Source organism: Sceloporus occidentalis, unplaced genomic scaffold (assembly GCF_023333645.1).
Source record: "Sceloporus occidentalis isolate IW3139 unplaced genomic scaffold, rSceOcc1.0.p SCAF_6, whole genome shotgun sequence".
Classification (NCBI taxonomy): Eukaryota; Metazoa; Chordata; class Lepidosauria; order Squamata; family Phrynosomatidae; genus Sceloporus; species Sceloporus occidentalis.
This window is the reverse complement of record NW_028316986.1, coordinates 136756448-136828536: the sequence shown is the minus strand read 5'-3', so window position 1 is coordinate 136828536 and position 72089 is coordinate 136756448. Positions and strand designations below refer to the sequence as shown.

General features: G+C 41.2%; 1 protein-coding gene across 3 annotated transcripts; it reads right to left on the bottom strand.

The window, feature by feature from the left end:
* Positions 1-37960: 37960 nt before the first annotated feature.
* Positions 37961-68627, bottom strand: FAM110C (family with sequence similarity 110 member C). Of its 3 annotated transcripts, none has more exons than XR_016281795.1 (2): positions 45037-45270; positions 37961-42974 (listed from the first exon to the last, which is right to left on the bottom strand). XR_016281795.1 is itself a non-coding variant. In XM_089531057.1 (2 exons), exon 1 carries the CDS (start codon positions 68414-68416, stop codon positions 67331-67333), a length of 1086 nt encoding a protein of 361 aa, XP_089387183.1. In that variant the 5' UTR covers positions 68417-68627; the 3' UTR covers positions 37961-42974; positions 67299-67330. The 3 variants fall into 3 exon arrangements, 2 of the variants coding, with proteins under 2 accessions (XP_089387183.1, XP_089387184.1); XM_089531057.1 differs by lacking the exon at positions 45037-45270 and adding an exon at positions 67299-68627; XM_089531058.1 differs by lacking the exons at positions 37961-42974; positions 45037-45270 and adding exons at positions 51452-51517; positions 67299-68627.
* Positions 68628-72089: the final 3462 nt, after the last annotated feature.

Below are 72089 nucleotides of genomic sequence, written 5' to 3'. Positions count from 1 at the left end.
GGATACCTTACCCCCACTGATGGCTAGCTGGTCTTATCATCATTGCGGCTCCCACTTCTACTCCAAATAAGGTCAGAAATCAGCATAGCTAGATAGACAAGCACCTGCTTTTTTTTCTTGCTCAGGCTTTCACCTGCATTCCTTTACTTTTGCTGGACCAGCAATATGAGTAACTATGGATATTTTTTATCCCTCCATTTGTTTTTTACAGTTGGGACAGAGTCCATTTCTTCAACACTGTGACTTGGATTTTTTGTAGAGCTTTAGGTTTGAGATCTAAGGTTTGAACCAAACTAGATGAGTTCTTTAAATACTGTATTTAATTCACACCTTAAGGCCCAAGACAGATGGGTGGAGAAATGCCACCCCTGTGTGCTGCCCAGCATTACCGCAGCAACCAAATGGCGCAGTACCGCTGTGCAGTAAAAAAAAGGAGCAGCCTAGAGCAGCTCCTTTTTTGTGCCGTCATAAAGACTGCAACACAACCCTATGACGGTGCTTCCTCCAGAAGATGTGTGGGCACTCAGATGCCCACACATCATAGACACGCCCCCCATGTGGGCGATGCCATGCAATTATGGTGCTGTCCACATGTAGTAGGGCTCAGGATTGTGTGGTTGGTGTGCACTCCCGAGCCCTACTATTGCCACTAGGACATGGCTTCCTGGTGGTGTGTACTGGGCCTAAGTCACATAGATAACGTTCAGATTTAAAGCCTAGCACTTGATGTTGTACCTTTAGTAGCGACTCATACAAAATTCACCTGATAGGTTGTGAATTTTTTTATATACTGACCTTTTATGATGTTGATTTTCAGACAGTTAGTTTTTGTTTGTTTGTTTGCCATTCAAGCCTCTGCATTTAATTATTCCTTTAAACCTTCATGTGCCTAGAAATAGTTATTGATGTTTAAGCTTAGCTTTTTACAGTCATGCCACGTGTAGGAATGTGTCAGGTGGAGGTTAGATTGCTTCATGTGGTTTAGTTTTGCTTTTGAAACAGAAGCCCTGTGCAGGAGAGAGCTGAGATGGGCACACCATTTAATCAGCTAGGTTTTCGTGCAGTTGCTACTTTTGTAGAGCCAACTTTGCTAACACTGTGCTCCCTCCCTTCAATACTCCTTTTCTGTTTCCGCCAACAACGCCTAGATTTGACCGGTCCAGAAGCTCGTAGTCTTGGTTTCACTTTTGATTCCTCTTTGTCTTTCATCCCCCACATCTAGGCCACAGCCAAAGCCTGTAGATTCTTTCTTTACAACATTGCCCAAATCCGTCCATTTATCTCAACCTCCACTGCCAAGACTCTGGTCCATGCCCTGGTGGTCTCCTGATTAGATTACTGTAACCTCCTTCTGGCAGGGCTTCCTCTCTCTCATCTTCCTCTCTCTCATCTTCATCCTTTATTTCCATTGAGCACTCAGCGGCATGCATCATTATATCCTCTTGCCGCTTTGACTATGTTTCTCCTTTATTATCATACCTTCACTGGCTCCCTTTTCCCTTCCATATTCAGTATAAGGTTTTGTTGTTGACCTTTTAAGCCCTGCATGGGCTGCCCCCTCTTTATTTATCTGAACATCTTTCTCCATACATTCTCACTCGTACCCTCCTCTCTAGTAGTCAAGCTCTGCTGTCCCAGCCTAGGATTTCCACTGCTCCGTCCTGGATTCGTCCCTTCTCACTTGCTGCCCCTCACTCCTGGAACCTTCTTCCCCACGAACATGGGCCATCACTTCGTTGACCACTTTTAAATCTGAGTTGAAGACTATCCTGTTCAGGGAAGCATTCCCAGGCACTGTGTGATTATCTATGTGATTTTGGATTGGATAGTTGATGTTGTTGTTTTTAATTATTGCCTGCTTAATTTAAACAATTCTATTTTATATTATCACCTATTGTTTTATATGTATTTTGTAGATTATATGGCATTGGCAGCTTTCATTTTTATTGATTTGATCATTTGTATGTACAGTGCTGTGTACATTTACAGCACTATAGAAATAAACAACAACAACAACAATAATAATAATGGGTTTTCAAGGCTATGTGGCCATGTTCTGGAAGAATTTATTCCTGATGTTTTGCCTGCATCTGTGGTTGGCCTTTTCAGAAGGTGGTGGCATGGATGTGTGTGGGGTATATATATACTTGTGTGACCCTTAGCATGACCATTACCAGAACTTGGAAAAGTTAATACAGTTCCTGGAATCCCCTACTCAGCACCTTCCCAAGCTCTGGAAAACTCTAAACCCAAGTCTCAAATAGCTTAAATAGTTAATACAGTGCGCCTGCATCATACACAGCTTTCAGGATATGCTTTTCAGCGTGGGGAGAAGGGGCGGTGCATGCCATAGGGACTAATGGGGGGCATGCCTGTGGGGCGTGTGTGCCACTGCACCGCAGCATGCACAAGTCCCATTCATTTAAATGGAGCTCGCGCATAGGTGGTATTTATTTTATGCAGGGGAGTCTGGAACAGATCCCCCGCATAAAGCAAGGGTGCACTGTACCACTCACTACCTTGGAGCATAGCAGATAGCAACTTGTATAACATAGGCTTGTAGGCCTCTATCCTACTCAAACATCCCCACCAAGGATGGGTCGTGGTGATATTACAAGGGTGTTCTTAAAGGGAGGTAGCTCCTGATGATGATATTAAACATGATACACTAACAACCACAGTTGTACAAAGCATGCCTTTGGGGGAGAAAACCAAAGTCTAGCTGCTGAAAACACACATGCACACACACACTTACTTCATGGCAGGATGACTGGAGAAGAGGTGGCAGGTTCTGAGTTCAGGGAATTCTTGCTGAAATCCGCTTGGAGTGACATACATGGAGGTTATACTGTTTAGATACTGCAATGCAATCAATTTCCCCATTTATCTGCTGTGGAACAGCTGCCAAAATAGCCTCTGGAACAACTGGAAAGCAATCAACTTCAATGACCTCCACAGCCATTCATCACCTCAATCCAGGTAAGTACATCAGGAGAACTTGGTATTTCAACAAAATCTTGGCCACAAAGTGCTGTCTAGAGACTACATGAGCCATTGGACTGATCCAGTGGCTGAATTAGGATACATCCCCACATTAGCAGCTACAATGGTTTCTTGAGATACTACATACACTACATATACCAAAATACTTGTTTTCAGCACAACCATGCACACACAGAAAAGGATTCCTTATGTCCACTTTACAACAATATTGTACTGGTCTTGCAGCCATATTAAAGCACTAGACAGTGACTTCCTCCCTTATAAATATGTTTGCTTTCTTATCCAAGAATATATGCAAACCTTGTCTCCCACTGTTGTCCTTTTAAATAGTCTTTATCACCATTATTAAACTGATACTTATTACTATTCCAACATATTTTTCATTTCCATTACTTCTCTTCCCTTTGTATATGCCTATCTTCACTGTGCTTCACTCCATGTACCTGATATGCACCGTGTCCACAAAGGTTTATGCTAGGTTCTTGTTTTTCCCAGTTAGTCTTAAGGAGAATTCTTTTAAAGTGGATTCCATTGTGGCTTTTTAATGCTAAAACTGACCAACACTGGATGTCTCTTTGAATACTAATCCAACAGAGCATTTCTTCCTGTGCTCATATTTAAAGGGAGACAAAGGCATACAATAGTCCTTGTTAAATGTGGCTAAGATCTAAGGCTATCACCATCACCACCAGCAACACTGTCAGTCTGAGTGGGAAAGATTTGCCACCTCCACTCCTTTCCCTCCTCGCTGTATTTACCAAGCACTTAAAAGAAAAGAGCTCCTGGGGCTAAATAATGATTCACAAGGAAGCCAGCTTAGCCACAGTGAATTAAAGCCTCATAACAAGTCCGCTGAACTGTGATGACAGTTGCAGCTGGAAAGTGTTATAACATGTGCAAAGGGCCCTGTAAAATAGGGCAGGAGGAAAAAGGAATGAAAACATGCCTAAGACTTACCAAAATCAAGTCAGGTTAAAGTTTCAATAGCAAAAAATGAAAGATGATGTCAGACAAAGGGAACAAGGCTTTGAACCGTTGCCAGGGCCGCCTGAATGATGGGCTGTTCCTTGGGATAGACTGGAGACAGACCTACTCAGAAATTATGACTATGAGGACTTTATTTGTGAAAACCTAAGAGTATCATGAACTGGGTAGAACAGAACTGATGGTGTGCCTTCAAATTGGTTCTAATGTATGGCGACCCTAAAGCAAAACTATCATGAGGCTTTCTGGAGTTGTGAGTGTGTGACTTGCCCAAAGTCACCCAATGGGTTTTCATGGCTGAACAGGGAATCGAACTCTGTTCTCCAGTCATAGTCCAGTGCTTAAACCACTAACTACACCATGCTAGCTCTTGAGTATTGAGAACACTGGGGACCAATTTGGAGTGGTTGCATTTCTTGCTCTGTGGAATACAGATTTAAAAAACTATACAAACAGTGTGGTAACACTTAAGGTGTAAACCAGTGTTTCAGTAATCTTTAAAAAGTATAAAATATGTAAATGATGGTGATAACAGGATATAGCTTTCAACAGGGACCCCAGGGCAAAAGGAAAGAATAAAAGCCAGCTCACTGAAATAACAAAAAGTAAGCAAAAAGAATTAGGATGTTTATATATGTCTCTGTGTTTGTGTGTATGCACATGCGTGTGTGTAATGGTTTATAACAAATATAATGAAACACTAAAATAATCAATTATTCCCATTTATACAACACAGTCCAAACTATAAATTGTATGGGAGAAGGTAGGTAGGACTTTCAGAATGGCAGGCTGTGAGAAGTGAACGAAAAGAGAATTGTTATTTTGTATAAAGCTATACTCTTGTATAAATCTATACTCTGGTGTCGGTAAGTATTGGTTTGAAGCTGATACCTTGTTAATACATTATTTTCAATATTATTATGATTAAGTATAATGTTTTCTTTTAACCAACACTTCAGCTTTTTATTTGAAGGAAATATTGGACAACATAAGATTCACGTTGGCCACTGAAGGAGACAGCTGGCTGAAATGGGTCTGGCTTCTGTTTAAATGAAGAACTGGATGAGACCTTGGGTCATCTTATATCCTTCAACAAATAATTTATGTCTGATGGACCTTCTCCAGTGCTACAGGTACCCCTCCAGACTCTTCCTCCAACCCCCAGATTCCTCCTGGCTGCACTTTCTCTGATTTAAAAAAAAGGAGGTGAACCATTTCTTCTGGCAGTGGTAATTCAGGAGTGGGGACCTTTTCCCTGAGCATTTTTAAAAATCTCATTTTTCAAACTTAGAGGTGGCTATCAAACCAGTTCTATTTTTGTTTTATTTTTCCCTAGAGGGGCTTTTTGGCATTTACTGTCCCCACTAGAAGTTCTCACCAAAAGAAAATGGGACAAAGTTGTCAACACCTGTTTTAATATTTTAAATATCCATTTTTATTCTCTGGAGATTTCTGGGAATGTGACTGGTGATTTTTAGGCTAGAATTTTGTGGATATTGGGGAATGGGTTTGGGGAGGCAGGAGGCAGCACTGAGGGCTTCTGCTAGCTGCATGTGGCTTGTGGGCCATGTATTCCCCATCCATTTTAATTTATGGATTTAATTTATGGACAAATTTTGGTTTGTCAGTTTATATTATCTCTTGTATATGCTCAATATAGATATAAATATATTTTATTATGTTTTAAAAGAGAACGAGGTCAAATAGGGAGCCAAGTGGGTAACCTGTGTCAAACAGTTAGGATTTAGTTTTTTTTCATGCTGATGGTTCAGAAACCATGACTGATAAATGTCTTCCATGAAGAATCTGAGTGTCATGGGTTATAAACTCAAGGGAAATGTTTCCCATTCATTTAAGGATGCAGTTATAACCAGAGATGGAATTTGGAAGAGGGAAGGCTCTGCGAAGATAAGAATTTATAGCATCTCTAAGAGTAGAGGTGGAAAGGTAGTGGCTCTTGAGCAATGTCACACTCACTACAGAGAACCAGCTGTATAACAACACAATTCAATGTGGCAACAGATTATAGATATTGCAAGAGGAAGCCAAATGGACAATTGTTCAACTGAATTTTATGCATTTCAAACTTAGAAGGGCATCATTTCAGACAGCTATGTAGCCTGGGTTCCAGTTGCCATACTGTCCAGCTGTCCTAATCTGGCAAGGACAGTCCCAATTAACTCTTGCCATCCCACTTTTTCAGCTGATTTTAAAGTGTCTCAATTTCTATTTCCTCTTCCTACTTTCTCCCTTGATCTTCAGCCTACTTCAATTGCTGCAATTGAGTTCAAAATATAGTAGTCTATACTCAGCTAACTGAACAGGTAGGAGAGAAAATGAGGGGGTGGAATCTTGTCCTTCCCAGTAAACTCGGGCAAAAGCAAAGTGCTGCTGCCTCTTCTGGGTTGTCTATTGTTGTTCATTAATAACTGTTTCCATCCTGACTACATGTTGCTTGGCCAAATATGTCCCAGGTTTGATCTGTGAATGTTGAGAGGCATAAGTTGTAACAATAGTTTATGCAGTACTTTAGCATGAACAAAACGCAGCACTTTTAGCGTGAACAAAACTTCAATAATTCTTAACATTGCTCCTGGGGTAGAGCTTCCTTTTGGTGTCTAGTTCTTCAAAGCTAAGAACATCCTTCACCAGGATCCAGAACCTGTTTGAAAAAAGTGCTTCTTAGAATTTCCAGATCCACAAATAGGACAACTTTTGATGTATCAGACGTAATGAAAACCAACTCCTTTTTAATTAATACTTACTCTAAGTTCATCTCCCAGCCCAAAAAGTTGAGATAGAAGATTTTCCTGTTTGCAGAGTTCATACCTGATTGGATACATACCTAATTTCAGGTGTCTAGAGTTTAGTCTTGGAGGTATGGTGGAGACAGACAGGCTCACCTCATTCTTTGATTAGTGTACAGAAATCTTTTTCTTCATTTTGGACTTCAGATTTGGACATGGGTTGCTGATCGTCCAAAGAGAGAGTTCTCTTCCTCCTCCTAGCTATTTGACTAGGAATGGATCTGAAGGATATTGCTTCTTGAGGCTGAGAAAGAAATGGTGTATTCATCCACCCAAGACAAGGTGCATAGTGCATTAAAGGCAATGCAGTAAAATAAAATCATAAAACCACTGTGTGGTATAATTATAACAGTAACAAACTGGATAACATTTTTCTGTTACTTTATGAAATTCCATCTCTCCTGTGTGAGCTGGCCGCCTCGTTCTGCCTAGCAGCCCACCCTGTACAGGCTCAGTGCCCTGTGTGATCTTATTTGTGCTGAAAGTGAAGTAAGAGGAAAACAAGCTGTCTTCCACAATGACTGAGTCATTACCTCCAGGCAAGAAAACTAGCTTGTAGCTCCAGAGTCCACTTACTTAGACTCAAAGGAAGGAGTGGAGAATGATGGCAGCATCCCATTGATCTGATACGAAGTGTGTACAACTGGTTTTCCTCACAAGGCAGCTGAAGCATGATTATTTTTTACACTTTTGTGAACGTTAGGCCATTGTAATTATTTCTCTACTGTGGATGGGATGTTGACTCAATGGTCAAGTCCATGCAGGCCATAATGCTGCAGAGGTAGCCCAGACTATTCTGCCCTCAAAGCTGCCCCCAACATCCTCTAGTTACCTTGAGCACTCTGTTGCAACACCGGACATCCGTTTACACACACATCCCACTGTGATACTTGGTGAGGCTGCCACACTTTTTCAGTACAATCCTACGCAGTTACTCAAGGGCTGCAGCCTTAAACAGTGCATTACTGTATATCATCCTAGTTTCTGAAGAGCCCTTGTTTGTAGCAGACAAGGAGATATAGCAGAGATGCTTGGGCAATTATGGAAACTGTGCTTCCCCCCCCCCCCCAAAGTGTCCTTTCTAAGCTCAGAGATTTAGTAGTGAGAAACATTCTGCCTGCTGAAGTCTTTCTTATGTATATTCTCCAACTGTCCTGATTTAGCAGGGACAGTCCTGATCAATCCTCTGTTATCCCATTTTCTCAGTTACTTTGAAAATGTATCTGTTCCTCTCTCCTTTTTCCAATGCTTTCTTACTTTAGCTGCTGAAAACTGAGTTCAAAGTGCAAAAATAGTTTAGACTCCATTAATTCAGCTAGAAAAACAGAGAGGGATGGAGCCTTGCCCTTTGTAATAGGCTCAGGCAAAAGCAAACTGTTACAGCCTTTCCTAGCTTATGTATTCCCCTTTGCTACCAGCTTCTGCCATCATGACCATATTCTGATGTTGCTTGGCCCTATGTGTCCTAGTTTTCATCTGTGAAATGTTGGAGTGTATCTTATTCTAAAATTATTCTAAAAACTCAGAAGCCGTTTCTCATACCAAACCTGGCAGCAGCAGTAGAGACTGAGTTCTCAATGCACCCAATAAGCTTCTGACAAATTGTTAGCATGCTCCCTTCATGAGATAAAATGTCCTTGTATAACATGTGCCCCCTTGACCTGATATCCTTTTTAAAAAATCCTGTCATTATATCAGTAAGCAGTGACTCACTGACTATGAAGAGTAAATGGTGTTTAATTTGAAGCCAAGTGACCTTTGCAAGTGAATACTACTAGAAAAGGGGGAGAGAAAAGAAATGAAGCTTTAAAAAGTCCAGCCACCCTGTCATGTTAGAGGCATATCAGGAACTCAACAGGAAGACAAGCCTATTGACTGGATAGCCTTATCTCCTTTAGAAAAGCCCTTTAGTCGCATAGGAAGTATTAGAGCAAGCAACCACGAGTACTTCTTTGCCCTCCCACCCAACAGGATAATATACCCAATTAATTGGCTTATTTGTTTGGCTTGTGGACTCACACTCCCCATTCACGCTGGCACAAGAGCCAAGTGGGTTCTGATAATGAGTACATATAATTTCTTCCAACTGATTGAGCCAGAAGCACCATGATATCTAGAAATTCCTAAACAATTCTTTGAGCGGTTTCCTTAGAACGGCCTGATATGGCACCTCCAACCTGCTCTGCCTTTTTGTTACCACTTGTTAAAAAAAAATTCCTGTTTTTGCCACCGCCTGAATTTTATTGTTTATTCACACATTTACTGTGTACAGTAGAAACAAGTAAAGGATTACAACTTCAGTATCTCTTATCCAGAATTCCAAAATCCAAAATACTTCAAAATCCAAAATTGTCCACATGGGTGGCTGAAATAATTACACCTTTACTTTCACAAACTTTGTTTCATGCAAAATAAAAATATTATGTATAAAATTACCTTCAGGCTACATGTATAAGGTATATGAAACATAAATGAATTTCATGTTTAGACTTGGGTCCCATCGCCAAGATATCTCATTAGGTATATATAAATATTTCAATTTTTTTTTTAAAAAAAACAAACAAAATCTAAAGCACTTCTGGTCCCAAGCATTTCAGATAAGGGAGACTCAACCTGTAATTTAAAATGTTCTTGCTTGACATAACCTGATTAAACCTCTGGCCTGGCCAAAGTCAGTGTCTCTAGGAAATGGATCAGTGTATTGTTAACAGAGGCAAGATTAGAGTTTGAAAATGTTACTTAATGGGAACTGGGAAATATTTTTGCCATAATTCACCAGTTGACATGCCAGTGGCACAGCCATGGAAGTTGTATTCCAAACAGTAAGTTTTCCAAACTCTAGTTAAATCCTCTGCAAGCTAGCAATGACAGAGACAAATTGATTTTAGTGGGTTGTTCTGGCACAAACATTTTTGACTGCTTTTTAAAAATGTAACAGCTAGAGCATCTGGTTGTTCTTCCAATAGCTAAAGCTAAGTACACCGTATAGTTGCTCTTGAGTCAACTGATTGAAATTAGTCAACCGTTGCTTTGTGATTATGTTAAATTAAAGGACAGCAAAACACAGCTTGCCTTTTATTATACCTTGGAGCTAATTGCTTCAGCCTCTGAAAGAGTGCAAAGAAGAAAATCTATATTTGGAGCATTCTAATTCTTTACTGCATAGGCCTCATCTCAGGTGGTACACCTGTATCTGGACAGTATAGTTTCAAAGTTCTCAGTACAAACCAAACAAAGCCTTGTACATTAGAAAAAAAGCAGTCACACAGAACTGTAGAGCCTTCTGGAGGATTTGTAGGTATCTGTGTGTCTGTGTGCACATGAAGGGGCTTTTACACTAATATAAATGTAAATTCATGCTTCTTAGTCATGCTCAGAATGGAGGACATTTTGGAATTCCTCCTGGACAGAAGGATGACATGTAGGACATGCCCTGGAAAAGGAGGGTGTTTGGTCACCCTGCACTCATGTGACTCCTGATCCAGTGGTATGGTCTAGCCACAGGTTACCAGAACCACTGTGAACTGGCATTGCACCAGCTCCTATTGGATTTAACAACCTTTGCATGCCTGTGCTCATTTGCTGCACATTTATGTCTGCAGGCTTCTTGTTTGCTTACTTTGCCTCACATGCTCTCTTCCTGCATTGCTCTAACCTTCAACCATTTTCTCGCCTCTCTTTCCTATTAGACCATAATTTGAGAGTTCCTGCATGGCAGGAGGTTGGACTGGATGGCTCTTGTGGTCTCTTCCAACTATGAATCTATGATTATGACCAAGTAATTTGTAAGCAAAACTACAAATGTATCTGTGGCTTGCATTTACAAAGAAGAGTAAGCTTATTTGACTTCTCTGATAGACCTTTTGGATGTTGGCATGGGACTGACTGTTGCTCAGCTTCTGATCTGCCAGTTTGATTATTCTGCTAGAGAGATCCATATCTCTCACATTTCCCAATACCCACACCCTAAATTTAGGAGTGTGGTGGGGTCTCCTTCTTTGGAGGTCTTTAAACAGAAGCTGGACAGCCATCTGTCAATGGTGTTTTGATTGTGTCTTCCTGAATGGCAGGGGGTTGGACTGGCCGACCCATGGGATCTCTTCCAGCTGTACTGGATTCTAAAATTCCCTGCTCATCGATGGAAACCCACTGGATCTTTCATGAGTCACATACTCCCAGATCCAGAAAACCTCATGATAGATTCACCTTAGAGTCACCATAAATTGGAAACAACTTGAAGGCAGACAACAGCAACCACCACCACAACAAATTTCCATGCAAGTATGCACAGTGAGCAGAAAGGAACCAACACATGCCCAAACAAACAGTAGTCAATCTACCTTTAATTTTTTAAAAAAGTTTTATATATTATTTTTTAAGGCAGAGAAGTCATTGAAAGCACGAAAAGCCTTCATGTTGCCTGTATGTATGTATAAATTAAACTGCACCATTTCAGTGAAAGATCTTTTGTGACTATGGTTTAAATAGGGGCTTAATTCCTTACTTTTGGAGTTCAGCTTCCAGAATCCCCCACCAGCAGTTGTCATTCAAAAAATGAACTTTTCCAAAGCTCTGGTTAAAATGCTTCTATTTTTCACTCGCAGGTTAGCAGCTGTATCTACTGCCCTGTTCACACTTACCTGGGAGTAAACTGCTGGGGGTGACAAGCCCCACTGAACAAAGTAGGGCTTTCAGTTCTGACTAGCCAGGCAATGATTATAATTGCACTCTGCATGAATCAGGTCTGACTCTGCTTTACTGCCTTTGGGCAGACAAGGGAGTGGAACCTATTTGGGTTTTCCCAGAGTATCAAGCTTGGTCTTTAATCAGCCTCAATTTACTCTGGCTTACCTTTCAGTGTTAATACAAGTAGCAGAAACACAAGGGGTGAGTTGTGATATAGAATACAGTCAGAACAGTAAATAGTAGGTCCACATCCCATATCTGCTTTGCTCCCATCCTTACCCTCTGTGTGATAATCTCCATTGACACCACATGACTGCCAGTAATGTGACTGGGGACTTGTGCTAATGAGAGCTCATTGACAGCCCCTCATTCCTCCCATCAATGAAAAAGGACACTCTAATCGTAGTTAAGGACACAGCAGCTATGGATCAGACGTGTCATTGTGTGATAAGTATTGCCAAAGCTGCTTTTTTCCAGATCTAATCATGCTTTAAAAATTGCATGTGATAATCTCCTGCAAGTGGGAACAATAAAGTGGCTGCTTAAACATTGTAAGAGACTGGTCCAGGATGGTGACACAAAATTGTCATCTGTTCCTGTTTTACACTGAGAATTGACTAGACTGATGAATTGGCAGGACAACTTCCTCCACTGTCTCTGAAGCAAGTAGGTTAGTTTAGGGGTAGGCACTGTCACACATAAGAGTTCCATCCTCATAACATCTTCTCCACCACTTTCTTTCACCATCTCTCCAGTGGTAGTTACCAGAGCTAGCCTTCTCACCCTGCTTAGTGGCAGGGTCAGCCTTGTTAGGTATATAATTTCTGATCTTGTGTGCTATTTGCACATTGGAACAAATGGCAGGATAGGGCAGAGTTGATGGGGGGAAATATGTGGTGGTGAGGGATACAGCTCGCAGAATCTTGCAGCCAACATGACCAGTTGTGATCAAAGAAATAACTTTTCAAACCTGCGCTACAAGGTTATACATAAAAAGACTGCCCCCCCCCCCGTGAACTTTGCATCAGTCTGTTGACTGTACAGTGGAGAGAATGCACACATTAGGTTCATATGCTTAAAGATCTAGGTGTGTAAGTTGCTATGCATATGTTCATACCAATGTGTGACCCACCCAAGGGAAAGACAGAGATGTTGAAGGTGAAAGGGTGGGACAGCTGTGAGCCTGATTTCCACAGCATGGTGAATCTAAACAGTTGCTGAATTGGACTTGTGTTTGCTCATTTGATCTGATAAAGAGCATACTGCAAATCATATGAATCTTTACTATTATTCTGCAGAAATGAGTCAAGCTACATTTCTCAAAAGTTGAATTTGCATTCCAGTCCTATGTATATTTATTAAGACATCAGCCCCACTGTATTCAGTGCAGCTCATATATGAGATGGCAGTCTCCATTTTTATTTGGATACAATAACTCTATCAGACAAGATAGTTAGAAGCAGCAGTTAAAAGCAAAGTATTTCCAGACTCTCACCGCACATGCTTTGTTTCCAAACCAACGGCTTCCTATTCCAGCTATCTTATTGTAGCAGAAACAAGTCTTATGGCCTAGTAACCCCTCTCAGTTAAGGACATTCTACAACTATTCTGTATCATTAAACAGCAAATTCAGGATCTTTTTTTTTCTATGTATGGTTGTGAAAACTGGACAATGAAGAAACCTGATCGGAAGAGAAACAGCTCACTAGAAATGTGGTTCTGGAGGAGAGTTTTACTGGCATCCTGGACTGCCAAAAAGGCAAATAAATGGGTGCTAGAACATATCAAGGATGTACTTTCCCTAGAAGTAAAATGCATAACCTCTTTTAGATTCAGTTATATTATGGCAGGAAAGTATGACCTCTGTCCTCCTTCATCTTTCTTTCTTTCTTTCTTTTTGTGCATTTCTCTGTCTGTCACTTGCTTTAATTCCACATGCACCACTGACTAGGAGATCCATCCTCCAAACAATGTACAAAAGGGCTTTCATGAACATGGTAACCTGAGCTGCCTGAAAACGTATATTCTTCTTAACCTCAATCACTATCACTGGCTACCTCAGTATGGGGGTAGGGGATCCAAGATAAATGTGCAAAACAAACAGAACAGCATATTTTTACAGCATTTGCAGTGAGAAGTAGCAATGTTATCAATGAAATAAAGAACAGGTCAAATAGTCAAATGGATGCTTCTATTTTATAATTCTAGGGTTAGAATAGAACTTGGTTCAACTCCTTGCTCATTGCAGGAGTATGTAATGAATGGTGCAACTATAGTATCCTTGACAGAAGGCAATCAGAAGACATAATAGGGTTGTAAGCTAAGTATAGTGCTAGCATGGTATAGTGGTTTGAGTGTTGAACTAGGACCCTGGGAGACCAGGGTTCAAATCCCCGCTCAGCCATGCAAACATACTGGGTGACCTTGGGCATATCATACTCTCTCAGCCTCACAAGAAGTCAATGACAAATCCCTTCTGAACAAATTACCAGGAAAACCCAGTGACAGATTCACCTTAGGGTTAGCATAGGTTAGCAATGGCTTGAAGGCACACACAAAAATAACACTGAAAACAAAAACAAGCAGCTCATCATCAAAAAGACTGCAACATAGCTGGCAGGCAAACCTCTAGGGAAGGAATTCCCCCATTATGAAGTCACCACTGAAAAAGTCCAGTCCTCAGTACATCTACTGGTATACTGAGCATGGTGTTTTAAAAAATGTTCTCAAAACTGACATGTTTTACTTTAAATCAAAAGCAGTGACCACAATCCTCATTGGGTATAGAGCTTAGAAATACTACCTTTTGAGACAATGACTTCCAGACTCTTCCACCCAGCATGGAAATTTAAGGAGCTGTAGTCCGAAAGAGTAACTTTTCTGACATCTCTATTGCATGAAACACTATTGTAAAATCAATTAGTTAACAATACCTTTATTGTTTATGGAACCCCAGGCCTTTTAATTTAGTAGCTTCAAAGAGAACATTCTGAGCCATGAGTCCATGGTCCAAACAGGGGTCGGGATCTTTAGGCACACTCTGCAGGCACACTGAGCAAGGTGTGTCTGATCACAACATACTCCAGAAATTACAGTACTGTACTTGATATTCCAGAAAGAAAGTAATGAAAAGTAAATTGGTTGCAAACAGGTTCACGGAGTCTGTTTCATGTTGTACATGTTGCTATTCATGTAGTAGGAGCTGCATCAGATTTCACTTTCCCTTTGAAAAAGGGACTGGCACTGTCATGCCAACTAAATTTTGTGTGTACAATCTGATACAGCATGGTGGCTCAGTATACAACCATTGCAGGTATATTCAGGCCTTTTTACCAGCATCATCTGCATGTCAAGACGGATCCTGTCACATCTGCTGTGCAAGTATCAGTATGCAACAGCATGTGCCTCCAGATAATGTTATGTGGAGCGTTTTGGATCACAGCCCTTATTTCTGACATGCATTTCCAGTGGTTTTGCCTGCCTGTCATCCTTGCCTTCAGCACTTAGGATGGAACACTGGAAATGGCCTGAATATCCTATTAATAGGCCACATTATCACTTCTGTTCTGCAGTTAAGCAAGTACAATATGCTGAATGAATCTATCAAACCAACCATTCTCTTGGCTTTCTGCCTAATTAGAAACATGGCTATGATGAACAACTTCCTCTTAAATGTGCTTTGATGTTGTGTTTCCATAAACACATAGAAACAAGACATACAAGGAAGAAGCTAGAGATTGACTAATGGTTCATTGAGGCTAGAAGCTCATACACACTTCACTGGGAAGAAGTCACACTAAATTCACTAAGGCCCATTACAAATGGGCAGGAAAGTACGCGCGGAGCGTGTACTAGGGTTAGAAAGGGGCGGTGCTTCTGCACTCCCCTAACCTTAGTGCGCGCTCTGCGCGCACAAAATGGCAGCGGCCGTTCCACACGGCTGCCGCCATGAGGACGTCACGACTGCGCCGCCTCTATACGGGGCGGTGCAGATCTGACATTCTCGCTCCATGCCAGGGCGCTTAGTGCGCCCTTAGCGCGGAGCAGGAAGGAGCTCCGTTTCGGAGCTCCTTCCTGGTTTGGTCCGCTGGGCGCAGCCTTCACACGACTGCGCCCAGCGGACCAAAGGAGAAAGGGGCCAAGCAGCCCCTTTCTCCTCCTCCCCGCTGCCGCAGGGTGTCCTTGGGACTTGAAGCCCCAAGGACACCCCTTTCCAGGCTGCGGGGAAGGGGCCTTTTGCCGCTTCCCCGCAGCCTAAAAAGCGGCAGATCGGGGCCTCAGCGGCTGCCGCTCTGGACACTGAGGACCTGATACAGTGGGGAAAGGGGCGGGTGCAGCCCGCCCCAAACGGGCGGTCTGTAACCCACCTAAGACATTTCAGAGAGGTGGGATGCATCTAGGCTTGTGCTGTCAGACACCAAAAGTTTGGGTGATTTGCAGGGCCATTCACTTTCAAAATATTAATTTATTACTAATTGGTGTGTAGGGTGTAGGAGGTGGTGAGCGAAGATAATGCAACAGTGCCAGGCATAGAGAAAGGCAAAATGAAAGAGTCCTCTCTGCTGTTGTTGTTTAGTTCAGACTCCAATCGGGTGGTTCATACAATAGCTCAGGTCAGTTCAGATCAGTAATGGCCTGGTTCCACTCAGATTCAGATCCAGCAATCATTTGGATTATCCAAACCCTTATACTTGATTATAATTGGAAATAAACAAATGGCTATAGTTTCCCTCTGATCTTTCAGACTAATTTCAGGTACATTACCCCTTGGGATGACATATCCAGAGGTAGCTGTGTTAGGCATACAGCAAAGTACAATAACATCCCAAATCGACAAAACAGTGATACCAAAATTCACAAAATACATCATGCAAGCTTTGGAAGGATAGTAAGCTTGCCCAAATGTCAGTCAAATAGGCTGAATGGGTGGGAGAACTGTGTAGCACCTCACAGAAGTGGATGGCATTTTCAGGCACAACTGCACCTTCTAAGAGGATTGTGCTTACCAAGATTGAGAACAATCAATACAATAATTTTTTTGCAAGAGGAGCCTTGTACAAAAAACATTTGCATGTTTTTAATGCATCAGTTCATCAAGATGTTTTTGTTTCATTTTGTTTTTCTTGTTTCAGAAAAGAAGAAATTATTATGAAGATGACATGCAGCATGAAACATATATATTGCTTTTGCACAAATCTTTGACAGCCTAACTGCCCTGTTTAATTCAGTGCCAGCTTCTCTCACAAAACTGTATCTGCTTTGTGCATCTGGAATTTGACTTATTTGTAATTGTTACTCCAGATAGTTATTTTTCTCAAAGCCATCTTATCTAGAATGCAGAAGAAAATTAGCCAAGGACATTAGGGACCAATTCATAACTCCCTTTTTCTTCTTTTCCTTTTCCTTTTTTGCAAGTGTACTGTATATATTGGTTTCGGAAATGTCAGCAAAAGAGCAGTGGTTTCATTAACATCCTTGCCCTAGGCTAATTTATATTTCTTATTTATGTTATACATGTCATCACCTTGGCTCAAGAAATTAAATAAGCAGTTCTGCTTTGGTACTGCAAAAAAAGAAAAGAAAAAACTTCAGCGATTGTTTAAAGCTATTTATAGGCCACTTTCTCATTTTGCTCCCACCCTTCTGACCATTTGCATTTCACACAAATAAAGATGAGACATTTAGGGTGGTAGGACAGCTTAGAGGGCCAAGAAAAATTTCTGCTGGGATGCAGGGTGAATGTTGTAGCAGCTGATTGCTTGATTTGGATATGGGAGTGAATCACATGGCTGCTGAATCAATTTGGCTTGTATGAATTACCTAGTTTTTCATTTTGTTTATTGGTTGGGAATGGGACTGACCCTACATCTAGCCAAGGCTAGCCCAAAGCATTTCATAGCCTGATGAAACAGAGCAGCAAGTGTTTTCCTCCACTCAGCCAAGTCAAAGTGCCTAGTATTCAAAGCCAACCAGAATGTTTGGGCACATAAGAGATGAGATCCCAGAAGCAGTTATTCCCATTCCTGACACAAAAAGATACAGCGAGAAGCATCCTGTTAATAAGATATACAAGCATAAGTCCAGTGTGTGCCTTTATTTCTTTTTCTGGTTGTTGTGGAGGTTGGTATGCTCTTCCTCTACAATAAGAGGGTACACTAAGAGGGTGACCAGACATCCTCCTTTTCCAGGACATGTCCTACTTTTCAGCCTTCTGTCCAGGAGGAATTCCAAAATGTCCTCCATTTTGAGCATGACCAAGAAGCAAAAGGACATCCCTCATCTAATGAACCAACTGGCCTGTTTAAAGCTGCAAACTGAGAAGCTGGACAAACCTGAGTAGAACCAGCCAATCTCAACCCATGAAATGTTGTGGAGCAGGGCTTCTGAAGGAAAGGGCTACAACCCAAATGTTTGGCTGTAAAAGAGTTGGTTAGGACAGTCAGGAACAGTGAGGGCTGGTTAAGGGGAAGGGAATGAAGAAGATCTGAGTTGGATTTTAGGAAGATGAGGCTACAGAAGGAATTCAAGGAGGAGTATTATAGTACTTGGAAACTAAGGTTTTACAATGTGGAACCGGTATAAGGTTAGATGGTTATCTTATTTGTTATATAATAAATTTTTACTGGTTTTATTTTCTACAACTGTGTCTCATTGTATTCATTTAATAATTTATAAGAACTATTCATGTTTTGCCACACTGCATGTACAATCAACGCAACCACATGTCCAGGATAGTGGTCACCTTGAAGCCCAGGTACCAGATCCAGTTGGGATCTAGATGATGAAAGGGCAAGCTGACTGATAGGAGTCCAAGGACTGGAGCAGTAGGGCCAAGCTGTATCGAGATTAAATTACAAAAGCCTACTTTATACCTGTTACACTTCATGTATACTTAAGATGTTTGGTTTGAACTAAACAGTAGTAGAGTGGTGCTCATACAATGCTCCTGCTAGCAAAAAGGAAAAAAAGTTTCCCTTCTTTCTGGAACAACACACATCTGCTGAAAATCTGTTCTCAGAGGGACTCTCTGAAAGGGAAGAGATAGCAGGGATGCACAGGAGAAGTGGGTGTCCCAGTGGCATCACTAGGGTTGGTGTCACCTGGTGTGGTAACTCATGGTATCAACCCCCCCCCCCCTCCATTGATCTCCTCCCATTTCACAACAAACAAAATCCAGTGAGGAAGCATGCCAGGCTTTCTCAATATTTGAGAGCCAATTTACGTGCACTTCCTCAATGTTTGGGAGCCGATTTACCAGTGCTTACCCCATGGCAAGTGCTGGTATGAATATCTCTATTGAAGGCAAGGTGGTGGTGGCTGGTCTGACAGGGAATGCTGAGGTGCATCTGTGCTGGCCTCAACCAGCGTCCATCATACCTGCTCTTGCTCAGGAGGAAGATCCACGATGCCTTCCCATTTTGCCATTTTGCCTTGGCATAGCTGGCCATGTGTCTCCAAAGGTGGCACCAGGTGAGTAATAGTGGGGCAGGGGAGACCAGGGAAAGAGGAATGAAGACATTTTCCAGAGGTGGCTTCTCTGGGGCCACCTCTGCTTTTCTGCATGGAGAAGCTAAGCATTGACAGCAGGGGGGTTGTATGGTGTTGTGAACATGCCTGTGGGCTTCCCAATTGCCACAACAGCTGCCTCCCCCTTGAGACGTATAGGCATGGGAAGACACCATGAGGATCACTGGGGTGACACCAATCCTAATGATGCTGCTGGGGAGATGTGCAAATCATATTTTCAAAATGTGTGAAATGATTTTTGTTAAACAACTTCCATGTTAGTTAGAATCTAAAATAGTTACAGGCATTTTTAGGAGGGTCGTTTGAATGCTGTCTTAGGTCCTTTGTGGGAGCTGCACAGAAGCAGAGCTTGGAAATCTTACTTTTTAGGATTACAAGTCTCAGGGGATACTGGGAGTTATAGTCTGAAACTTTTCCCAAGCTTTGCAGAATAGTAATTATTTAATTTACAGATGTGAAGAATCCCTCCAGATGCATAGCTTTTTCTTTTAATGCTTTTTTTTTTTTTTTTTTTTTTGCAACAGGATCATTAAACCAGTTCTTTAATTAAATCAGGCCTTCGCATCACAATTTTTCTTTTTAATTTGAACCTGTCTTATTTGGCTGGAGCTGCTAGCATGGCTCAATAAGCAGTGTTCAAACTATGGATCCGCTTGCTTAAAATAACCTCAAAAAGTCACTGTGCATAAGAAAGAGAGAGAGAAAGAGAGATTTTCCAGGAAACTGCATTCTTCAGAGGTTGATTAATATTCTGTTGCTCAATTTTTCCCCCAAGATGTGTTTTAGTCAAAAGTATATGAATATTTTAAAACCTCCAGTGTACGTTGCAAATCACTACACCATTTCTGAACTCCTTAAGATCTGTTCATTAATTGTAGCTGTGCTTCCTCTAGCATTAGGGAATCATGAGAGGTTTTGACAGAGGTGCACTGATTCAGATTTTAGTGGGAATGGAAGGAACAGGATGGGGGAGAAATTTCTAGTTCAACAGGATTTTAAAGGGCCATCCTTGAAAACACTTGCAATTTGAATTGTAAAAACCAGTTTCTTTGGAAAGCTTTTCTTACACTGCTATAACACCTGCTGTGATGTGTCACCTTTGGCACATCCCAAGGGTCTTCTGGCTGGGTGTGAATTTTCAACTTCTCTGTCAGACTGCAAGTAGGAGAATCTGGGAAGTGCATGGAAGGTAATACTGGGGAGGGGAGAAAGTGGGAGAAATGGGTGAAAATCACACTTCTTCCATCCCATACATGTACCCAGTTGAGGCAGCTTGAGCTCATATTAGAGTCAATTCACTTCCAAGAACTCCATGCCTTCCAACATTTCATAGATGCAAACCAGGCTAGGTGTGGCCAAGTGACATCAGAGTGTGGTCAAAATGGCAACAGTTAATAATGAGGAAGAAAGCAAAAGCTAAGCGAGGTTGTAGCAGTTTGCTTTTGTCTGAGTCTACAGGGAAGGACAAGTTTCCCTTCCCTTCCTCTCCTTTTCCACTAATGAATTAGTTTAGAGAAAACTAATTTTGCATTTGAACTCGTTTCAAGGCCAAGCTGCCAGGTGCACACTCCTTGGACTAGCAAAATGGTTGGCTGGTGGCATCACTCGCTGCCCCTCATTCCTGGCACCTTCTTCTCCAGCGAGCAAGAGCCGTCACTTCTTTAACCAGCTTCAAAATGGAGCTGAAGACCATCCTGTTCAGAGAAGCGTTCCCAGGCATTGCATAATTGTCACTTGCTATTTGATGTTCTTTTGCTGCCTGTTTTATTGAATCATTTCCTGTATTGCCATGTATTTTATATGTATTATCCTACTAGAGAGGCAGGTTAGCTCCAACAGGCCTCCCTGGTAGAAGATTAACCATCCATTAAGAAGCCAAGCCCTCTCTCCAGTCCATCTCCCCTGATCCAGGCCTCAGAGGTAGAGAAGAACTGCTGGCCCTCATCCCCTTCCCCACCACCACTCCCTTCTCCTTTTGTGTCGTGTCTTTTTAGATTGTAAGCCTGAGGGCAGGGAACCGTCCAATTGAAAAGACTGTATGTACAGCGCTGTGTAAATTTACAGCGCTTTATAAATAAAGGTTAATAATAATAATAACAATCCCTGGAGAGGGGGAGCATGAAGAATGTATGCCTGCCAGTTGGGCACCACCACCACACCTCCTGAAGACTGAGGTTGCCATGGGCACATCCACACAACAGTCTCAAGTTTCAAGAGGGGGATCATGAAGAACGCACACCTGGTAGCCAGGCGCTGCTGCCACTGCTGCTGTCACCATTCCCTTTCAAAGCGAGTGTGCATACAACAGTCTCAAGACTCCGGGGATTGTGGCAAGACCCAGCTGCTAGGCACACACTCTTAGTCCATAGAGATTGGAACACAGACCAAACCAAGGTTGGGGGGGGGGGGTCTCCCAATCAGAGTCCAGGCAACCAGACAAACAGTGATTGCTACACAGCTGATAGCCAGCAGTTAATGAGCAAACACTGTCATAGAGCAGCTTACAGTTCAGCGCTTACTTTACACAAAACATAAGCTTTAAGTTCCAGAGTTTAGCAATGTCTAAGTCAGGTCAACAGCACTCAGAGTCAACAAACAAAGTCCAGGTCAGGCTCAGAGTTCAGGAACATGATATGGAGCCAGGTAGGGCTGGGAATTTTATAGATCAGCACCTCAACACAGCTGCTTCCTATAAATCCTCTGAGATCTCAAGCCCTCTCTTTGTTGTCTCCACTTGATGAAGGTAGGTAGGTAAGTGGTCTATATCTGAATGGACAGGACTTTCTGCTAGAGCTGGTACTGCACTCGCATCTGTCTCCGAGACATGTGGCTCTGGAACCTCCTCTTGCTCTGGTTCAGCAGCAAGTCCATGCGCATGTTCTGGAAGCAGGGCATGATCCATGGAGGGGGTCTTAACTCAGTCTATACTTCTATCTCTATGGGCTAAAGCACCCAAACAAAACACCACTTCCATCTTGGAAAGTGGGGAGAAAAGCAGCCACAGCAGGGCAATTGTAAACTTGAGAATAATCAAATCCGCAGAAGTTAAACCAACTAAAGTCAAGGGTCAACTGTAAAGCTACTTTTACATGTTTCAGATTGAGTTTATGTTTTCTCTTACTTCTTTCTCTGGTTGACTATGTGGGGGTGGGGGGGTGAGTGACACCGGTTCAGTGCCTACCTTGACAGTTTGATTACTTTGCTTGAGAATTCCAGTACTATCCCTCACATTTCTTAACAGCATGCACCTACAGAATGCTTCCTTTGGAGCATTACTGATCAACAAGGCAGAAAAAGGTTTGGGACTCCAGCGAGGTTATTTTTGAGAGGAAATCACCTTCTCTGATGATAGACCTCCCTTTCTGCAGGCAGACATCTGCTGTATTGTGTGCAGATGCCCTCTCCTAGGTCCACAGGATTACAGCCTTAATTTCAAAAGAGGAGCCTTTCCAAATAAGAGGGGATTACATGTAAGAAGTTGAGAGGGAGATTCTGCATGAGAATTTTTTTCCAAGATGCTTAGATGTCAGCTGAAATGATGATAATAGGAGTTTAGAAAAAGTTTGCAGATTGAGAAAGTTTTGAACAAGAGGTTTGTAGTTACTGAGCAAAGTCAAGGAAGCTAGAAACTAATTAAATGGATGACATGAATGAATGAATTGCTAAAGATATTATTTAAAACACACTAAGCATTTCTTTAAATATATTGCAATCAAGAAATTATCTGGGAAGACAAACGGATTGCTAGATTAAAATGTGTGATGAGATTACTGAGAGAAGATAGACACCAGAGAAGCTGAACAAATCCTTGACATCTTTTTTTACTGGGAAGATTTGGATGGATACTGACTCCTGAACCATTCCACCACTACTACCCCCATCCCACATACACACAAGGAAGATATCTTAAAAATCAAAACAAATTGAAGTGACAAAATATGAATTTCTTTGGCTGACAAATTAGAATGTCACCAGGTCCATATCACTATACATAAATGATCTTTTAAAACTAGATATAAAATGTCTCATGTTATTAAAATCAGCTTTCTGCTTTTTAATTCTATGAGAGCTAGAGAGCAGCCAGTGTAATGCCAAGTGAAGGAAGATCACTGTGCTGGATAGATCAGTGAAAACAGAGTGAAAGGGGAAATTACAAATGAAAGGAATGGAAGAAAGTAATTAAAATGAACCAGAATGCCTTTATATGAGGGCAGGCAACTGTGGAAGGTTAGGGGGCCATATTAGTCTCCCCAGGAGACCTTGGAGGGTTATGTCACACAATGCACCTGCTCCTGAAAATCAAATGTTATGCCCCCAAATGCCTTCTAGGGGACAAAGGAGTCTTCTTGGGTCATTCTGTGCCCAGGAGAGACCTTTATAAAAACCAAAAAAAAAAAAAAAAACCAAACCCAACAACACTCCCTGTTTGATTTCTCTTTTAAAAAAGGCCTCTCTTAGCCGACATTGGGCCAGGGTGGGCCCATAGTGTGATGGAAATGCTCCCTACACTTCCTAAAGGGCCTACCTATAAGGAAGAACAATTTGATTTGCATCCTGTGTGTCTCTCAACGCTCCATCCCCTGCTACCCTTTTTATTCAGTGAGCTGGATGGATCTACGAAACCAATTCTCTGATTTGGAGGAGAATCCCCACCTCTGAGTCCTCCAAATCTCTTTATATCAGAAACCACCATAGAGACAGCACATAGGGAAATCTGTCCAGCTACTAGTTGTATATGGCAAAATGTGGACATATCCTCCAACCATCCTGATTTGGCAGAAATCATTCCAGTTTATCCTGTGTCATCCTACTTTTTCCAGCTGCTTTTAAAATGTCCCAATTTATCTCTCCTACTCCCATTTTCCATCTTTGCAGCCTATTTCAAGAGTTGCAAACACAGTACAAAATGCAAATGTAATTTGCACTCTATTAATTCAACAGTCCGGCCAGAGAGAGGAGAAGGAGAGGAGCTGCTTGGCAGCCATTTTGAGACCGTGTGCTTGAGACCGTGTGCTCGTTGCTGAAGGGGAGGAGCTTCTGTGAGTCACATCTGTGAGTCACAAGGGGGCGGAGCTAGCAGACTAGCTTATATACCAACTTCCAGAGCCTTCCAGAACAGTCCGGCCAGAGAGAGGAGAAAGAGAGGAGCTGCTTGGCAGCCATTTTGAGACCGTGTGCTTGAGACCGTGTGCTCGTTGCTGAAGGGGAGGAGCTTCTGTGAGTCACATCTGTGAGTCACAAGGGGGCGGAGCTAGCAGACTAGCTTATATACCAACTTCCAGAGCCTTCCAGAACAGTCCGGCCAGAGAGAGGAGAAGGAGAGGAGCTGCTTGGCAGCCATTTTGAGACCGTGTGCTTGAGACCGTGTGCTCGTTGCTGAAGGGGAGGAGCTTCTGTGAGTCACATCTGTGAGTCACAAGGGGGCGGAGCTAGCAGACTAGCTTATATACCAACTTCCAGAGCCTTCCAGAACAGTCCGGCCAGAGAGAGGAGAAGGAGAGGAGCTGCTTGGCAGCCATTTTGAGACCGTGTGCTTGAGACCGTGTGCTCGTTGCTGAAGGGGAGGAGCTTCTGTGAGTCACATCTGTGAGTCACAAGGGGGCGGAGCTAGCAGACTAGCTTATATACCAACTTCCAGAGCCTTCCAGAACAGTCCGGCCAGAGAGAGGAGAAGGAGAGGAGCTGCTTGGCAGCCATTTTGAGACCGTGTGCTTGAGACCGTGTGCTCGTTGCTGAAGGGGAGGAGCTTCTGTGAGTCACATCTGTGAGTCACAAGGGGGCGGAGCTAGCAGACTAGCTTTATATACCAACTTCCAGAATTTTAGTTTTCTTTAACTGAACAACTCTGCTCAAGTGGCATCAGGTTAGAATCGGATATTGAAACAGAACCTTCCCTTTAAGTTTAAGTACATTCCTTTAAAGAAGTATTCCCAGTAGATTGACTGTTATACTCATTACTAAAGACTTTGCAGTATGGACAACGAGGGATCTGCTGCAGTCACCTGCAACTCTTGTGGGATGTTTCTCTTCTTGCCTACAGAAGTGGAGAACTTCACATGCACCAAGTGCAAGTTGGTAGCACTCTTGGAGGAGAAAGTGCAGCAGCTGGAGTCCAGAGTAGCTACACTTCAGCATACTAGGGAACAAGAGGATTTCCTGGACACAATAGAACTAACCATCTTGGATGAGTACCACGCAGAGGAAGATGCTAGGGTGGAAGAGGCCACTTGCCAAACAGAGGAGGCAGACAGCTGGAGGAATGTCACAAAGAGAAGTAAGCCAAGAAGGAATTGTTCGGGGAGCTTGCAGCTAGAGAATCGATTCCAAGCTCTTTCCCTTATCAAGGAGGATGAAGAAGAGCAGCATGGACAAACTTCAGGGACAGAGCAGGGGAGCCTGAGAGTCCCACCCGAGGGAACAGTCGCTGCTAAGCCTCGGAGGAGGCGTGTGGTCGTAGTGGGGGACTCCTTGCTGAGGGGTACAGAAGCAGTGATTTGTAGGCCTGACAAGATGTCTCGAGAGGTGTGTTGTCTTCCAGGTGCAAAGATCCGTGATGTGACAGAGAGGCTGACAAGACTGGTCAAGCCTACTGACCAATACCCCTTCCTTTTGGTCCACGTGGGAACTAATGATACTGCAAGACACAGCATTCAGAACATCAAAAGGGATTACGAGGCGCTTGGTAGGAAGCTGAAAGGAATGGATGTACAGGTTGTCATCTCGTCTCTTCTGCCAGTTGAAGGGCATGGTCCAGGAAGGGAGAGGAAAATAGCAGATGTGAACAACTGGCTTCGCAGATGGTGCCGCCGAGAAGGATTTGGATTCTTCGATCATGGGCTGCGGTTCCATGAGGAGGGACTTCTTGCAACGGACGGGTTGCATCTCACGCCAGTTGGAAGAAATGTTTTTGCCAACAGTCTCAAGAACTTGATCAGGAGAGCTTTAAACTGAGTTCCGAGGGGAAGGGAGACAATATTAAGGAAGGAGAAAGGGATGGCGAAAATAGTCAAACTGACACAGAGGAAACAAGGCAAACAGTGCAAGGACCCAACAGTGGGAGGCAAAAAAACTTGCACAGGCAGCAAGTAAAAGGGAACCATGGTCTGCGATGTCTCTACACTAATGCACAGAGCATGGGAAATAAGCAGGATGAACTCGAACTCCTAGTACAACAAAGCAAATATGATATAATAGGCATCACTGAAACCTGGTGGGATGAGTCTCATGATTGGAATGTGGAAATAGAGGGGTATAACCTTTTTAAGAGAAATAGGCCAAACAAGAAAGGAGGAGGAATAGCACTATATGTCAGAGATATTTTCACCAGTGAAGAGATCCTGGACATCAATCATGGAAGCCAGGTGGAGAGCATCTGGATAAGAATCAAAGGGGAGGGAAACAACAAGGATGTTACGGTGGGAGTCTACTACAGACCCCCAAGTCAGACTGAGGAATTGGATGATGCCTTTCTAGAACAGATGACCACACACTCAGAAAGGAGAGATGTAGTAGTGATGGGCGACTTCAACTACCCTGATATTTGCTGGAAGTCAAACTCAGCAAAATCCTCAAGGTCTAGCAAATTCCTCACTTGCCTGGAAGACAATTTCATGGTCCAAAAGGTGGAAGAGGCAACAAGGGGGTCAGCTATTTTAGATCTGATCCTAACCAACAAGGATGACTTGGTTAATGGGGTGCAAGTGGTGGGATCATTAGGTGGAAGTGACCATGTTCTCCTGGAGTTTGTAATACAGTGGAAAGGAGAAGCCAGGCATAGTCAGACACGCATCCTAGACTTTAGGAGAGCGGATTTCAGTAAACTTAGAGAAGTATTGAGGGCGATTCCATGGTCAGAAATACTAAAAGATAAAGGAGTTCAGGATGGATGGGAGTTTCTCAAAAGAGAGATACTGAAGGCACAATTTCAAACAGTTCCAGTGAGAAGGAAAAACGGGAGGTGTCTCAAGAAACCAGGATGGATGACTAAGGAACTTTCAACTGAGCTAAGTTTGAAACGGAACATGTATAAGAAATGGAAAAAGGGGGAAATCACGAAAAAGGAATTCAAAGAAATAGCAGGCATGTGTAGGGGTAAAATCAGAAAAGCTAAAGCGCAGAATGAACTCAGGCTTGCTAGAGAGGTTAAAAAGAATAAAAAGGGATTTTTTTGGATATGTCCGCAGCAAAAGGAAGAAGAAGGAAACGGTAGGGCCACTGCGTGGAGAAGATGGCAAAATGCTAACAGAAGACAGAGAAAAGGCTGAATTACTCAACACCTTCTTTGCCTCAGTCTTCTCAGAAAAGGCAAAGGGTGCTCAACCTGAGGATAATGGAGCAGAGGACAGAATAGGGGAATTTCAGCACAGAATAAGTAAAGAGATAGTAGAGGAACACCTTATTAATCTAAATGAATTTAAGTCTCCGGGACCAGATGAACTCCATCCAAGGGTATTAAAAGAACTGGCAAATGTAATATCGGAGCCATTGGCAATAATCTTTGAAAACTCCTGGAGAACAGGAGAGATCCCAGCTGACTGGAGGAGGGCAAACGTTGTCCCCATCTTCAAAAAGGGGAAAAAAGAGGATCCCAACAATTATCGTCCAGTTAGTCTGACATCAGTTCTAGGAAAGATTCTGGAGCAGATCATTAAACAGAGAGTCTGTGAACATCTAGAAGGCAATGCCATAATCACAAAAAGTCAACATGGGTTTCAGAGAAACAAGTCATGCCAGACAAACCTAATCTCTTTCTTTGATAAAATTACCAGCTTGGTAGATGAAGGGAATGCTGTGGATATAGTATATCTTGATTCCAGTAAGGCCTTTGACAAGGTTTCCCATGACATTCTTGCAAACAAGCTTGTAAAATGTGGGCTAGACAAAGGAACTGTTAAATGGATCTGTAATTGGTTGACCGGCCGAACCCAAAGGGTGCTCAACAATGGCTCCTTTTCATCCTGGAGAGAAGTGACCAGTGGGGTCCCACAGGGCTCTGTCCTGGGCCCAGTGCTATTCAACATCTTTATCAATGACCTGGATGACAAAATTGGGAGCATACTTATCAAATTTGCAGATGACACCAAATTAGGAGGAATAGCTAATACCCCAGAGGACAGGATCAAGATTCAAAATGACCTGAATAGACTAGAAAGCTGGGCCAAAGCTAACAAAATGAAATTCAACACAGAGAAATGTAAGGTATTGCACTTAGGGCGGAAAAATAAAATGCACAGATATAGGATGGGTGACACCTGGCTGAATGAAACTACGTGTGAAAGGGATCTAGGAGTCCAAGTAGACCACAAGTTGAACATGAGTGAACAGTGTGATGCGGCAGCTAAAAAGGCCAATGCTATTTTAGGCTGCATCAATAGAAGTATAGTGTCTAGATCAAGAGAAGTAATAGTGCCACTGTATTCTGCTCTGGTCAGGCCCCACCTAGAATATTGTGTCCAGTTCTGGGCGCCACAATTCAGAAAGGACATTGAGAAACTGGAACGTGTCCAAAGGAGGGCGACAAAAATGGTGAAGGGTCTGGAAACCATGCCCTATGAGGAACGACTTAAGGAGCTGGGGATGTTTAGCCTGGAGAAAAGAAGGTTAAGAGGTGATATGATAGCCCTGTTTAAATATTTGAAAGGATGTCATGTTGAAGAGGGAGCAAGCTTGTTTTCTGCTGCTCCAGAGACTAGGACCCGGAACAATGGATGCAAGCTACAGGAAAAGAGATTCCACCTGAACATTAGGAGGAACTTCCTGACAGTAAGGGCTGTTCGACAGTGGAATGCACTTCCTCGGAAGGTGATAGAGTCTCCTTCCTTGGAGGTCTTTAAACAGAGGCTGGATGGCCATCTGTCAGGGATGCTTTGAATTGGATTTCCTGCATGGCAGGGGGTTGGACTGGATGGCCCTAGTGGTCTCTTCCAACTCTATGATTCTATGATTCTATGATTCTATGATTCTAGGAGGGAGAGGAGAGGAAGGTTGGATTCTTGCCCTTCCCTGTAGGCTCAGGCAAAAGCAAAGTGCACCAACCTCTCCTAGCTTGTGTTTTCTTCCCCAATAATAACTTTGCCATCTTGTCCACACTTTGATGTTGGTTGGCCACATGTCTCAGTTTTCATCCATGAAATGTTGTAGGGCAGTGATGGTGAACTTTTTCGAGGCTGAGTGCCCAAACTGTAACCCAAAACCCACTTATTTATTTCAAAGTGCCATGTCCCTCTGGCTTTCTTGTAACAAACTCTGGCAAACTCTGTGCTGGGGCGACGGCACATGTGCCCACAGAGAGGGCTCTGAGTGCCACCTTTGGCACGTGTGCCATAGGTTCGCCATCACTGTTGTAGGGTATGTATTCAAGTCCTTTCTAATTACATATACAGTGTGTCTGCATCACATGCAGGCGCGTCTTATGCGGCTTTCAGCATATGCTGAAAGCCACGCCAGAAAAAGCCCTCACGTGCCTCAGAAGAAGTAATAATAGGGTGCGCACCCATGGCATGTGTGTCATGCCGCACCGTGAGCAGGAACCCCATTATTTCTACATAATACATACACTGGACTTCCCTTATGCTGTGGGGTCTGGAACGGATCCCCCTGTAAGGGAAGGGCTCACTGTATTCCTAAAGTTATAATAAGCATTTACTGTATCATGTGCACAGCTAAAAAAATTCATTCCTGTATATTTCCATCCCCTGCCCCACCCCCAAAAACTTTGGCCTTTTTAGTTAACTTTGTCCTAGTTTTGGGGGATTTTTTTCTTTCTTTTTGTTTAAATGTGTCTTGATTTTACTAGATTTCCTACTTCCTCTGCAACACTGGTCTTATTTTTGGCCCTGAAAAAATTGTCAGTGTGTATGGCATACAGCTTACTCTTGGGATCCATTAATTTGCCTTTGAAGATGTTCCATTTCCATTTATCAGACTCTTTGCAGCCGTTGCCTCATGGGATCTCATTCCATTCTGTCTATTTTGGACTTCCTTCCCTGATGAAATTCAGGGGCTATTATTTGCCTCTTTATGATCTCACTATTTGTAAATCTGACTCAATAAAACCTGCTCATTGTTCCTCATAAATCCCCTGCCCCTGTTATTAGCATACTCTGCACTATTCAAAACAAAGCGAAGGATGTTAAAAATTTAATATGGGAACTCATCAGAAAACCATCAGTTATTTTGGGGGGGGGGGGGCTCTAAATCAGTCTTCAGAGAAGAAGCCATTTTAGACTGTTGCAACAAAAACAGGAACCTTCTTGTGGCAACAAAAACAGGAACCTTATTATGGCCAAAGCTTTTGTGGACTAGAGGCCACTTCATCAGAAGCCTGAACAGAAGCTGAGGCTACCATAATTATGCTACTTGTGCCCCCCAGGGCCATGTTTGTCACATCTTGCTCTATGTCCCTTGAAAAACTTACCCTAAATATGGTCAATCACACCTCCAGAAGTTTTGTATTTTAGGGATAAACTATTGTAGGTGCAATGGAATTGCAAGTGACATCATTGCCATCTTTGATGACAAGTTCTGCATTTGAACAATAAAAATAAAAGTCTATTTACCAGTTTTGCTGGCATGTTACGAACACCTGAACATTGACCAGTTGCATGTTGTTTATCATGGTTTTGTTAAACCATTGCAACAAAGCAGAGTGTCATGCTAACATATAATTTCAATGGAACAACGTTGTTTACAAATAAAGTATACTGAGATGCTTGGATACTGATTTAAATCTGAATATTCTCATTTAGAGCCAGCAGTGTAGTGGTTTGAACATTGGACTATGACTATGACTACTTTCAAATCCCTATTCAGCCATGGAAACCCACTGGGTGGCCATTTTAGCTTCCCTAGGGAAGGAGTCCCAACATTTAGGAGCAGCAAGCAAGAAGGTCGTACCCACTGTTCCCATCAAACATAGTCAGACACAAAGAGAGCCTCTCCTGCAGATCTTAGAGCTTGAACAGGCTCATATAAGGACATGATCGCCCTTCAGATCATCTAACTGTATATCCTGTCTGAAGCCCCAGAGAGCCACTGCCAGTCAGAGGAGACAATAGTGGGCTAGCTGGATCAATGATGGGATCTTCTTGTATTCCCATGTTTCAAAGAAGGGTGTTGACAAAGGGTGTTGACAATGGTGTGTTTGGAATTACTAGCCTTTCTTTTCTTTATTTGCTGGAAAACACCCTTAAACTATTAGCAACACAATCTTATATGATTTGGGTTCAAAACCTAGTTCTGCTGGGTTTTGATGGGGCTTACTCCCAGGTATGTCAGGTGTTTCAACTCTGAAACACTAGGGCTCAAAAGGACTTAATTTTAGCTGTTATGCCCGAGTTAAATGATATCAAGTGTACATTAAGCCTATTGATAAAAAAGAGGCATCCTCTAAAGAAAAGAATGCATAAAGATCTATGCCTTTCTATGACTTTGTTTTTGAATTGCTTTCTATAGAGGGAAAAGTGTTTACTGCTAACAATTCTAAATGCCTAAGATAGTCTGCCAGCATAATGACCTGCCTGTTTACCTTCCTACCTTGTATTCATTCATGCCTCTCTAGAGACATTTGGAGAAGAGGATGAAACATTTGTGCTTAGATTGTGGGTGCCGTTGTAGACACCAGACCTCCCAATGAGTGATGACTCTCATATTATATTACAGCTCCACTTAGTTTTGTTTTGTAAACATGTAAGCCTTGATAGGTACCATGAGTGGGTTGGGGGGAAATGTGTTCCAGTATGTAGTAAACAGGAGGTTAGTTGGTTGTGAAAAGGTGTGTGAGATGAAGGGAAGGAAGAGAACAATAGAAGGGGGAAGGAAAAACATGACTCGCAGAGGTAACATTCCATTAACAAGCAACATTCTCACCAGCTGGCATTTTATGTTGCCTTTCACAGGCTTCAAGAGGTGGGTATTATGGATAGAAAATAGACATTTAATGACTAGGTGAGCTTGTCAACTGGTTCACTACATTATTCACAATTATATAGTGGTCCCATGGTCTCTGCCGGGATTTGGTTCCAAGACCCTCTGTGGACACCAAAATCCATGGATGCTCAGGTCTCATTTTATTCAGTGGCACAGTAACATGGTGTCCTTTTTATAAAATGGCAAAATCAAGGTTTGCTTTATGGAATTTATATCTTTTCTTTTAATGTTTTCAAACTGTGGATGGTTGAATCTGTGGATAAAAAAATCCACAGATACAGAGGGCTAACAGCATGCAGGATTTTTAAAGTAAATAAAGTAATAAAAACTCAACTTGTACATCCTGCATTCTTTGAAAATGTATAATAAAATCAGAAATTCACAAAATAGTTGATGGAAGGCTTTGGCACTGCTGTGGATCAAGCCTGTATGCTGGTGCTTCAGTGTGAACATCCTTACCACGTGACCCCTTTCCTTTGCTTACTGGAATGCAATGTAGGTGGGGAGAGCTTGTGGTAGTAACATAGTAGGACCTCTGTTTGGCAATATGTGTTGCCATGTATTCTGTGTGTACAGCATTCAGACATGAAAAACATAAACAAAAAGGAAATGAATTTCAAGCTTAAGCTCCCTTATTTTTATCAGATGAGTCTCAGACAGGCAGGGAGGATTGATAGTGAAGAAGCCAGTGAGATAGGCTGCAGTCAGCAAAAGGTATTGAGGAAAGGTCTGTTGCAACTCGAAATTATTTCTTGAAGGAGGGGGAAATGTTGGGATTTCCTTGGCAATTATTTCAGGTTTTAAATGAGGGGTTGTTGGGTAGGGACACCAATTCCATGAGGTTTTAGGGTTTGAAAAGGAGATTCTGCTACTTCTGCATTGGTGGGATTCTTCTCCTTGATTAATGAATAATCAAATGTTTTTAACTGCTGGACCATCATTGAAGTCCCACTGATCTTTTGGTTTGTTTCATGTCATATACATCCTACCAATTGCTTGCTTCCTTACAAAACAAAGGCATTTTCAGAAGCAAAGTGACATTTCTGTTTATCTGCTCTCCCCATATATGTTTGGGAGGGAATGCATGTTTAGTTAACGTTGTTAATGCAAACTCCAAACTGGTTAAAATTCCTTATAAAGTAGGCATTCTGTTAGTATACCTTTTGCACGGCACTCACAGGTACATTTAAAAAAAAAAAAAAGAAAACCAGATTTAGTAAATATCAGTTGCCGAAATGGAGTGAAGCTATTTGCCTTTTCCATAGGCTATGGTATGTAATGAATATGTAAAATGCAAGTGCTTTGGCTCCCAAAGGATTATTTTTATTCACAAACATGATTATATGCCAGATATGGGAAGTTGGTCCCAAAAAAGCATAAATGTTTTATTTTGAGAAGCAGACATATTTAGCCGTGAAATAAGCGGTTGCAATTCCCAACAGAGTCCACATTTCTTTTCTTCCTGGTGACAGATGAGGGTTATGTTTTGAGTTCTTTTGTAATTACTTCTGAGTAATTTGGATAGTCGCTATAGCCCCTTTACTCAGCAGGAGATGATTAACCTCTTTTTAACTTCCTTGATAGAAGAGGATGAATTGGTTCAATAGAATTATTTCCCCACCATTCTTTTCATGAATCGATTATAAAGAAAAGACCAGGCTTTTAAGATGAATAAATGTTCTCCGTAGTGAAATGTCAAGCATTTAAATTTAAAAATAAAATAAGATGGATTTCGCCAAATGTTGCAGACTGTTACATACAGGCCAGGAATATCAATGCCTATTAATTGGCTGGACTGTATTGGAAAGGACAACCAAAATCTTAGGAAGTACTAGAAGGGAATGAAGCTGGGTGGGATGTGGTGAGAGAAGAGACAGATGATAGTTTCTACCAAGGGTTGACAGTAATGAGCGATTGAGGTCCCTTAAGATATCATCCACTTCATGTATGACAAACAGGTTTTGCAGAGGGGTTATTAACCACTTCAAAAACCAAGAAAACATTTAATTGAAGGAATTGATTATTTCAGCAATAGAAACAAGAAGACAGAAATAAGAAATAAGAAGTTAATGAAATTAACGAATTATGAGGAGTGGTTTAGGGAGCTGGGTATGCTTAGCCTGGAGAAGAGAAGATTAAGAGGTGATACGATAGGCCTGTTTAAATATTTGAAGGGATGACATATTGAAGAAGGAGCAAGCTTAATTTCTGCTGCTCTAGAGACTAGGACATGGAACAATGGATTCAAACTACAGGAAAAGAGATTCCACATCAACATTAGAAAGTAAGAGCTGCTCTACAGTTAAATGTGCTGTCTTGGAGTGCGGTGGAATGCTTTGCTTGTGTCTTCCTGCATGACGGGGGGTTCAGTTGGATGGCCTTGTGGTCTCTTCCAACTGTATGATTTTATAAAAGAAAGAAAGAAAAAAGAAAGAAAGAAAGAAAGATAAAATAATGTCAAATTGAGCTCAAAATTGCTTACTCTCAAGTAATTGGGCATAGGATGATAGCATCAGTCTTATTGGCCACATCATAAGAAGGCATGACTCACTAAAAATGATGCTAGGAAATGTAGAGGGAAGTAGAAAGAGAGGAAGACAGCACACTACAGACTCTTTCAGAGAGCCCATGAGCCTGAGCATTGTTAGAATATCTAGATTTTATTAAATTTTGGAGTGTGTGGATTTCACTCTGGCCTCAAACTGACTTCCTAGTGGAGCCGCCATTTCTCAGAAGTGAGGAGACCAGGTTGGCAACTTGCAAGGGAGGGGGCAGGATCCCTAGGAATAATACTCTTGGAAATTCCTCACAGGAAGTTTGGGAGTTGCTAAATGGAAAAGCCATTACCTCCAAAACCAACACAATGCAGACTGTTTCTTTTCAGCCTCACACTTGATGGGCCGGTGATCCAATCAGTGACCCACTCATCTATCTGTTTGTCTTCCCTCAATTGTGTCAGATCCAACTGCATTGACCAAGCTATTCTCCACCTGGGCTTAACAAAGCCCAGGCAATTAAGCACCGTTGTCTCTTGGCTTCGGCCAAACCATTAAGCTCATTGCTAGAGGCTAGATTTTGCCTATAAGAACCTCTAGATGTGTTCACTCAGGTGTGCTATTTTCAGAATACAGCTGCTCCATGTCAGACTGGACTCTGATTTTAGCTCCCTTGGCCATTTCCCCCCACGTTCCTGTGGCCATGTCTCTTCCATCATTCACATCTGCATTGGACTCCCAGAGAAGTCTTCTGAAGTGAGTATTGCCCATAGTACTGCCTCTCTCAATCTATACCCGAATTTCCCTCCTTTGCTTTCATTGAGTAGTTTGTATGTGTGTGTGTGCCTTTTGCTGTATGTTTGTTTCCCCTTTTAATAAATATTTGGACTTTAATTTGAGCAGTCTGTCTCAGAGTCATCTTTTAAGGGATTATTTGGCCCTTTGGTATACAATGCGAGGGCATTGTTAACCCTCCCTCTCGGCAATTTGAGTTAATTAAGAAAGTCCCCTGATTAGAGACTTCCTAACAGCATGAATCCTAAGCAGAGTGGTTTAGGATAGGGGGACCTGAATATGTCTCATTTTCAAGGTTGCTATGAGTCAAGTCCAAGGGCAGTTAACAACAACAAGCACTCCTGTTGAGCAATGTAGACTTATGAGTAACTCTGAAGTGGCAAGAGCAGGTGACACACATTTTAGTAAGCTGGTACTTTGGTGACAAGAAGTAATTTCATTTTAAAAAGAGGATAAATGAGCAAAACAAGGTAATGTTCTGTTCAGCCAGCTCTTCCTCTCTCCAACATTGTCATTTGCATACTTGCCATTCAAGCAACCTGCTGCCACTCCCCAAAGCTTGCTTCCAGATTAATGACTGTTTAAGAACTTAAAAACATTTTCACCAGGATGGATTAATCATTAGTCAGCTCCGGCATCCTGTCAGCAGCAGCAGCAGCCGGAAGTGCAGAACAGAACCCAGGATGAAATTTGATCCCCTCTGTCATTGGCACGAAACATCCTGCCTTTTGAATTTTGGATCCAGAATCCTGGTTATTAGAGCTCATTTTTCAACTGTACAACTTCACGTGACATCAACCTTCAGGCAGCAGAAGATACAACTGGGAAAATGCAAAACTTGCAAACATTCCTTTTTGTACTATAGCACCCTGACAGAGGGCCTTCCAAATATGATGGTTAAAAATAATCTAAAAATAATAATGGTCATGATTCCCTCCTCAGCCAATAAAGAATTGTGGAGCAGTGGCATCACTAGGGGGTGTGGTGGTGCAGACCACACTGGGTGACACCCTGGGGGGTTCACTTTGTGGCATAGTACACCCGGGTGGGGTGGGGGTGGGGGGGGGGGCGACTGCTGCTGCTGCCTTTTGGCTCACATGCAGCCATAGCCATGAGAAACTTAGAAGGCTGGGAGGGGGGCAGGTGGTGGCTGCTTTCCAGGTCCTGCACAGTAATGGCCATGCAGGATTCAGAAGGCTGAGGAGGCTGCTGAGAGGGCCATGTGCTCTCTCTACACTGCTACTACAGCAGCGAGGTGGGTGGAGTGCCCTTTTGTCCCTGTGCCTGGTGATACCCCTGGTGGGGATGCCACTGCTGTGGAGCATGTTCATGGATTAAAAGTACCTACAGAACAAGATGTGAGACAACAAAATATTGCAGAGGGCAATAGTGCTGTGTGCATTTCTAGCTATTCCACCCCATTCCCTTCCCCATCTGTTTTTCCAGTTTCTCCCCCAGCTCCCATTCAGCATTCTAGGAACATGTACAGATCTTTGGGGGAATGTTTGGTGTGGAGGGAGGCTCCTCCTTAGGCTTTTCCTAAAAGACCTATTGTATTTCTACAATCCTTCATATTCTGTGAAACATGCTGAACCCTCCTCCCCTTTGTGTGTTAGTGTTTAGGTTTTGGCAGCATATAAACCATGACACTCGCAGTCTGAACATGAGAGAGATAATCAAGAGCCTTGCGGCACCTTAAAAGACTGTCATGTTTTATCTGGATAGACATTTGCACTTGACGTTCCTTTCACTGGTACCCTTTCTGGAAGTCAGAAAGAAAGTAAATGATAAAGGTTTTCTTTATGCCAAGAGGAAACTGGGGTGTAATGACTGTTGCCTTCATATTGCACTTGGTGGTGTCCCAGAAGTATCTAAACAGGCGACATTGTAAGGAGATGGCTGGATTAGAGTCCTGGATTAGATTTGTTAGTTTAATCTAGAAACAATCTTCTGACATTCTCTTGACCCTTCATAGGAGCCTGAACTACAAACCCCAAAATGCAACAGGAGGTAGGCACAGCATTTAAAGCGGCCTAGCCCCATGTTAAGAGTGTAAAGCAATAAGCCCCACAGTTGGCATCATCAAAGCAGAGTTTAATTTTTTAAAAAAAAAACTTGGGTGCTACAGTTTGCAGAAGGACCCAGCCAGCATATAATGCAAGCTTAGTCCCCCAAAGGTAACATTTCCATGAATCAAGGAAGAGAGATGCTGGATCATATGGGATTTTCTCTACTGAGATGCTAATCCCCAACTGTTTTATAATATAAGACTGTACAAGTCTTCTTAGAAAGAAATCCTACTGAATTAAATAGGGCTTGCTCACTGAAGTCAGTGGGACTTTCTTCACAATCAGGATATTTAGGATTATGCTAAGTGAAGGGCAGAGTATGGGCTTTCACATGTCAACCCCTAGCAACTTGAGTTGGTGTAGTCATTGGGGAAAGAAATGTTGTAACTTGCAGCATAACAACTTTTGCAGAGCCTGCTGCCCTGTGCTCCTCCCACTGAGGTGCAGCATCTGGATTAAACAGAAAACAGGGGTGCATCTATACTGGGAGGAAAATTCAGCTTATCTTTTGGTTACCACAATTGTCAGCGAATACATAGTCTTCTCTCTGGAACATTTCAAGAAACAACACCCAACTCTTCATTCAGTGTATATATTTTTATTTTATATACAAATAAAATAGTTTTTTTTAGAAAAGAAAAGAAATAATAACAGAACCACGTGAACACAAATTTCAATTAGAACCATGTCTCTTTTTCTTCCTAGAAATGCCAAATGACGACATGTCTTTAGTTAGGAACATTTTGGAGTGTGTGCGCGCGCATTCCCTTTAACAACCCTTTTTAGCCATTATGTAACAATTTTGACCTATTTGCTTCCTGTAATTATTATTTACATTATATTGTATGGGTCATACAGGGCTTTTATTGCAAATATCAGTGTCTTGTCCTGAACCTGGACTTTGCACCTTCTCCCTGATAAAACTGTATCAGTGCATACTGCACCCTTTTCACAGTGAAGAAAATAGCTGTGGATAAGTATCTGACAGTTGTAATAGAAATCATTCATCCAGTATGATTTATTTGCCATTCAGCCATAAACCAGGGACAGGGAAATTTGTGACCATCTAGCTGCATTTTCTACCTCTGAGTTTTCAAATGGTTCTGAAAATTTTGTCCCTGAAGAGAAATCTTGGCAGGCTCTCCCAAGGAATTCCTTTTTATAGTAGAACAGGCATTCTTAGCTTGAATCTTTTCTCACTTCTCTATTCAGGCTTTTATTATTCATATTTGGGCATGGGAAACATTTTGTCCTCTGAGTGTTTCAAACTATATGTGCCAGAGTCTCTGACTTTTGGCTAAATTGGATAAGGATGATGGGTACTGTATGCTGCCAAAATATCTGGAAAACAAGAGGTTTTAGCTATCTTTGTTCTTATTCCTTGCTCAGAAGACTATCAATAGCCATGGAAAATAAAGACATTTAGGCAGTAAGTATAATGTTGAACACCATCACATTATTTGAGGGGGGTGAAGGGGGGGAACACTCTAAGGATCAAACACGTTTGAAAGACATACAGTGAGAATTCATTATATACATTTTTAAACACACACACACACTTTTTATATTTATATACACATATCTATAAGCACCTAAAGTGTTGGTTTAGCTTTCCAATGCTGGAATAAATTAAAATAAGAAATATTCCCCCCCCCCTTGCTACCATACAATTGGATCTTAGCAGACAAAACATCTGCACAAAATGGAGTCTGACCTCATGTGGAGACTGACCTGATGTGGAGATCAGTTCCTCCCACTGAAATATATTTAAAACAAACTGGAATGGCTGCCTCAAGAACAGAGCAAGGAATTAGGGGCACAGTTGACTAAGTTGTCATGCTGAAGAAAGAATTAACTACCAGTTTGATGTCTTCTATATGTTTTGGGGGGGAGGGCGTGATTGTATATTTTGCTTCAGGCTATTTCTTGGGCTTACCATGGTTTGAGCAGTTCAGTGAATCATTTAAAAACCCACAAACGCCACTTGTTTCGGGTGTTCTGATTATCCTTCTCTATAAAATATGTACAATTTACAAGACTAACAACAAAAGATGTACAAAGGTGCTCATTATGTGCTTATTTCATTTTCCTTATTTCAGGCTCAGCTTTTCTTTGGAATAATACAGCAATCAATAGGAAATATCTCTTCATTGCTTATTGGTCACAAATCAGAATCGAAGAGGAGTTCCATGCTACTTCATTAGCTTCCAGTACTTGCTTGAGAACTGGCTAGCTATCACAGTGCTATACTGCAACAGCAGTGGAAACAACAAGCCTGTCTCTCTGGCTTTCAGCCCTGATCAAGTTTGCTGTTGTTCTTGTGTGCCTTAAAGTCATTTTTGAGTTATGGCGATCCTAAGGTAAACCTATCATGCGATTTTCTGGGGCTGAGAGTGTATGACCCAAGGTCATCAGTAGGTTTCCATGGCTGAGTGGGGACTCAAACCCTGATCTGCAGAGTCTATATCCTATATTCAAACCACTATCTACAGAGAGTACAATAAGGTCATGGGAGTTAAATCTAGCATGGTTTAGTTGTTTGAGTGTTGGACTAGGAGACTCCAGAAGGAGAGTGACGTGAAAGCATGCCTTTTGCCAAAATGATTTTTTCAGCACAACGAAAGACATGCTTTTACAATCATCTCCCTTGGGAATAGAAGGCCATGCGGATAGGTAAACAGAAAACTGTTTCTATCTTGGTGCATCCCATCTTACTTTTGTAATGTGCTATGCCTTGAGAAAGCAAAATTCAAATCCCTGCTCAGTTATGGAAACCCACTTGGTGGCCTTAGGAATCCCTCTTAGACTCAGAGCAAAGCAGTGGCAAACCCCCTCTGAACAAATAACACCAATAAAACCTTAGGACAGGTTGCTATAAATTAGCCATGACTTGAAAGCAAACTACAACAATGTGCTTGTGGCCTAAGGATGACACATTTCCTACTCCTGATTTATTTAAAGCAGTTCAGATTGCTTTTTAAATAGTTCTGCTGCATAAGACAAGAGGTTTGTCCGGTCCAGCATCTTCCTTCTCCAGGGACCGATGTGAACACCCACAAAACAGGAAATGGGTGCATCTTTCCCCAGCAACTGATATTTATAGAGGCCTGGTAACAGTGTTGCTATAGATAATATATGGCCAATATGATTAAAGCCTTCTGCAAAAAAAGTCTAATCTTTATACTGAATAGAGTAGATGTATCTCAGGAATACTCTTTTACAATAAAAGACACTTGTGCTTCTCATGAAACCATCATCAAAAGCAGTCTCAATACAGCTTTCCTGTCAAGAATTATGAATCAAACATCAAACCGTTTTCTAAAATGATGAAGTGATAGGTCAGTGTTAGCCAGGCATAATAGTTGATGCCAGTCTTAAAACATGAATTGAATTCTGTACTACCAGTCTGAGCATGCCAGCCATGCCTGGACCTACTGACTGGCACCATCTATGGAATGTTGAAACATGCTTTTCTTTCTTTCTTTCTTTCTTTCTTTCTTTCTTTCTTTCTTTCCTTACAGTAATTCTGATAAGCATCAAAATTACTCAATAATCATTAACAAAAACAAGTAGCAGCAACAGCAGTAGTACAGTAGTACTAGTAGAAATATCATTATCATCATCATTTATCCAAAATATGTGAATTCCTTCCCTCCAAACCAAGATAGTGTGTGTGTGTGTGTGTGTGTGTTGTATGTATGAAAGAGAGATCAGGAAAAGACACGTTTGCATTTGTTTGCTGTTAAAGAAATGACAGCTGTTCCCAAGTGGCAATGGAGGAGGCCTTGTTTAGAAAACTGTAGTCAGAAGCCATCTTTTTACAGACACTGTAACTATCCCAGACAGTTATATGCCTCTCTCTCTCTATCTGTGTGTGTGTGTATTAAACCATTGCCATTCTTTAACAGTGATCTTGGTCCCTTTGTTTCTGAACTACTGTTTGGTGCCATCTTACCCTATGATTAGTTAGCTCCTGTGCACAAGCCGCAAACGCTGCCATGCAGGGAAAGGAGGAGGTTATTAATTTACTTGTCCACATAAATTTCCAATGCCACATTGGTTTCCATTTAGGAAGATTCCTTGGCTTCCAAGATCAGTTTTTCAGGGGGCAGGATGGTCTCATAATGTGAAAGGAGCGTGGGAAATGAAAGGTCATGAACAATGGGGAAAGACTGTAGCTTGGAAGCAAGACACATGTTTTGTATTCTCAAGGCCCTTGGCTGTACCCCTATCATAAAGTACTACATGAAATCCTGTGCAGCCACTACCAGTCAGTGTAAAACAGCTTTCACCAATGAGATACCCTCCAGGTATTTTTGTGGGCTCTCAACAAAAACACCTGAACATTAGCCAAGCTGGCTCAGGCTGTGGGAGTTGCAGTCCAAAATACCTGGAGGGAACCAAGCTGAGGTAGTAGGATAGAGACTGGACAGTATTGTGATTCTGGTTAAGGCAATATATATACAGTCACCCCTCCATTTTTGTGGACTTGAGATCTGCGTCCCTTGCATATACGCAAGTGAGAAATGGAGAGGAAACAATGGGGTGCGTGCCCATGGCATGCGCCTGCAGCCGCCCACAAAAGAGCACCCCTATTCAAGCCAATTGGGGTTGCATGTATGCAAATTTCTGTTTTTGCGGTGTGTGTGTTCCAGAACGGATCCCCTGCAAAAACAGAGGGGCAACTGTATAATCTTATTCATTCTGCTGGCTAATTTTTTTTTCCAGAGTAAGATTTGCTGGATAAAACCCTTTTTAAAAAAAGTACTTATGAATACTAGTTTCCCCATTTTACCTTCTTTTAAAGAAAGGCATGTAGGAGATCCATTACACACACACGACTGCTATGTGATTGATCAGAAAAACAATTTTGTCTTCATTTCTGTTAGACATGAAAGTGAGGTTGCGTCATTGGGCAGCCCAGGTGTATATACCCTACTAAGACTGGGCAACAGCTTGGATCTCATTCTAATTGGTCTTCTGTGAACAGAATACAGTGTACTGTTTATGAGCAAAATAAAATTCTAGCAGTGGATCCCACTGATGGAACGGGTATTAAGATTATTTTCTCCCATTTCCCTTTTCCTTGAAGCTCCTTGCTGTTCCTGATGATCTTTCAACTCTGGAACAGATTTTTAGGAGCTTGATGTCTGTACAGGGGGAAGTAAAGTCAATTTCCCCCATTTGTTGGCAGGAGCAAAATCAGGATCTTAGCCAGTATTTATTTTGCCCACATATAAGTACACACATTAGGAAGTCATGTACATGTATACATGGCTTGGGAAACAAATCATAGCATTTTTCTATCCCATATATCTGTACACCACAAAATGGACACATACATTTCTTACAGTACACTTAACTGTATACATGCTGTCAAGTTTAAGAGATGATCTCTGTTTCTTCTTTTCTAAACGAACGTGCATCAAAGCCATATGTGGATCAACACCACTGTCCTATTCTGTGCATTTGTGATGGAATTAAGAGGGGAAGCGACTTCCAGTTCTACATATTCTGGTCATGATGAAGCCTGATTTTTCTATTGATTCCCAGCTTCAGTCTTCAACGAGGAATTGCTGTTTCCCAGGTTGTAACCTGCATAGGTGAGCAAGAGTTCTAGAAATGGTTGTGGCAAGTCCATCTGTTTAGCTTAGCCTTCCCTTCACGGAATGTTTTCCATTCTAAAAAGAAAAGATAGAGAGAGAAATTGAGAAAAAGAGAGGATGACATTTTATTGAAATGCTGCCATTGGACATTCAGACTCCAAAGATCAATGAAGCAGCTAGATCACCTTTCCTCATCTCCATATACTTCAGGCAACCTACCTTTTTGGAAGAATTTTTTTAAAAAAAATACTTGTATGTTTCCCTATTTAAATAGTTGTTTCTTGTTGGATCCCCTCCTCATCCATTTCTTTATAGATATATATTTTAAAAACTGTTTTGAAAAGGGTTGGGAAACTGACTAGAGCAGGGGTAGGCAACCTGCGGCCCGGATGCGGCCCGGCGAGGCCTTGAGACCGGCCCCAGCCTGGTCCTGCTGCTGATTGCCACCGGGGCCTTTGGGGGGCAATTGCCTATAGAAGCCTCAGAAATATGCATTTATATTAACATTTTTTTAAAAAAATCAGCAATTTTTTTCGCGTGTCCTCCATTTCTTTAAAAAAAAGTGTCTTCCATTTGAAAATTTTGTCCTACATTTGTCCTGGTTTATTTATATATTTAAATTTTTTTTTAAAAATTATTTAATTATTTATTTTTTGGCTTCGGCCCCCCAGTTGTCTGAGGGATAGCAACCCGGCCCCCGGCTCAAAAAGATTGCCTACCCCTGGACTAGAGGCCTACCCACTGAAATGGCTGTGCTGGACATCTTCATATTTCATTGCTTTTTTCTTATTAGTATGGTGTTTTTGAATTCTTTTAATGGGTGTTTTAATAGTACAATGGACCCTTGTTACCTGCTGGTGTTTCCTTCCAGGACCCTCCATGGATAACAAAATCTGTGGATGCTCAAGTCCCATTAAATACAATGGCACAGCAAAATGGTGTCCCTTATATAAAATGGCAAAATCAAGGTTTGCTATTTGAGTTTTATACTTTTTTTTAAATATTTTCAAGCCGTGGATGCTTGAATCTGTGGGTAAAAAATCCATGGATAAGGAGGGCCGACTGTATACTTTATTTAATTTGTATTGAACATGCAAAATTTATGTTTTTGTTGGAACCTTTTTAATGGTGTTGGAAGTCTCTCTACATCCCAGCTCTGGAGGAAAGATGGAATATAAATCAAATAAATAAACAGAAAATTAGCACTGTACATTTAGCCTATATGATTGCAAACAAGAATATATTTCCTCGGAGGTCAATCCAAGGGATAAGGTTACAGATCAAACATAAACACAGCATATGCCCTTAAACAATGGGCTCATAACTGAAATGGCATGGAATTCTCATCTATTCTCCAAGGAGCTCAGAGGAACATTTTCACCTGAAGTCCCTGCTGTGATGGTGAGAGACTCTTCCACCCAACTACTTTTCTCTGTTGGCAGCACAATGGATCTTTTTATCTCACTGCTTCCACCAATTATGTAAAGGTGATGGCCACTATCCTACAAATTCATTGAGACTTAAACTCGGTATTCTCTTAAGTGTCTCCTGCACTATAACTCTCTTTAGATGCCAGCACACTCTGTTTCAAATTTTCCCACCAGCTTGGCACCAACTATTCTTTGACAGCCACACACTAATGTGTCCAAAACCTAAAAGACTTTATTTAATGTTGGTAAGGTTTTTAATGTGTTTTTGAAATCATTTCAGATATCTGCTTGTAGAAACAAAATAATGCATTTATTTACAAGTCAGGCTAAATACAGTATCTCTTTTACTGGATGGTGTTCACACAGTTTGACAGTTTTTTTAACTTGTCTTTGTAATTTTTTCTTATAGCTTTATATATATGTTCCTTTACAGACTAAGCTCTCACAGAATCTTTATAAAACTTTTGTATCTTATAACCCTTACAGTTACCTGTGACTCCACTAGTCACCAAACACTATGTGCCCTGCAGGCCACTACCACAAGTTAATTAAGGACACTCTTTCTCCCTTTCTCGGATACCTAAAACCCTTTCTAACTACCCCTCACAGCAGCCTAACCTAGCCTCAATGGCTCTTTATCCCTCAGGGCACAATAAACATCAACAATCCTTTCAAACCTGCTCCTCCCTCTTGTATACAGTACTCACTCTGGGGAGCAGCTCCCACCTTTTCCTGGCTTTTCTTCTGTTGGCTAGTGCCAAGGTTCTGATATGCCTGTTGTACCTTTGAAATGTACAGCACTATGTTCTCCATACTTCTCTGGTTTTCCTCAGTGGGAAATCCAGGTTGCACTTCAGTTTTATATTTTAAAAGATGGGAAGACAAACTATGGTCATTCCAACAGTCCAGGGTGCAAGCCACAACCCCCACAGCCTCTGAATATCCGCTGTTCCATTCACATTTCCTCTTAATTTTTTTTAAATTGAATTTTAATTATAAATACACTTAACAAAACTAACTAAGACATACACATAAAACATATTACAACACAATAAAGGAACATATCAGCTTTCATCCATCCATTAGTCATATCTTAGATCTTACATCAAAGCTTACATCATGTATTTTACACTTCCATAGTGATCTCCACCATTCTTGTTTATCTCGTATAAGTTTGTTTCCTCTTCTCTAATTTTCAATTATTGTACCAGTTCCTCTAATAACAAAGTGTATTTCAACATCAATGTGATATATCAGAAAAGAAAAAAGAAAGTCTGTGCTCTGCAGGTTCCTCCTATTCAGAATAACTATTATACCAAACCTTAAGTCTATTTTACACTTGTCTTTCTTTATTATTTGTGTTCGCTATTTCTCTAGTCTTTCTGCCATAAGCACATATTTATTATCAGATTATTTCCCCCTTTATATACTTTTTCACGCATAGCCATTCCTTTTCTCTTTCACATATTGTTTCTGTTTGGGTGTTTTTCAAATGAGCCATTAGAATGTCCATTTCCATTGCTTCTAATAGTTTATAAAACCATTCTTCTTTTGTGGGTATTATAGGTTTTTTCCAATAGCTGGCGTATACTATTCTGGCTGACGTTACTGTATACAGAGTTATTCTTCTATATTTCTTCTCTATCAGAACCCCTGCACTACAAAAGGGAAGAGAACCGGAACTGCTATTGGACTTGTGAGACCTAGAAAAGCAGTTGGAGTGAAAAACTTTTAAGCTAGACATTTATTTTAATCTCTTTTTTCTTTTCTATTTTATTTGAAAACCTCTAAAAGACAATAAAGGAAACTAAAATAAAGATTTGAAAAGGGGTGGAAGGGGTGGAACAAAATCAATAACACTAACAATAATAATTGAAACAACAAAAAGTGAAAGATGAAAATAATTTCCTGGAACGTCAAGGGAATTAATTCAAAATACAAATGAAGTATAGTATTCCACTACCTGGAAAAAACAAAAGGTGACAATATTATGTATTCAAGAAGTCAAGATAAAAGAAGAAGACAACAAAGATATCAGGAACCCCAAGTTGGGACAATGTTTTGCGTCTCTAGCTGAGAAAAGAAAAGGAGGTGTCGTGATATACATAAATAGAAAATATCAAGCGAAAGAAGCTTTTAAAGATAAGAATGGTTCACATATTGCAGTAGAAGTCCAAACTCAAAATGGGCTAATATTAGTAATAGGAATCTATGCTCCCATGAATAACCAGAGTAAATATTATGCAAATCTTCATAAGCAAATAAAAAATACGGAATATGCAAATATATTACTGTTGGGGGACTTTAATGCGGTCATAGAACCCAAACAAGACAGGAAATCTAATAGAGGGAGGAAAATCCAGAAAAATCAAGGTAAATTGCCCCACACATTTTTTGAATTAATGGACGATTATACATTGATAGATATTTGGAGATATAAATATAAGGAGATGCAGGGCCCCACCTTCTACTCAGAACGTCATGATTCTTTTTCTCGAATTGACCTTTTCCTGATAACCAGAAAGATTGCTAACCAGATTCAGGACATGGAAATATTGCCAAAACGAACATCTGATCATAATCCAATTATGTTAAAATTCTATGAAAGAAATTTTCAAAGCAACTGGAAATTACAAAGCACACTTTTAAATAATGGAAAAATCAGAGATCAGATTAAAAAGGCATTGAAATTCTACTTCGAAGAAAACAGAACAGAAGAATTAAAAAATAAATTGGTGTGGGATGCCAGCAAAGCTGTAATTAGAGGGTTATTTATTAAAATACAATCTGAGATTAAAAGAAAAGATGCGGAAAAGGAAAGGAAAATAGTGGAAGAGCTGATGATGAAAGAGAAAGCTTGGAAGATGACAGGTGACAAAAAACTAAAACATGAAATGGAAGAACTACAACATCAATTAAGACTCCTGACACTGAAGGAGATAGAAAAAAAACTTTAAAAAGTGAGACAAAGACACTTTGAAGCTGGAAATAAAGCGGGGAAATTATTAGCAAATAAACTGAGGAAAACGGAAAGCCGGAAAATGATTCTAGAATTGAAAAATAAGGATAAAAGGATAACAGACCCAGATGAAATTAACGAAACTTTTAGACAATTTTTTCAAGATTTATATAAAGCTAATCCAGAAAACTCAGAGGAAGGAAGTGGATTATCCAACTATTTAGAGAACCAGAAGCTATTTACCTTGACTGAAGCAGAGAGGAGCATATTAAATAAAGAATTTACTACAGCTGAGATATCACAAGCAATCAAAAAACTACGACCAAATAAAACTCCTGGGTCAGACGGCCTTCCAGCAGCTTACTATAAACAACTGGAAGAAATAATCATTAACCCGTTGAAAGACACATTGAACGATATAAAACAACATGGGATTCCTGAATCTTGGAAAAATGCTTACATCACACTAATTCCAAAGGAAAACAAAGAAAGAAGTGACCCAAAAAATTACAGACCGATCTCTCTGCTTAATACCGATTACAAGATATTCACTTTAATATTAGCAGAAAGATTGAAAGAAATACTAAACCGATTAATCCATGAAGACCAGAGTGGATTCCTGCCAAGAAGACAAATGAGAGACAACATAAGAAGCACAATTAATATATTAGAGCATTTTGAACATCACAGCGGAAAAAAATAGCAATGGTTCTATTAGACGCGGAGAAAGCATTCGATAGGGTCAGATGGTCCTTTATATTTGATATCCTAAAAAAAATAGAGGCAGGTGAAACCTTTTTGAAATGGATCCAAGCTGTATATAAGGAGCAGAAAGCCCATATAATAGTTAACAATACAAGAACAAAGGAAATTAAGATAGAGAGAGGAACCAGACAGGGTTGTCCCCTGTCCCCTCTATTGTTTATCTTAACCCTGGAAATCCTATGTAATCAAATAAGGGCGGATCCAAAGATTCAAGGAGTCAAGATACAAGATCAACAGTTCAAGATAAAAGCCTTTGCTGATGATATCATTTTGTACTTAGAAAATCCTATTCCCAGTATCCCACATTTCAATAGCTCAATACATGAATATAGCTTACATTCAGGATTTAAGATCAATGAGGAAAAATCAATTATAATAACCAAAAACATGTCAGAAATTGAAGAAAAAGAACTTATTGAAAAAACGGGCTATAAAATTGCAAAGAAAGCTAAATATTTAGGGATCACTATAACAAAAAGGAACATTGATCTCTTCAATAATAACTATATCACGACATGGAAGAAAATTAAAGAAGATCTGGGAAAGTGGTCTAAACTCAAACTATCTTTCCTGGGAAAAATTGCGACGATCAAAATGAACGTGCTTCCACATTTCCTCTTAAGTCTGCGACTATAGGAGGACTTCTTGTCTTCAACATCACTCACCTCATTTCTCCTGTTTGTTTATCTAACATAGTAAACTGTTCAGGGTAACTCAACACAACAACAGAACACAACCCAACTAGTTTATAACACTCTGATTGTCCTAACAAGAGTTTTAGAATTTATCCTTTGGCTTATGGAGCCATCCTTGTTGACATTTTCTTGAGCCTGTTTAGTACATCCTCCATTTTTGCTCCATCATGGGACAAAAGGCAGCAGATACAATATCCTTGCATTCATCCTGACAGTGAGAACATAGGGATTTATAAGCACTTGAATAATATAAATAAAAACCAGATGCATGGGCCAATTACACTGGCTTTTCTCCACCTCTTTGTAGGCAAGACCTATGACCTCACTGGAATGGAGACATACTGGATTACAAAAGAAGGGTGCCTGTTGAGATGCAAATGGACTTTAAATTTCCTGGGCTTTGAAAACCTGCCTATTGCTGCATGGCCAGAAGGAGGAAAAGCCTGCCTGCACAAAATATATCCTCCCCATTTGCCATCTTTACTAAGGACTGAAACAACATGCAGGCATCTAACATCTCCAATTGGTCCCCCCCCCCCTCCTGTTTGGTTTGTAACATCTTGCCTGATGAAGAGGCCCATGGAGCTTCAAAAGCATGCAACAAGTATATTGTGCATTTTGGTTGGCCAATAAAGGTATCACTGATGGATTTTCTTTCTATCAGTTTTCTTTATGACCCAGCTTTCACAACCATACATAGAAATGGGAACTACAATGGCATGGAGAATCCTAACTTTAATATTTAAGAATATATTTTTATACCTCAGGATCTTGTCTAGTTTCTTCACAGCTGCCCTCCAAATTGCAGTCTTCTGATTTCTTGACTTTTCCATTCTGATTAATGACTGAGTCAACATATGGAAAATCATGAACTATTTCAATGTATTCATCATCTGCTTTGACGTAATATAAGTTATTTGTGATAATTATTTTTGTTTTCTTAATGTTGAACTGTAAACTTGCACTTGCATTTTCTTCATGAATCATTCCAAGTCTTTACTATTTTCTCCTAGCAGTATGGTGCCATCTTCCTATCTTAAATTGTTGATATTCTTTCCTTCAATTTTCACACCTCCTTCCTCAGAGTCTAACCCTGCTTTAAGTATGATATGTTTAGGATACAAATCAAACAGATAAGGTGATAAAATGCAACCTCACCTGACTCCTTTCCCAATTGGAAACTATTCTATTTCTCCATATTCTGTCCTAAAAGTAGTCTCTTGTCCTGAGTACAGGTTACACACGAGAATAATCAGATGTTATGGGATACCCATTTTCTTTAACAGTGATCCATAGTTTTTCATGAGGTATACAATCAAAGCCATTGCTATAGTCTATAAAGCACAGGCTGATTTTCTTCTGAAATTCTTTGGTGCAATCCATTAACCAACATATGTTTGTAATATTATTCCTAGTGCCTTTTCCTTTCCTAAACCTAGTTTGGACATGTGATATTTCTTGCTCTATATTGGTAAAATCTGTGTTGTAGAATTTTGAGCATCACTTTGTTTGCATGGGAAATCCTATCCCTTAATAGACCCAGCACTTTGGATAGCTCTTTCCAGGTTTGGCTTAACATCTGGAGTTGACCCAACATCCCACTGACATTGACGTCACCAGCCACCACTGATCCTACATACCTAAATAGGGATAAACAGACTAGGGTTTGTTTCTGAGTAACCTCATCTAAGATTGAGCTGCACATTTCTGTGGTTGTGTGCTTATTCCAGAATTCTCTCTTCATTAGAATAAGATGCAACATTAATCCATGGAAATCATGAGAATAGCGAGGCATCTGACACTTTTGGTGGAGGTGGTCTTTAATTTAACTTTACATGAGTGCCTACTGAAATAAAAGAAAATTCTTTTTTAAAAGAAAAAAGAAAAAAAGGCAGGCTTAAATTGCTTTTTAGAGCCATCTTAATTAGCATTCATTTGAACTAAATAGATTTCCAGTGTTGCAAGGATCTGTTTTATTTATTCATGCAATGTTTTACAAGTCATAATAGCATCCCATGAAATATTAAGCTGAGGATATAAAAGATTCATGGCAAAGCTTCTGGCCCATTGAAAGCTCAAAGCTTTGGGTTCTGTTTCATTGTTTTTAAAACTCTTTCAAAGAACCTCAGTTTACACCAGAGAAACCACACACAATCTCTGATGAATGGCTCCTCTCTTTTCTTTTCCTTTTCTTTTAACATTCTTTTTTATTCTTTCAGTCAGTTATTCTTTAGAGCTGATTTACATACAGTACTCAAATGAGGTACAATAAAAATGATTAGGCCTCATTCAGTGCCTGTTTGAAGTAGTTATTCTGCACCCAGAACTTGTGCCTACAAGCATGAAATCAAGGAAGTCACCACCTTTTCCTGGTCTTGGACACTGAACCTGCACTCTATTTCCTTAATATATCTTTCTTTGTTAAGATATTTGTATTCTGCCCTGTATCATATGATCTCAGGGTGGTTTACAATAAAATAATTTAAATGCTTTTAAAAAAAGTTAAAACAGTAAATAAAAAATTAAAAAACAAACTGAAACATATTAAACTGTTTGACAAGTTCAAAGGAGACAGTTTACAACCATGTAAAACAGCTCACAACAATTTAAAACAATGCATATGCCCAAATTTGAATGAAATACTTTCGACCCCAAAGACCCTGATAGAAAGCCATACTTTTACTGGGTGCTGATATGACATCCATGTTGTTGTCACTCTAAGGAGATGAATTCCATAATTGGGACATCCTCAAAAGAATCTGTACACTCCTGCAAAGACGAAAGGAATGGAAGAGGGTACCCTTTGTTCCCATTTTCTTGTCTGTTATCTTTTTTCCTCTGTCTATTTATCATCTATCCATCTATCAGTCTATCTTGTTGTGCCTTCAAGTCATTTCCAACTTAAGGCAATCCGAAGGCAAATGCATCATGGGGTTTTCTTAACATGTTTCTTCAAAGTGGGTCTGCGATTGCATTGCTCTGAGGTTGAGAGGCTGTGACTTGCCCAAGGTCACCCAGTGGGTTTATATGGCCAAGCCAGGCTTTGAACGCTGGTCTCCAGAGTCAAAGTCCAATATGTAAACCACTACATCACGCTGGCTCACCTCTATCTATGATCTAGTAATTAAAAGCAAATGTTTAAACACCACCAGGTGAAGCACAGAACTGGAGGTGGAAAATGCACTAAGGGTCCCAGTTTGCATGAATCTCAAAAGCCTGGGACTGCAGGGGAAGAACCCACCAATCATTTGGGGCTAATTACTGCAGAGTAGAATTCAGCCTTATGGCAATACTCAATCAATCTTTATTAATGCTTAAGCCAAAGGCCATTCGCATGATAAAATATAAAACCAATAACAGCAATTCAAAATTATAAAATATTCCATCGAATAGCATCAAATAGCATCCAGATTTAATACATAATATACTTCCAATCAATTAAATAAAACAACTTTAAAAGAAAAAAAAAAAACCACTTCAAGGTTTGGATAAGATCATCCACCTAAGAATCATTAAAAACATTTTTTAAAAAAACAAAAACAGCTTCAAAGTTTAGATAAAGTCATCCCCCTGACAATCAACTGCAATGTCTGCTATTACCCTTGCCCGGATTTTGTTTGCTGCTGAAGCAAACAATGAAACCTTATAAGTTACCTTAGAATCAATATCAGACAAGAGATAAAAAATCTTTTCAGAAATGGTATTAGACTGTAAATTGGACAAAATAGATCCCATAAATTTTGTTCTTGGACCAGTATATAGTGAGCAAGAAAACAAATAATGAGGCAAATCCTCGATTTCTGGGGCTCCACAAATACATAAACGGGAATCCTTAGGTGTATGTGAATATCTACCGTCAATCATGGCTGAGGGCATTGTTTGGAAGCGAAGAGCTGTAAAAGCCTGTCTAAGCTTTAGAAATGTAAGATTCCCTAGATACATAGCCATCTGACAATATGCCATTCCTTATGGCAATAAACTGCTGTTTATCAGCTCTCTTGCAAATAGAGGCTTAGCATCCACGTGGGTGGGATGTGTCTGGGTTTTCAGCAATTATGTATTGCATTCCCAGCAGGTGCAGAGGACTACCTCCCACTCAAAGGCAATTTGCACAAAGGGAAAGATTTATTGTTAAAATTAAGCTTACATGATGACGTTCTGCTTTAAAAATACACATGCACACATGCTTATTCAATAGGAATTACTCTAATTTCCATAGCACATAGTGGACAAAACTATTGCAACACCCCTTCTCTTGCTGTTTGGAAAGGTTCTTGTGCCTTTAAGAGAGCAGGGAGAAAATCAACAGGTGTAGCCTGTCTTGGCACCACATAGATGCCTGGCCTGGCATGGAAAAGGTCACATTCTTAAAATGCTGTAACAAGTAAATACTGAGATATATTCACCGAACAGTAAATTTCTACATAGTGCACATAGCCACTTGGTGAGCTAGCTACCTGTGACAGGTTTCCAAGGAGGAAGGATTGCTAACATATTTTGAAGTTACGAAAAATCGAGAAAAGCAGCAAAGGTAGGAAAATTTCTCACTACTACTTGGCAGGAGGATCAAGACAGCAGATTTATTACAGTTCCATATATATTATAGCTCCACACATGCAGCCTCATGGTAAAACAGTTCAACAGACTGATGTGGTGGTTTAGCAAAGGTCAGTTTGAGGATAATCAACATTGATTTTTAGATGGGAAAAGGTATGACATGTGCTATTTATAGGGGATTAAACATGACTTAAATGACTTGTCACAGCTTAAAAGGTATTGCTAAATCCACATACACACCCATTGCCTTTGCTGGCATCAAAATTTGTTTTCTGATTTCTCCATTTTGCATCTTTGAGGGAAAGTGTGGGTGTAAGTTAAGGGGCATGCATAGCATGTTCTATGGGTGCATCTGCACTGTAGAAATAATGCAGTCTGACACCACTTTAATTGCTATTGCTCTATCCTACAGAATCCTGGGATTTATAGTTTTGTGAGACACCAGCATTCTTTGGCAGAGAAGTCTAACGATGTTGTAAAACTACAAATCTCAGGAATCTGTCAGATGGAGCTACGGCATTTAAAGTGGTGCCCAACTGCATTATTTCTATAGTGTAGATGCACCCTTTGTCTTGGCAGTAGTGCCCTCTGTTTGTAGTTATTTTTGAAATGGATTTTCACATAAATTTTTATCCAATGAATAAAACAGAATTATCCTCATTAATTTCATAGAGTTGCATTAGGCTGCTTCTGCATTGCAGAAATAATCAAGTCGAACACCACTTTAACTGCCATGGCTCAATGCTATGGAATTCTGAGATTTGGAGTTTTGAGAGATATTTAGCTTTCTCTGTCAGAATGCTCTGCTGTCACAACAAACACTCTCTGAGGCCAGAAACAAAGAACCCAGTGTAGATCATATGACTGGGCCCCTCACTGTGACCTCAGAGGAGCAATTCACAGCAGTGACAGCTCTGTGGGACATTGGAGACAGCCATGCAGCATCACTCCGGCATGTTCCAGATTTCCAGTGAAAATCCAGAGCAAAGGGTTGTTGTTGTTTGTTTGTTTTTTAAAAAAGCAGATTAAGGGAGGGATGGCCAGATTCACTGTGGGACTGCCCTTCTCACATGTGGACAGTCTGCAGTCGATTTGGGCCTTTGGCCAGGATGACCAAATGTCATAACCACAAAGGAGGATAAGACACCATAAAAATCTAGGACATTCAGGAAAAATAAAAGCTAAAAAACACTCACATAAATATAAATTCATGCTTCTTAGTCATGCTCAAAATGGAAGACAGTTTGGAAGTCCTCCTGGACAGAAGGTCCTGGAAAAGGAGGATGTATGGACCTTGTCTCTGGCCTTGTGTGAGGGCAGGGGGACACCACTGCAACTGGCCCATTAAGACATGCCCAAACACAGCTACTTTTTTTTTGAAACATTCCTGGAATGGCACCTTTAATATTTGGTCTGAAATCCAGAAAAGATTTACCACCTCCACAGAGATCACCACAACTAGTCTCCACTGACTCTCCCACACAGCCCTGCTTTTTTTACTGGAGCCGTATGATTCACCTCTGAGTCAAGGGTAGCGTTTCCTTCCTGCCTTCTCTCGGAGCTGCAGTATCACAACACACCTTGCCCCATTGGTGCAAGCTTGTTCTGTCAGAACACTGAATGGCATCCCATGCTTTTGCACTTTGATCTGTTAATTAAAAAGGAGGAATTATGTGACTCCCGATAGCTGGGCTGCTGGAAACTTTAATCAGCTAATTATAGCACACAAGCAGCACCTCCAGAAAATAATCTGAAAAGAGCCAAATGTGCTGAACAAACCTCAGCAACGCCTGAAGCATTTCTGCAGACACGGTTGGAATCAGCACACCTTTGCATGTTTTTAGAGCTCATACGCAAGCTCATCTAATCAGGTAATAAGGAGGGTTTCCTTCCACCCTAGGGTGTTTTAAAAAAAAAATAAGCACCTAGTCCCCAGCCACAGTTATGATCTTGTCTGCTAGCAGTATTTCATTCAAAAGTGACAGGTCAGATAAAGCTGTTGACAGGCACAGGCATCTCTGTTTGCTTTCTGGTCAAGAGCCAATATTTTCAGGAAGTCAAGGGTGTGTCAGTTGCATGGCAGGAAGTTCCCAGCATTGCAAAAGGAGGCATGGATTACCGAGCCGCAGGTGTGTGACTCCTTTGCTTCCCCAATGGCTCATCCTCTGACTAATCGATGGTGCAAATAACACCACGAGGAATTACAGCTGGGCATCTTTGTCATTTATATTAATAGAGATCACCCGACTAAGAAGCTAGGTGTGAGTGTGTATTTGTGTAAGCTGCCAAGTGCACCTGTGCTTTTAGCAAAACCCAAATGTGTTTAATTTGATGGAAGCCTGTCCAGTTAATAAGGATAAAAACAAATGAATACACTCTCTTCCTGGCATATGGTGGAAGCTCTTACCTCACATCTGTCAGTAGAAAATTTGGTCAGCAAAATTTGGTCAGTATTCTCTAAAGATGCCAACCACAGATGTTGGCAAAACGTCAGGAAGAAACTCTTCTAGAACATGGTCACATAGCCTGAAAACCCCACAAAAAACTATGGATGCTGGCCATGAAAGCCTTCAACTCCACATTAGAAAATTTGTTGTGCCTTATCAAGGATGTTCAGTAGACAACACTGTTTGAATTCTTCCATTGCCAGTCTGGGGTCCCCTCTTTTCCCAACTCAGTGCCTTTTAGATGGCAATGGACCAGAAGTGGATAGACTCATCTCCAAAAATATTATGCCCCCTCAATTAAATTTTCCTTCAGTCCTCAAATTTCTACCATTGCAGTAACTTAATACTTCATTTGACCATGTAGAAACATAGATTGGGTACGCAAAGAACAGGGGCAAGCAAACTGACTTCTGTAAAGCAAACATAGCAAATATGAGTTCAGTGCCTCAGTCTCTCCAACGGTAGAAATTTGGCGACTGAAGAAAAACTTCATGGGGGGGGGGCAGCATTTGTACTTGGGGAGCAATTCTCTCTTTTTGCTCCTCCTGTAGCTAAACCTGGAGGGCCACTGGTTTACCTTTTCTCCATCTATTCACTGTTCCATTCAAACAGATGACAAACTCTGTACTTATTGACATTTTAGGTATTTTAAAAATGGGAATGTTGGTGTCAATGGAGGAACAAGGACTAAGCACTGCACCAGCGGCAAAAGCAAGAAAGGTTTTAGGTTCTATAGTTTTTTGTGGGTTTTTCAGGCTATGTGGCCATGTTCTAGAAGACTTTCTAGAGGAAGCAAATCTTCTAGAACATGGCCACATAGCCCAAAAAACCCATAAAAAACTATGGATGCCAGCCATGAAAGCCTTCGACTTCATGTTTTAGGTTCTAATTCTGGAAGAGGCTGAACTACGGGCAGCAGAAAAACACAAAGAAAACCTTTGCAGCAACAGGCTACTGTGCTGGTCTCAGAATAGAAGACTGATGTGAATGCCATTCTGCCTTCGGAGAAGTCAACAACTTCTTTTTAATACGGTTTGGGAGTTGGCAATAAGCACTCAAAGAAACCGAGCCTCCTACAAAAGGATTTAGTAAGGCTTCAAGGTCAAATCTGCAAAGCCCTGCTTCCTAGTCCTATTATCCGGGCCCCATAGAGTGAATTCTCTTTCTTCTTTCACACCCTGCCCTCCTCTTTCTGTAGCTAGGCTTCCTATGTTGTTTGGGTTGGATGAAATGATGAGACAGAGACTTTATCTGGACATTGTGAGCTTGCTTGGTACATTTCTTGAGTGAACCTGCTACTGCTTACCCTCATCTGCTGGTGCTCACATCACCCCCATTTCCCTTCCTCCCTTCAGAGCTTCTTTTAAGAAGAATGAATATAGTGACATTCCGAAGGCACCTTTAAGTGAGCAGCAGGAAGATGAGATACTCTGGGACTGTGGGGTGGCTTTATCACATCATTATATTGGTTTCTTCTTTAAAATAACTTTCCAAGCTCTTGGAATTGTTGCCATTTGTACTGGGCAGGTCACCAGCACATTAATTAAAATGTCTCTGTGAATTTGATACAGGAGCACCTACCAGATAATATAAGGGTAGCAAGACAGAAACGGAATGGGCATCCTCCTGGAGGCATTTTAAAGATAATAATGTATGGATCTCTGGTCTGCACTATTTTTAGGGAATAGTTAATCCCACTCTGTTCTCTTCCCAGGTAGAAAAATTCTCCTCTGGATTGACATCCTTTTATCTGAAAAGTAATACATTTGTTCTGCTCCAACGTTTGAAAAATCTCATGCCCTAACTTTCAGATAGCAATTTCTGCCTAAATTTATTATTTCCTTGTCATGATACCTGCCATAGCTCACTTCACCTTGAAGGATGGCAGCTTCTCAAGGCATTCATTCATCAGCACTGGCTGTTTTATTTCTCTGCGACAATTTTCCTCAGTCTGGTGCCTTCCAGATGTGCTGGAAGACAAACCAGCACCAGCATTTTACAATCTGTCTGAACTAGATCAAAACTTGCCTATGCTGGGCAGAGATGGTTGGAGTTATTGTTGAACCCATCTGGAGAGCACTACATTAAGGGAGGCTGCGCTACAAATATGCATTCTGTCTCCATTATTTTAACCTCTTTTTATCTTTCTTAAGGGTATGCTTTAAACTGTTTTAATATTGTTAATCGTTTAATTAAATTTTAATCTTTTGTATGTTTTAATTATATTGCATTCGTTTCAATATAAGGTATCCCAGTTTGAGTCCCATTTAGGGAAGAAAGGTGGAGTATAAATAAAGTCAGCAACAACAAGGCACTTCATTTTGACTTAAGGCTTACATCTGCTCTCCCAAAGATCTGCCTCTGTATCAAAGAGCAGACCACCATTTCTGCCCATGTTCCAAATTCCTAGATTGGACAACATCAGAAGTTTTTAAAAATGCAAGGGGGAATGCTGTGTCGTTTGAGCAATTGTCAATCACTTGACAAACATGTGTTTAGGGACAGATTTTCTCCTATCATTTCTTAATATGCCTTTGCTCCTATACATCTGCACCAGCATTCATGTCATTCCCCTTCTTCATGTGTTGTCAGAAGAGTTTGGGGTGAAGAAAAGAAGAAAAAGAAACCTAAACTGCGATCCTCTGCACACAAAAAATGAGGACTAGCCCCCATTGAGCTCAGTGGGACATTTTTCTGAACAAACTTAGGATGCAATTGTATTATTTCTGGTAGACCGTCTGGTGCATTGTGAACACCTCTGAAAATATACCCCATAAAAACCTACACTTGGGGGCAGGGTTTGAAATCCTATTAATTCCAATTGGAAGACTGATTTTGAAGCCTACTACATGGTATCCCACATAGCTGTTTCTCCCCCATTTTCATCTCACACAACCCAGTTGTGAGGAAGTACAAATTGACCCATGAGGATTGTGGCACAACAGAATCTGTGCCCGACAGACCATAATCTCTCACACTAACTACTCTTCACACAGGCTTTGTAGTGATTCAGTATCACCCATACAAAGAGTGAAAGTGTTACTTTTAAAAGCAAATAGTAACAGTTCTAGTTCTAAAGGGCCAAGTAGTTAACACTGTAGTTATAGTTTTTTTTAAAGTAATTCTTTACCTTTCAATTTCCTTAAAGTAAAATATCATTGTTGCTCCATAATTTCTTTTTTTAAAATTGGAATACAACAAGATGCTGGCCTGTTCCCTTAAAGTTCAGCACTTGAACCATGTGATACTCCTTGTCCATCATTTGGAATAGTCATAATTCTGTAGCTACTAAAGCAATTAAAAAGTTACAGTTATAACTCAAGAGGAAGTGGCATCATCCCTTATCATGTAATGCACATAATATAGTTTGGCTTTTATGCTTTAATGTAAAAAAATTAATTACAAGAATGTTGTTATTATTAATTACTTTTATGTTCATGTTTGCTGTCAAAAGTAGCAACAGCTGTTTAGTTTAGGCATTTATCCTACAGGAGATAACAGGCTGCAATTTTGTCCATTTTGACAGGGACATAAATTTACCTGAATCAGTGGGATTTGTTTCTGAACAGACACTGAAATGTCTTTGGAGGGACACTTTCATGATAGGTGCTGCATCGACACTGCAGAAATAATCCAGTTTGATACCACTTTAATTGTGATGGCTCATTGCTATGGGGCTTATAGTTTTGTGAGATATTTAGCCTTCTCTATCAGAAAGGTCTGGTGCCACAATAAGTTACAGAACCCAGAATTCCATAGGAGTGAGCCATGACAGTTAAAGCATGTCAAGCTGGATTATTTATGAAGTGCAGATGCAGCCATAGAAAGCTAGTACTGTATCTGAATGAATATTCTTGTTTCCTGGCATAGGATGAATTTCCATAGAAAATCACAGTTATTATGAACCTAGATATAGTTTGCTGATGCATCACAGTAGATCAGCTTTAAAATGGATTAAAACCACCATCAATTTCAGTTGTCCTGGCTCACTGGGGATGTTAAGAGTTGTAGTCCAAAACATCTAGAGGGTACCAACTTGAGGTGGGCTAATATACATGGTCCTTGTGTGGAATTTGGTTTTCTCTGGCCAGGAGTTACTTTTTAAATATAAGGTAGGCAACAAGGAAAACTAAACTAAACTTATCTAAAGGTTTAGCTTATATGTGCAAGCGATGTGTGGTGAGGGTTTTTACTGTGAGAAAGGTGAAAGCCATATCAGATGGAGGATAATTTTTTCTATTATTTGTTTCCCCTAAAGACAGAGATAAAGAGGCTTAATTTTTTAAGGCTTAAAAATGACTTTAATGGGAATCCAGCCTTGGGCACTTCAGTTCTGCTTACTTAAGGATAAAGTATATGTGTGAAGATTTAACCATTTAGCTTTCTGTGTAGAAGCTATCAAATGATTCTGTTATCAGACCAAAACAGAACACTCTCCTAAGTTAATATAGCCAAGAATTTTCTATGTCAGGTTGGACATAAGGTAGGAGTTATTGGTTAATTTATTGTACATGGGCATGGATTTCTGATTCCCAGTTATTTATCTACAGCAGCAACAACATGACTTTTGCATGAACAAAGTTTGAAGTAACCAGGTTTAGATATTAATGGGAAAGTCCTGTGAGCTTAGGTCAGCTCTGGTAATGAAAACAAATTGGTAGACTCTGGATATGCTCAGAAGAACAACCCAGGTCTTCTTTTTTCCCCTTTTTTTAGTGTGTGTCTTTTGCATCTGATGCTGGTCGACGGCTTTGAAGTAGGCTCAACTCTATGAAAGCATTCATCTGAGGAAGTAGGATCAAGTCTAGGAAAGCTCATGCTACCAGCTTCTCTTTCAGTTAGCGACAAAGGTGCTGCAAGATTCCTTTGCATGCTGATTTTCCAGGCTAACATGGTTTTGTCTCTGTGTTCTAGCAAACAGAAAGAAATGACATCACCACACTAAACTACAAACTCCAAGATTCTGTAAGATGGAACCATGGCCAGAATTCATTTGGACAGTTATGAATGTGTAACCATCATAATTAAATGACTATACAGTGACTCCTTGCCTGATCCTGATCCTGCCCCCTCCCCCATCCCTAAATATGAGGCAGCAGTTGCTGTAATCCATGGGGGTCTGTTCCCCTGTCACTTTGGAAGTAGCTGATTGATGTTTCTACCTCTTCCTGTGAGCAACCTAGTGCAAGTGAAGTAGGGTCTGAAGACTGTTTGCACAATGGACATGGCTTGCACCAGGGAGGGGGGTGAGACTATCAGTCAGCTGCTTCGCAATTGACAGAACAGATCCTCATTGATCGCTGTAGCTGCTGCCTGGTAAGTGGAGATTGGGAGACTTTCAAAGTCCCTATGTCTCCCCTGAACTAGGGAATACATAGAGATCATGAGTACAAAACAGTCACAATTGTCTAATGGTAGGTTATGCATTCATAGCTGAATCAATAATTTCCAGTCCATACCAGTTAAAGTTGAATCAAACTGCTATAATTGCACAGTGTGCATACAGAGATAGGGAAGGTGTATCTCTTTAGATGCTGCTAAACTGCAACTCCCATCATCCCTCACTATTGGTTATGCTAGCAAAGGCAGCTGGGAATTGCAACCCAACAACATCTGGAGGGCCACATATTTTTTACCTTTTGTCTAAACTGTTTCCATTTGCTTCCAAGAGATTAAAACCGCCTAAAACCTATGCAAAGATTAGGTTTTTCCCCATAACCTCTGCTTTTGTTGCTTTTTTTAAAAAACTTTCATACTGTTGTAATTCTAAAGTCTTACAAGCTGCCCTGACAGTGACTGAAAACCTTTATAGAAATAAAAATAAAATCCAAGGATTTTGAGTCAAAGAGTAGTTTACAAGAGTTCTCCTCCAAATGTCTCTTCAGGGGCTAGTGCCAGTTTGTGAATTATTGGCTGAAGGTCTGTGGACAGTTTCCAGGAAAGAAAGGACCATCTGTAGCCAATGGGCACAAATATCTTTCAGGTTCCCGGCATTCTGGGCAGAAGAAAAACCCTGCTGGCCCCTTGCATCAGTAGCTTAAGCAGCAGTGGGTTTAGAGGTCACAATTTTCAGGGAACTGAGCTCAGCAGCCTAAACATAGCATGGTGTAAAAGCTGTCTGAGATAGTAAAAGTGGAAGAAAGGGGACTAATGGATGCCCATTAGATAAGAGCCTTAGTCAGGAGAGGTCTTTCACTGTGAAAGGGAGGCATTTGCTGCTTGGGCTCTACTTTTGTAAACAACACTTTGCATAGCCCTGTTTCATGAGAACTGTGCCATAATTAAACATTTGGTGGGAATTTTTCACAGTTGTTCATTTCAATGCACCTTTTAATTCAAGCATTTCCTTTTATCTGCATACCTCACTGCAAAGGTCCCTCTATGATAGTGGTGGGAATCTATGACTCCCTCAGATGTTGACGGACTCCAACTGCCATCATCCCTCCCCAATAGCTAGGTTAGGGCACATGGGATTTAGAGGCCAGCACCATCCAGCATGGTGTGGGAGCAGCATGGTGTAATAGTTTGTTAGACTAGGACTCTGGAGACTGGGGTTTGAATTCTGGCTCAGCCATGAAAACGACTGGGTGACCTTGGGCAAGTTACACTCTCTCGGCCTCAGGGGAAGGCAATGGCAAAAACTCCTCTGAACAAATTTTGCCAAGAAAACCCCATGATAGTCCACCTTAGGGTCAGCATAAACCAGAAATGACTTGAAGGTAGACAACAACAACAACAACAACAACAACAACAGCCTATCCATCTAGACTTGACACAGAGATCAGCATAGAGAGAAACAACTCATAGGGTAATGATGGCAAATGGGTCATTTGCCATCATTACCCTATGAGTTGTCTTTCTCTGTGCTGATCTCTGTGTCAAATTCCTGAAGAGACAGAGCATCCAATTCCTCTTATCCAATCCTTCTCATCCTAATAACAGAGGACTACTCTCCAGAGGGTTCACAATTGTGCTAATGATATAGTTGTGGTGTTGCCCAGTCCTTCTGTTATATGGAATGAGACTGCTACCTTAGGCAGCCCACCTTTTCCCCAAGCCCCCTAAGCTAGCCTGCCAAGTTCCCCTAAGCTAGTAGATCACCCATCCCACCCTATGCAGTGAATGATGTTGTCAAAGTCACTGGCAACTGTCATGTCATTTGGGAATGGTGGATAACACACACATGGGGTCCATGCATACTGCACAATCATAGCATTATAATTCCCCCTTAACTGCCATGGCTACATCCTATGAAATCCTGGGTTTGTAGTTTGGTAAGACACTAGATGAATCATAGAATCAGAAGAGACTACAAGGGCCATCCAGTCCAACCTTCTGCCATGCAGAAAAACACAAAGCACTCCTGACAGATGGCCATCCAAACTCTGTTTAAAAACCTCCAAAGAAGGAGACTCCACCATTCCCCAAAGAAACTTGTTCCACTGTCAAACAACTCTTGCTGTCAGGAAGTTCTTCCTAATGTTTAGATGGAATCTCTTTTCCTGTTGTCTCTGGAGCAGAAAACAAGCTTGCTCCATTCTCAATATGACACCCCTTCCAATATTTAAACATGTCTGTCATGTCACCTTTTAACCTTCTCTTCTCCAGACTAAACACAGCCAGCTTCCTAAGTTGCTCGTCTTAGGACATAGTTTCCAAACCTTTCCCCATTTTGGTTGCCCTTGTCTGGACATGCACCAGCTTGTCAATATTCCTCTTGAACTGTGGTGCCCAGATCTGGACACAATATTCCAGGTGAGGCCAAAGCAGAACTGAGTGGTACTATTGCTTCCCTTAATCTAGACACTGCACTCTGTTGATGCAACCTAGGATCATATTGGCTTTTTTAGCAGCTGCATTACACTGTTAACTCATGTTAAGGAGCTCTCTGCAGATGAGAATTCTAAACACCCCTCCTTAAACTATAAAGACAAGGATCCTATGGGGCGCAACCAAGGCAGTTATCACAGTGGTATAACTGGGCAGTATGAATGGGCCCCTGATGAGAGGAAAGCATACAAGCCCTACACTCTCCCCCACTACTACTTCCATTGATCCCTACATGTAGAAGGAGAGTTTCTTAAGATGGTAGAGCCTTCTATATTTGTTGAGCCTTTTCATACAGTTTTGAACAGTTTTGCTTTTCCAGCATTTAGAATCATATGGCAGGTTTCATCCTTTCAGAGAGTCTCTCTTCATGTGCAGAGATGGCGACAAGGAACGAAACAAGGTTGACATTCTCCCCCTTCTCCTGCCCTAGCATACACAGGCTGGAATCCTGTTATGATGTGTGTTCATGAGTGTGGCTGATGTGTGCATATGCCTCTTTTTGAACAGAGTGCAAGGTCATATTCTAAAGCTCTTTGAAGAGCTAGACCACAGCCTTTTGCACCCCTCCTGAAAAGAGATACATGTGGGACAGTGGTGGTGGAGGATACAGAACTGTCTGGGCAAAGCATTATGCTCCACTAAGTAGGATTCTTATCTAGATCCAATTTTCAAAACATCTAAATATAAGGTTGGATTTCAGCTACTGGTCCAATAGGATTTTAGATTTGGAAAGATCTGTTATACAGCCTGCTCCATGTCCTTTCTTTGGGCTATGGTGGACTTCTGAACAGCAGCTTTGATTCTCAGTTGGTTCTTTCAGTGAATTCAAAGGAGCCAGGGTTGCTGGATGCTTACAGATGTACTTACCAGGCATGCTTATCTGATAATACAGCTTAGTTAGTGTTCAAGTGTTTGTTTAGTTTGAAACAGTGATTCAGAAAGGGACAAGGGTTTTTTCCTTTTTAATTGGCACGTTGTGCAGCCAATCTGAACTCTGCACATCCACCTTTTCCTGATAAAAGTATGAATGGAAGAAAATCAGCCCATTGAAAACGCCCTTCCATGCTGTGGTACCTCTGTGAGCTCACTGTGGACAGTATGGATGCATTATTTCCATTTAGTTCAAACATGGGAATAATGTGGATTTTCTTGAACTACAAATTCCAGAAGCCCTTAACTAGAATATACAAAGGTGAAAATTTCTGGGTATTACAATCCAACAACATCTGGAAAACTGCATGATTCTAACCCCTGCTGAATAGGTTTTAAAGTATGTATAACTGACCATTGGATTCTGCAAACTGCCTATGTTATAGTAGAGAAGCCTGTCTTGAAGACTGTGTATATTTATATACTGTAAGCACATACACACACAAACTTTTTTAAAAAATAAATTAATCCCTTGGCTTGATCAGTTGTTACACTGAATCAGTTCTTGTATTTGCTATTCCTCACAGATGATTCTGGGGACCGGGGTTTGATTCACAGCTTAGCCATATAAACCCACTTGGGCCTTGGGCAAGTCATACTCTCTCAGCTTCAGAGGAAGGCAATGGCAACCCCCCTCTGAAAAAACTTGCCAAGAAAACTCTATGACAGCTTCACCTTAGGGTCTCCATAAGTAAAAAAATGACTTGGAGACACACAGCAGTAGCAACAACAACAACAGACTTATTCACACATGTATGCAATCCATAAATCCACAAAGAAATATTGGTATGATTGCTACATAAAGATTGGTAGGAAGACAGCCAAGACTACTGGGAATACTGCAACAAGACCTGCATATTGTCTGGACTCACCTGCACCTGTAGCTGAGAAAGGACCATAGCTAGTCATATGGAGAAGAAAAGGACTGTGTGATCCGCATTCCTAATGCCCAAGTGAGTGGGTGAACCCTTCCCAAACAGCATTAAAGAGCTCTGCTGGATCAGACCAAAGGCCTGTTTTTTCTAACTTTCATATAGTGGTCAGCCCACAGACATTGTCAGTGTAACAGCACTCTCCTCATCATGGTCCCCAACAACTGGTATACAAAGGCATAGTGCTGCTCCTTCAGGCTTTTTGTATTTTAAAGGGTTTTCCTTTCCATTCCAATCTCTCCAGTTATAAACCAGTTGTTGTTGATGATGATGTATGTGTGCCTTCAAGGTGACCCTATGTTGACCCTATCATGAGGTTGTCTTGGAAAAATTTGAGGTGGAGTTCACCTTTGCCTCCCTCTGAGGCTGAGAGAGTGTGAAGAAGCCTTGGTGGTGCAGTGGTTAAATGCCTGTACTGCACCTACTCACTCAAAGCCATAAAGTTGCGAGTTCAAGACCAGCAAAAGGGTCCAAGCTCGAGACAGGCTTGCATCCTTCCAAGGTCGCTAAAATGAGTACTCAGATTGTTGGGAGCAATTAGCTTACACTTTGTAAACTGTTTAGGGAGTGCTTAAATGCACTGATAAGCGGTATAGAAATGTACTTGCTATTGCTATTGCTTGCTATGTGCCCAAGGTCACCTAGTGGATTTCCATGCCCAAGCAAGGATTCAAATCCTGGTCTCCAGAATTGTAGTCCAGCCCTCCAACCACTGGCTCTCAACAAACCAGTTACTACTAGACCTTTATCATAAACACAGTAGTTTGGAACTAAATCTTATGGATTACACTGGACCCCACTTCCAGGAAAGTGTGTATAGGAGCCTAACAGTTTTTTCATGCTTACTTGGAAGTAGTTTACAGTAATCATGTTGCAATCAAAATCTACTTTCTACATGCATACAGCCATTATTATCCAACTTCCACCATTAACGATTTGAATGAAACCAAGCAGCAAAAGAAGTTCCAGTTCTCAGATCAGAGAATATAACATGCCAGTAAGCAGCTGGTACAGGCTATTATGATGCTATCAGAGGAGTCCTATCCTTCATCATATCAAGCAAAATGAAGCATGCTAGAAGAGGAGAAGAAGCTGTCAAACACTTTAATTTACCATGGTTTGCAGGAGGAAAGGTAAGAAAAAGGAAACTGTGGACAGACCAGGCAGCTCCTTTAAACAGCAAGCCTTTGCAATTTGCTTCACTTTATCTTAATAACATCTAATTAAGGCTTAAGTAAGTTTCTAGGCTCCCTGTTAGCACAGCACAGCCTGATGTAAATAAGCCATTTGCCAGTCAGGAGGGACCCGTCACAGACAACATGTAAACATAGGCTCTAAATATTGATTTAACTTTCTTCAGAGGTTTTAATCTCACTCCAGCAAAGTACATGGGTTTAAAAAATAGTTTGAAGCTCAAGAATTTTACATTACAAGGAGAAAAGATATATTGCTTCAGAGAATCAAGTAGTTTAACTCACTCATGATATTGGCAATGTAAAACTAGAAAGACAAAATGCAGCCTTTACCACCAATTCGTTCCTATCAAGGGAATCATCACTTATATATTTCCTCCCTATACACACTGTTTACGATCCTCCATACTTTACATTCAAATTGTATGCCTCTGCCATGCCCTGAAACCAACAACATACTGCCATGCCTTGAAGGCAACAAGTTATAATGAGGAGGATTCTACCTCCATATATTCCAAGGCAGATAAGGTCATCTAAAAGTGTCATTCTAAGGTTTGGCCATCCATAATATTTAGAATCATAAAATTATAGAGTTGGAAGAGATCACAAGGGCCATTCAGTCCAACCCTCTGCCATGCAGGAATACACAAGGAATACTTACCAGGCCACACCATGTTCTGGAGGAAGTAATCTTTATGCTAACTCCTGCAGCATGGTGTTTGCCTCCTTGGCTTTCTTGCAGGTGTACAGCCATTTGATTATCCGAGCATTACGTTCAATCACTGAAGTGCCAGTGGGGACCTGTTCTGTGAGTTCTTCTTCCAGGAGTCCATCATCACCACTGTGCCTCGTGAAGTCGCTGTCTGATGTGGCCACGCTAATGCTTCGGATCCGAAAGGAGAAATTGTCAGAAGCAACAGAAAAGTTCTCCTGGCCGAGGTCTTCTATTACCTCAGGTTCGAGGCCACAGTATTTAAAGAAAGTGTCAAATTCAGAGAACGATTTTGAGTACCGAGAACTAATATCCGACTGGGAGCGATGCAGACCTTTCCGCCTTACCTCCTTCATGTCATAAGTTGCCACAGTCTGATTTGGGGCATTCTCACACCTGCTGGTGAGAATGGCTGCTGGACCTGCCTTTGGAGGCACAGTCTGCCCTGCCAGGTTGCAGTTCACCTCTTTGACCAACTTAATCCCATCTGCTTCAGGGGAGACATCCTCCTTGACCATGGCTTTGGATGCCTCAGAAACCAGCTGTTTTTCTTTGAAGGAGCCCTGGAATAGCCTTCTGACCAAACTCCCACGAGTGCTCTCTTGGCTTTGACCTCTCACAAACTCACATTTCTGGCGATAGATCACTAAGGAGTCTGGCCTGATCTGCCTCTTGGCACTGCTGCGCCTCACAATAGGAGGGCCACGTTCCAGGGGAGCAGGGCCAGAATCCAAAGTGTGGTTAACTTGAGATTTGGCACTCTTCTCTTCAGCTTCATTGTTGGCTTTCTTGCTTTCCACAGAACAGCTCTCACTGCTGCTCTCTGAAGCTGAACTGAGTGCCGTGACCACCACCGGCTCCTGCCTAGTCCTGATTACCTGCTGACTTTTGACATACTTGGGTTTATCTGCTGCCAGTCTTTCCACGGCACTCTTCTTGCCTGGGTTGCCTGCCTCCATCTGTTTGCGAAGGTACTCTGGACCCTTGTTGAGAAGCCGTGCTGTCAGCGAGGAATGGAAGCCAGAGATGGCATGCATTCTCTCAGCATGAGAGATTTCAGTTGGCATATCAAATTCAGGTGTCCCAGGCTCACTCGCAGTTCAGGAGAAAGAAACCAAATTTCACAGTCTGCTCCCCCCTTCTTTCCTCTTCCTCCTCTTCCCTTCCTGTGGCTCCAGTCCTCATGCAAAAGACAAACCAGGGTGCTTTCCCAATGTAGCCAGCCCTTGCTGCTGACTTGTCTTGATCAGTTTCTGAAGGAAGAAAAACTCCTCTGCCTGAACAGAGCCCAACTGTCTGTGCCTGCTGCAGACACTCTGACTCTGAACACATACCCACACCACACACACCTCCACAGCTGCTTCCTTGCACATTCACCTTTCAGCTGAGCCAACCCCTGCAAACCAGACCTAGCCAATCCCTCTGGAGCCAAGGCCTCTCTGACATCACCAGGGAGGCCGATGGCTCATTGACGTTAGAGGAGTGGCTCAGACCATCAACACACCATTGCCTCTAGCAAGGGCAAGCCTTGATGAAAGTGTTTGTTTAGCATATGCTTTCAGCTGCCTCCTCCTCCTCCAACAGCAGCAGCAACAGCCAGTGAATGCCTGTGTATGAAGGAGAATACCAGAAGTCTCTTTCTTGCAGGAGAGGCTGAGGCATGCAGATGCTTGGAGCAAAACTTCACAAGCCCATCACTGCCTTTTCCCAGACAGCAATAGGATACCTATCCTGCCCTTCAAACCTACTGCTGTGCAAGTTACATGCTCTCAGCCTCAGGGAAAGGCAATGGCAAACCTCCTCTGAACAAATCTTGCCAAGAAAATCCTACGATAGGTTCGCCTTAGGGTCGCCATAAGTCGGTAATGACTTGAAGGCACATAGCAGCAGCAACAAGATACCTATAGGTAGGAATACAGGATTTTTAAAGTGAGATCTGATGCAGGCTGGTGGCTAAGAAATCAAGGAGCAACAAATCATGGTTGGAGTCTTGCCTCTGCTATAAGCACACCAGGTGGCCTTAGGCCAGCGGTTCTCAACCTGTGGGTTGCAACCCCTTTGGGGATCGAACGACCCTTTCACAGGGGTTGCCTAAGACCATTGGAAAACACATATTTCATATGACACATATGAAGTAGCAATGAAAATAATTTTATGTTTGGGGGTCATCACAACATGAAGAACTGTATTAAAGGGTCACAGCATTAGGAAGGTTGAGAACCACTGCCTTAGGCAAACTCTCCATCACAGCCTTAGTCCTTTCCTAGCTGCAAGACAGGAGATAACAATACTGATTTACCTTACAGGGTTGTTGAGAGCTTACAGCTAGATAAAACATGAGAGTGCTTTGAACACTTGGAAGTTCAATATAAATGTTTTATTACTGCCACTGTTTTTGCTGTTGGTGCTGACACTGACAGACAGCTTTCCTCCCATTCCACTAGTCCCATGTTGTGCTTGAATATAGGTCAGAAAGTTTTCATTTCTTAAAAAAAGAATAGCAGAACAGCATTCAAATTTATCTCAGTTGGTGGTTCCTTTGTCTTGTCATGAAACAGCCTTGTAATGATCCTAGAGAGCTGTGATGGCATAAGTACAAATCAGTGGGTTAGTAAACATTCTTTGATGTGCAACAGTTCATACCAAAAAGCCAAAGTCTATATCACAAACAGGCACTTTTGCTTGATGTATTCCATCTAATTTCCATGCCAGCTCACAGTTAGATTTGTCAGATTGTAGAAAGAGCCTTCTCTGTAACATCATGGCTTTTTGAAATAACTTCTTTTGTTCCTTTGGCCTGTACTCTCCTCCCCTCAGTTGGAGTAGAGAGAATTCTTTGTAAAGCATACATCAAAACCATTGGAGAACAGTGCTGTTAAACAGACCAAGTGAAGTGGCCAACATACTTTGGCTGTAAATGATGCGCAAAAGGCTCTTCAAAATTGTTTGTCTTACTTGGTGCTCCTAAGCTTTGGTGCTCTATCCCTAAGGAGATTAGCATGGCTCCTTCCATAAGCGTCCCCTCCAGCTGTCCCATATTGGTAGGGATGGTACTCATTAATCCTCTCTTGTTTCAAATTTTTCAGCTGCTTTTAAAATGTCCCATTTTCTCTCTCTTCCTTCTCCCACTTTCTCCCTTCATCTTAGCTTATTTCAATTGCTGCAAAGTGAGTTCAAAGTGCAAACATAGGCGGTTTACAGACTGCCCTTTTGGGGCAGCCTGTTCCCACCCCTTTCCCCGCCGGATTGGGGCCTCAGCTGCCACAGTGGCAGCCTCTGAGGCCCCGATCCACCGCTTTCCAGGCCGTGGGGAAGCGGCAAAAGGCCACTTCCCCGTGGCCTGGAAAGGGGTGTCCTTGGGCTTCATGCCCCAAGGACACCTGACAGCGGCGGGGACGAAGAGAAAGGGGCCACTCAGCCCCTTTCTCATTTGTGTCACTGGTGCAGCTGTGTAAAGGCTGATGCCAGTGACACAAACTTGGAAGGAGCTCCATTTCTGAGCTCCTTCCGGAGCCTTGGAAAGGGAACCCTAGGCACCCTCGCACGGCACCAGGACGTCACTTCCGCACCGCTCCATTTGGAGGCAGCACGGTCATGACATCCCAATGGCGGCGCCCATATAGAATGGGCACCGCCATTTTGTATATACTAGGGTTAGGGCGTCCGGAAAGGACACCCTTTCCTAACCCTAGTACGTATATAGTACGTACTTTTTGCCCGTCTGTAACGCACCATAGTTTGCACTCAGTTAACTCAGCAGGGAGAAGAGGAGGAGGTGGAATCATGTTCTTCCCAGTGGAGTCAAGCAAAAGCAGACTAGTGCAGCCTCTCCTACCTTCTGTGTTTTTCCTCATTTATAACCTGTGCCATCTTGGCCACACACTGATTTTTTTTGGCCTCATATTTCCCAGTTTTCATTTGTGAAATGTTGGAGGGTTTGCATCAGCAAGCAGGAAAATGTTCTATTCCAAAAGGCTTTCAAGAATTGATTACAAGTGCCTTTAACATTATGCTTTTTAATGAACTTCCCTTTTTTTTCTTTGTTTGTATTTCCAATGGATTTGTTCTAAATAGTTTTAATTCCATGGATAGTGCAATTGCATTTTAACTATATCTTTGTTGTGTTTTTTTCTCTCGTGCTTTTATTTGCATCTGCTTTAATTCAAATAAGGTGCTTTAAATCCCAAGGGTCTTTTCTTTGTGGGGAGGGAAGCAAGAAATAACACTGATAGTAGCAGTAAAAGCACTAGTTGTGGGCAGATAACTTGGACTATTTTTCCTATAGTTTTTTTTAAAAATCATTTTTATTAAACAAGCACAGTTACAAACACATTTTATACATATATCTAAAATATAGATAATAACAAACAATAACAAAACAAACTAAACTAAAACCAAAAGTAAACATACAGTAATTACTCCCCTCCAACTAATGACTATATACCATTATTCCTCAATTTTGTTATATATGATAATATATTTAAGCCCCTACAATATACCAGTTCTATTTATTTTACAAAACCTAAAGCTGATTCATATCCCCAGTGTGACTGCAAGTATGTGACAAACAAACCCCAATCTTTCTTAAAATTATTCAAAGATTTTTCTTTGATGAACATTATTAATTTATCCTTTTCAGCAAGTTCAGTCATTTTCATTAGCCTCTTTTGTTAGTATGTCTGTGTGCTTCCATCTTCAGCTAGAAGAGACACACGGGATCAATGGCTGAATGGTGAATCA

What these genes read in the sequence shown, in the direction of transcription:
- FAM110C (XM_089531057.1), bottom strand. Translation starts at nt 68,416, where the DNA reads ATGCCAACTGAAATCTCTCATGCTGAGAGAATGCATGCCATCTCTGGC.